The sequence below is a fragment of the Microcebus murinus genome, chromosome 12 (assembly GCF_040939455.1).
Source record: "Microcebus murinus isolate Inina chromosome 12, M.murinus_Inina_mat1.0, whole genome shotgun sequence".
NCBI lineage: Eukaryota > Metazoa > Chordata > Mammalia > Primates > Cheirogaleidae > Microcebus > Microcebus murinus.
The window spans coordinates 61,615,508-61,687,596 of record NC_134115.1 but is presented as its reverse complement, the minus strand read 5'-3'; the positions used below and the strand labels follow the sequence as shown (position 1 = coordinate 61,687,596).

Genomic DNA, 72,089 nt, shown 5'->3' with positions numbered 1-72,089 from the left:
AGAATTACATATGAGCCAGCAATTTCACTCCTAGATATATACCTAAGAAAATGAAAATGGATGAACAAACAAACTTTGTATATTTATAACAACATTAGTCATAATTAGTAATATTTATAGCAACATTAGTCATAATAGCCATAAAGTGGAAAAAACTCAAATGTCCATCAACTGATGAATGAATAAACAAGATGTGGTCCATCCATACAATGGAATATTATTTGGCCATGAAAAGGAATGAAGTACTTATACATGCTACAACATAAATAACTTCTAATAACATTATGAAAACTGAAAGAAACAAGATATGAAGGCCACATACTATATGGTTGTATTTATATGAAATGTCCACATAGGCAAATAGAGACCAAAAGCAGATTTGTGGTTATCAGAGGCTGCTAGGGGGAGTGGGGAGTAACTGCTAATGGATAGAGAGTTTCTTTTGGGGGTGATTAAAACATTCTGAATTTAGATTAAGGTGATGGCTTGGTTGTACAGCTTTGTGAATATACTGATAAACCACTGAATTGTGCACTTTAAAATAAATATATTGCTACCAGCAATTCCACTTATAGGTATACCTGAAAGAATTAAAGACATAAATCTACATGAAAACTTGTACTGGAATGTTCATAGCAGCATTATTCATAGTAGCCCGAAAGTAGAAATAATCCACATCCATCAACAGATGAATGCATAAACAAAATGTGGTATATCCATGTGGTAGGCAGAAGAATGATCCCCCAAGGAGACTTTGCAGATGTGATTAAGGATCTTGAAATGGGAAGATTATCCTGGATTATCCACATAGACCAACGTAATCGCAGGGGTCCTTAAAAGCTGAAGAGGGAGGCAAATGAGGAAGAAAAAGAAAGATTTACCTACAAAAAAGGAGGCCGCAGTGATGTGATGTGAGAAGGACCCAAATTCTGGCTTTAAAGATGGAGGAAGGGGACCATAAGCCGAGGAATATGGACGGCCGCAAGAAACTGGAAAAGGGAAGGAAACAGAATCTCTGTTGGAGCCTCCCAAAAGGAACACAGCTCTGCCAACACCTTGATTTTAGCCCAATGATACCTGTTTCAGATTTCTAGCCACAGAACTGTAAGGTTATAAATTTATGTTGTTTTAAGCTACTAAATTGTGGTAATTTTTTACAGCAGCAAATAGAAAACTAATACATCTATACAATGGAATATTATTTGGCCATAAAAAGAAATGTACTGATATATGCTACAAATAGATGAACTTTAAAAATACAATGCTAAGTGAAAGAAATAAGTCACAAAATACCACATATTATATGATTCCACTTATATAAAATGCCCACAGTAGGCAAATCCATAGACACAGATAGTAGATTAGTGATAAGGGCTGGGAGTAATAGGGACTGACTGCTCATGAGTATAGGGTTTCTTATTGGGGTAATGGAAGTACTATGGAATTTGGTTGTGATGATCATTGTACAGCTCTATGAATATTCTAAAACCCACTCAATTGTATATTTTGGAAGGATGCACTTCATGGTATGTGAATCATATCTCAATAAAACTGTAAAAATCTTTGTCAATTAGGTAGGTAAATTGACAATGATATCCCATTTGATTATTTTAATTTGTAAACTTATATAAGTTTTTATTTATATAACAAATAGGGCTGAATATTTTTTCAGATATTTTTAAGCCATTTGTATTTCTTTGTAAGTTGCCTGCTCATGTATTGTTGGTATTTCAAAATTATTTATTAATAAGTGTTCTTTATATATTAAGAATATTAACCCTTACTTTGACATATATACACATTGAAAGTATTTTGCCCAGTTTGTTGTTTGCTGTTTGAACTTTGTTTATTGGATGGAGATATATCTCCTTGTGTGTGCATATATGTGTATACACACACACAAAAAAAACACATTTGGGGAAGATGCAGAAAAATTTTTAATTTTTATTTAGGGTCAAACCAATCTTTATGCTTATTGCTCTCTTGTCATGCTTAGAAAGGCCTTCGTTACCACAAGATTATATCAGTATTCACCTACATTTTCTTCTGGTACTTCTCATTTCATTTTTATGTCAAACCTTTCATCTAGTTGGACTTAGTATTTTAATGTATAGTTTGAAGTTAGGATCTCATTTTCTTTATTTTTAATGGTTAGCTAGTTGACCCCATACCATTTATTAAATAACCATCTTTCCCCACCGAACATAAAATGTGACCTTTAACACACACTAAACCCTTACATTTTAATGGGTCTATTTCTGAACCTCCTTCTCTGTTTATTTTTCTGTCTATAGCCTTATCAGTACCTCTGAGTGAGTGTAGAAAATGGAAAGCCAGTGGACAAATGGCAGAAGAGTGGAAGTTTACTCTCTGAAGAAATGGGCTCAGAGGGGCTATGAACTCAGGGACACCAGGCCCAGATGAGGGTGGCTTTGGATGAAGAAGTTGAGACCATACCTTTCAGAATGCACAGTGCCACATCTAGTTCTATGCTACTCCCCATAGAAACCCCCAGTCCCATTTCTTATCTCTCCCCCCCCAAACAACATACTATCAGCCTAGATGTAGAATGGTATCAGAAGGATTTCTGCTTAGTCCTGAGAGATTGAACTAATACACTTATCTGCATACCCTTCCAAATCCCTAAAAGGATTTAAAGTTGAGGAAATTTGCCCATGACAGTAGCACAAAAAGATAAAGAAATACGCATATGCTTATGGAGGCCAGGGGTGGTGGCTCATGCCTTATAATCCCTTTGACATTTGGTAGACTGAGGTGGGAAGATCGCTTGACCCCAAAAGTTTGAGCTGCAATGAGCTATGATGATGTCACTGCACTCCAGCCTGGGCAACAGAGTGAGACCCTGTCTCAAAGAAAAAAAAAAAAAATATATATATATATATATATGAAAAATATATATAAAATGAGACGATTATCTAGGAGGTCCAACATCTGACTAATCAGAGTTCAAGAAAGAGAGAAAAGATAAAATGGAGGGAATTAAGTGGAATTAAGGGAATTAAATGGAAATCCGCATCCCAAATGGTGAAATACCGTCCAACTCCCCATTTCCTACCTGGCTCCAGAATGCTAATGGGTAATCTCCAGAGGCAGGAGAGTGGAGGATTCTTTTCTGGGGAAAGTGATTTAGAGAGAATATCTATGATCACCAAATTTGTTTGTGTGTTTTTTTTAACTGAGTGCCACTTTCAGAATCTTTTTTTTTTTAGCCCCACATCTGAGCACAAATTTGTTTTATTTTAGCTTTCATATTTTTAATTTCTATGGGCTCTTTCTGGTTCTTTCTAATGTTCATTTTGCATAACTATATGTCTCTATAAATATATAAATATATTTATATTTCTTTATATTTGCCTGGGCTAGAGTGCAGTGACATCATCATTTATAAACATATGTATTTGTAAATATAAATATATATTTATATTTATATATATAAAAATATAAATATATATTTATATATGGATATATATTTATATTTAATATGTACATATTAAATATATTTGTTTAATTTTTATTCTGATTTCTAAATTTTCTCTGTTTTCTCCAAGTTCCTTGTAGTAACTCAGAGTTCTGACTCTTAGAGTCTTTCCTGAATATATGATCATCCTTGAATATCCATTCATATTTACAAGAGAGGCACTAAAAAGGGCTTCTGTGGGAACTCTGTGTCCACTGGTAGGTCTTGAAGACTGGTGGGCATCGCCCTAGAGTAATTAGGAAACAAGATGGCATTTTCATTGAGGGACCCTCAAATGTCAGTATTTTTACTCCCTATAGCCATAAAGAATGAAATTATCAAGCTAAAATACAACACAATTCATTTGGGATTCCAGATTGAAATGGCCTACCAAGACTATCATAATGAAATTATAGAAAACTAAAGATCCTAAAAGTTTCCTAAAAGGATAAAAAAAATCATAATCAAAGGATCAGAAATCAAAATGGCATCAGCCTTCTCAATAGAACACAGGACTAGCACTCTGGGAGGCCAAGGCAGGGATTGCTTGAGCTCAGGAGTTCAAGACCAGCCTGAGCAACCTGTCTCTGCAAAAAAAAAAAAAAAAAAAGAAAAAGAAAAAAAAGAAAAATATAACTGGGCAACTAAAAATAGAAATAAAAATTAGCCGGGTGTGGGGGCGAGCACCTGTAGTCCTGGCTACTGGGGAGGCTGAGGCAGGAGAATCACTTGAGTACACTCTAGCCGGGGCAACAAAGTAAGACTCTGTCTCAAAAAAAAAAAAAAAAAAAAAAAAAGAACACTGGAAACTAGAAGACAGTGGAGCAATTTGACATCTTCAAAATTCTGAAGAAAGTTATCTTCCTCTTAGAACTTACATAGCCAGACTATCATTGAAGAGTGTGAATATTGACCCTCCTCCCTGCCCTCTTTTTCAGGAAGCCGCTGGCGAACACGCTCCCTCAGTGGTCGCTGTGCAGCAGGCCCTCCCTGGTGGCAATCCTGTGCAGACTAGAACAGGGACCAAGGGCTCCCACGGGGTGTCAGGGAATAACAATCAGGACTGCTGCCTGTGTAACCACACTGAGAAGTGAAAGGAGTTTCACAGCTCTTTTAGGCATAGAAAATTAAGCAAATGAAAAACAAAAAGAGGTAATTCCTAACCCAGGAAAAATTAAAAGTTGTACAAGGAAAGAAATATAAGTATAGTATGTTACATGTAGGTCTTATAATCACCTGTAAGTGTTATATGCAGAGCCACATTAACATGGATGACCAATACTGAAAGGAGGGGAGATAAAAAATGTGCGGGAGTGAGGATGAAAAGAGCAAAATTCTTATTTTTCATAGTAGGAAGTCAACGGTTAATATTAACATTGAAATTTGTTTTGAAAAGGAGTAACACATCACAGTATTTATATAAAAGGAGGCAAACGGCAGAAGCAACCACTGAAAGAACTGAAGGCAGTCTCTGGAGAATGAGCAGGGCTGAGGCAGGGGACTGCTAGTTTTTGCAACAAATTTTGAAATAGTCCTATTTAACATTTAAAACTCTGCCCATGTATTACTCTGAAACCAATGAAATTTAAGTTGAAAACAAGCAAGCTGGCAGAAGAGGGTCCTGACCATGGTTGTGAATGCTGGGAAAATGTGTTCTGCCTGCCTCAGAGATCTGCTCCGAGAGGGCTGATGTCCCAGCGGCAGGGGACAGCTTATGTGGGAGTGGAGTCCCAGGGCATCCTCCCTTTTCTCAGGCAGTCCATTCATGAAATGAGGATGGATATGATGTGAGCTCTAAATTTCCCAATACAGCTGCAACATGCACTGTAATAGAATAGAGATGCTGCCAAGATTCTGGCATTAGATTTCTGTCAGATTTTCTATGGTGTTGGAGATTCTTCATTTTCCCATTTCTTCAGATACTGTTTAGTGAAAGTTTCGAGAAAGCAGGGGTCTACTAGGAAGCCACTGTTTTTCACCAGACATCCAGGTTCTTTCTACAACAACCTGAGCAGGTCTTATAGTATGTTACATGTAGGTCTTATCCAATTTACATTAACAGATGTTTGCTACAGGCTCCTGAGAAAGAGGCTTCTAGAGGTGACTTTTTAATCTCTCTGGATATGGACAAGGACTTATGTAGCTCTGAGAATTGTTGGCAGCCATCTCATGTCAAAGTCAGCTTTGATGACATTGGTGATCTGCTAAATCAAACCAACCCTGAAGCCTGAATTACCCTAGACTTTTACTGTGAGCTTTTATTGTTAGGTCAGTCTTTTTGTGTGTTTGTTACTTACAAATGAGCCTTATTAATAATCTGCCAACGTGGAGCTCCATTCCCTGGCAATAACCTGCTGAGTAGTAGCTGCCTCCCTTTTAGATGGGTCACTTGCTTTCCAATTTACCAGTGTCCACCTAGCTTTTAGGGGTGGTAGGAGAGAGCAAAATTCTAAACATCTAATAGTAGGAAGTCAATAGATAATCTCTAAAATGGAAAAATCAAGAAATAGCAATAGAAACGTGTTTATAAGTATGGAAGCAAACATCAGAAGTAACAGCTAAAAGAGTTGCTGGTAGTTGCCCCTGGAGAGTTCTATCGGGGTGGGTTGGGACAAAGGACTGCAACTGGTTTTTGTTAAACCTTGACGTGCTCTTTGACTTTGAAACTCTGTCTCCCCCGTGGAGGGTATATGCTCTGGGCACCCTGTACTGCTCCGTGACTCCCCCATCTCCTAGTTCCCCTGCCTTCCTGGGCCTTTATTCTGGATAGGGTGTTTCCAAAGTGCTAGCTGAATAATCTTAAACTCCTTCACTCTCTTGGCTTCTTTTCATCCTCCTAATCTCTTCCCACTTAAGCTCCAGATCCCTGTTACTTCTGTGAGATTACCCTAAACTCTCCCGCCCTATCTCTGTCTTGCACCAGGAGACCCCCAAGGTCCCTCCCAGCTCTAACACACTGTGAAGTCTGAAAAATATGGAAACATCTTCCTAAATGTCACTTAACAATGAATCTCTTTCATTTACTTATTATTAGCCATTTTTCTTTTGTCAGAAGAAACAGACATTTATTGAGCACCAACCACATGCCATGCTTGGTACCAGATGCTATCATATGGTTTTGCTATCACATGGTTTTGCTGTTTTAACATCTCTTCATGACCTGAAAGCTTTTGGTTTGCTCAGTTGGATCATCTGTAAAATGTAAATAAGGTTATAAGGATTAAATGAGTTAATATTTCTAAAGCCTCTAAAAAAAGTACTTAACATATCTTTATAAATTAGCACATTATTTGGAGTGTGCATGTGTGCACATGTGAGTGTGTATGTGTGTACACATGCACTCATGCACACTGCACTTTAGGGATAATAAGAAGGCACTCTGGCTTTTAAGAGTCGCCTTTACGGGAGACAGACATTAACAAAAAGTGATGTGTTCTAGCTGTGATACAATGTGACAAGTTCTTATATCAGGAATGAGTTATAAAAAAAGAATAGGACCAAAGTATTCTAGAAACCCAGAGAGGCAGAAGGGACCAATTCCTGGGGTGTGTGGGGAGTGGTGGCCCGGGAACATTTCATGGAGGGAGTGTCATTTCAGATGGGCTTCAAAGGACAAGCAGTAGCTTTCCAGGTTGACAGAAGATATTTCAGGTAAAGGAAAAGTCAGAAGAAATGTTTTATTATTTTAATTTTTTTATTTTATACTTTTCTCATTTATATTATTTCTTTTTTTTTCTTTTCTCATCTGATAATTATGATGCAAGAAGAAATGTTTTCAAGCAGTGGTCCCCAACCTTTTTGACACCAGGGACTGGTTTCATGGAAGACAATTTTTCCACCAACTGGGGTGGGAGGGTGCGGCACTCAGGCAGTGATGTGCGGCCTGGTTCCTAATAGGTCAGGGACCAATACCAGGCCATGGCCCTGAGATTGGCGGTTGCAGTTTTAAAGGACCTAGAATGTCAGAGAAATAAGGAAAATATTTCATTACTTTAAGAATTATGGCTATTGAGAAACCTGCAAAGAACTTCATATGCTCACTTCAAACAACACATACACAAAGAGAAATTCCAGGATCAGAAAACCCTTGAGTAGCTTCTGTTCTAGATGGCATGAATCTCCCATGTGCTACAACACACAAACTTTACTTTTGGTGTGTGTGGTAAAATTCAAATAACAACTGGGCAACATAGTGAGACCCCATCACTACAAAGAAATAAAAATAAAAAGTATTAGCCAGGCATAGTTGCACATGCCTATAGCCCTAGCTACTTAGGACACTGAGGTGGAAGGACTGCTTGAGCCCAGGAGTTCGAGGCTGCAGTGAGCTATGATCAGGCCACTGCACTCCAGCCTGGGCTACAGAGTGAGAACCTATCTCTAAGGAAAAAAAAATTCACATAAGAGTCACCATTTTGAAGTACACAATTCAATGGCATTTAGTACATTCACAATGTTGTACAAATGCCACTGCTACCTAGTTCCAGAACATTTTCATAACTACAAAAGGAAACTCTGTACCCTTTAGGGAGTCACTTCCCTCTGGCCTACCCCAGTCCCTAGCAACTACTTATCTGCTTTTCTTTTCTTTTTTTTTCTTTTAGAGACAGGTGGTGATGTGCCACCAAGCCCACATAATTTTTTAATTTTTATTATTTTTATTAATAGAAACAGTATCTCAATATGTTGCCCAGGTAGGTCTCCAACTCCTGCCCTCAAGCAATCCTCCTGCCTCAGCCTCCCAAAGTGCTGGGATTACAGGTATGAGTCACCATGCTTGGCCTGCTTTTCTTCTCTAGGGATTTGCCTATTCTGGACATTTCATATAAATGTAATTTATGGAATATGTAATCATTCAATAATATTAAAAATTAAAACAACATCATAATATTATGAAAATTAAAAAAAAATGGCCTTGCTAAAAGAGTGTCAGGATCCCTGAGAGGTGTGTAAATCAGACTTGGAGAACTGCTGGTCTACATCATCTAAGACGTGTGGTTCCAGCTCTCCATTATAGCTTCTATTCCAGCACAAGGTGATTATCAAGGCCCTGTGTCCAACATGAGGCATCTCCATCTCAGCCTCTGATCTCTGGTGAAGACTGCCAGCCATTTCTACAAAGCTGAGGTTAGTCCTACAGCATTGGGTCCACATTTCAAAAAACCCAAAGCAACCAAACAACCAAAGGGGGACACATTTTTATTAATAGTAAATCTGAATGTGTTAAAAAAAAAAAAACCTCTACCACAAATTTATTTCCTTTAAAATTCTGATCACTACCTGCCACTATCATTACATTTTTATATCCTAATAATTCTCTTTTTACCTGTGATGAGAGCCGTCATGTATTTTTGAATATCAAGCAGCAGCCCATGCCATAAATTGCTAACCCCTTTTTCCTCTAATGATCACAGCTTATTTTATTCTTCAAGTATTCTTCTCAGAGTAATTAACACGCTTATTATACAGCATATTCAAATGTTAATGTGCACACTGTACTGACGCTATTGTGAGACTCATTTTGCTCAGGAGCTAAAATTATGTTGCCATTCTGCTTGGTGCTAGGGGTTCTGTGCTTGAAACCTGTTTTCCACATGCAAGGAGCCAAGGTTATTTAATTAGAATGCTGAGCTAGAATGAGAAGAGTCTGACACTTAATATAGAACCTGTAAGCTAAATGGAGTCAGCCGGTATAGGGCCTATACACTCTGAGTTAGCCATCCATCACTGTGGGGACAGTCAGTGCTGGAGCAGGCTGGCTTTGGGGAATGTTTGAGATCTTTCCTCCAGAGTCTCCACTAAACTCTGCCTGGGCAGCTCAGACCACCAGAAATCACAGTTCTGAAAACTGGAAACATATTCCTTATACTGAGCTGAAATATGCTCAAGTTTTCACTCATTTATTTTTGCTCTGCCCTCTGGAGCTCCTTCTGACTGCCCTCCAGAGACTAAGGACAATGCCTCTGTCCCCATGGTCTGCTCTTCTAAGGCTCACTTGTCCCAGATCCTTGTATGGCAGGTTACCAGTCCCTTCTCCATTGTGGTCATTCCCCTCAGTTTCAGTTTGTCAGTGCACCTCTTTTTTTTTTTCAAAAAAAGAGAGGCTCTCAGAACCTGTAACAATGATTTAGGTGTGGTCTAATCAGTGGGGAGGGGGCGTGAGCAGGTCTTATTACTCTCTTGTTGGATGCTATTATGCTATTCTATTGGCACATTCCAAGAGTATTTTAATTTTCTTGTTATCCACCACTAATTCACAGTCAGCTAAAACCACCAAGTCTTCTAAATCTGCGGTCCCCAACCCCCCTCCCCCCAGCCATGGCCCGGTACTGGTCCGTGGCCTATTAGGAAACAGGCTGTGCCTCACTGCCTGAGCTCCATGCCATTGTCCCCTGACCCATGACACTCCACTCCGCATATCCCTGGCCTGTGGAAAAATTGTCTTTCATGAAACCAGTCCCTGGTGCCAAAAAGGTTAGGGACCACTGTTCTAAATCACATATTGCTACCAAGGCAGTTAGCCATTTAGACCCAAATACAGGATTGGAACTGTCATCATTACACATAATCATGTTAAATCTGGCCCAGTGCTTTGGCTTGTCAAGAAACTTCTTGTTTCTTGGAACTTAAGCCATCTTTTCCATCCACAAATCTAATTAATCTATCAATTATTGCTGTTTGTATACAAATAAAAATTAAAAATGCCTGATAGAAAAGCCCCCAGAGGATGGAGTCCTTCACCTACTACCAGAAACCTCAAATCAAAGCATTTGTGTGACCAGTTACACACATACACACCCCACCCGAAACCACACACATCTCCATTCCAACTGTTCCATCCTCTGACTCAACTTCTCAGGGAGAGAAAACATCAAAGAATATTCCAGGTTACTAACTGGCTGGCTGAAGTAGCCAGGAAAGAAAGGGAAGGGGTGAATAAGGCCTAGTGGAGGGCCAGAAGCGACAGGAGAGGCTTCTGTGAAGCCACTGTGTCTAGGCCACACTCTAGCACAGCGAGGGAGGTAGAAGGCTGTGTCACACCCCGACACCAGCCTCTGCTGTGGTGACAGGGAGGAAATCGATAACCAGGAAACAGAGCCACTGTTGGAAGCTGGAAGGTAGCCAGTTAGTATGTCAGACTAGAGGGACTACGCCAGGAGAGACAAGACAGGCGAGGGTCGCCAGGGGAGCAAAGCAGGAAGGATCCTGTGAAGCAGGATCTGGAGATGCTCTGTGGACTCTGGGCTGTGCTGTCCAACATGGCACCCACTCGCTACATGTGGCTATTTACCTTTAAAGGAAAGTAAAATAAAATTTAAAAAATTCAGTCCTTCAGTCACATTAGCCATATTTCAAGTGCTTCAATAGCCATATGTGTCTAGTGGCTACTGAATTGGACAATACAGAAGGCCATTTCTATTGTTACAGAAAGTTCTGTTGCACAGTGCTGTTCTAGAGCCTTCTGGGTATACTTCTAGGAAAGGACCAACCAGGTAGGATATCATTTTATGGTGGTTATTTTTCCTTTGCTTTCCTTCAAGACCCAGCTCAAATACCAAGTCTTCCGGGAATCTGTCCTTATGCTTGGTGTGTGGTTGTATCCTATAGGCAGCAGATCATTCTGAGTGATGCAGTCCTTATGGTAACACGTGGATCTAGACAGGACTTAATACAGAGATCCTAGCACAGCTATGTGTCAATCCTTAATCTTCTTCTGCCTCGGGAAGGCTTCTTCCTTGACAAAGCAACTAGTTTTGACCTATCGTCCACAAACATTACACAGGCCATCTTGGCCAGTCAGTCAAGAAGGTAAAGTCAAAGTCTGATTTGCTGGATGCAAGATATCTTGTCATCTTACCTGTGGGCCCTCACTAAATTTTCAGTATGCCTTCTTTCTATTTTAATTTCCTGTTCCAGAAGCTCTTAGAATTTTTAATAAGATCTATCAATTCTACCTTCTACATCTCTCTAGGATCTGTCCCTTCCTTCAATACCCTCAGATCATTTTTCATCTCTCTCCTTTTCCACCCATCCCCCATACTGCCACCCAAGTGCTGTAAGATCCTTATCTGCCCATGACACGCTCCTCCCTAAAACCCTTCAGTGGTCTCTATGACATCATACAGGCCAGGCTCCTTGGACCCCACTACCTCTCCTGTTTCAGGTCTTTTCACTTCCTGATGTGTAACATACACTCCAGGCTCAATGACTACTGTGCCCAGAACAAGATGCCTTTCACATCTCTGTGCCATTGTCCTTGCAGCTCCTTCAATCTGCAGTGCGTCCCCTCCCTTTATTGCCTGGTGAATTTCTACATCCCTTAAGATCCAGTTTAGACCTTATCTCTTTTGAGAAGCGTCCCCTGAGCCTGATCCCTCAGAGAGATTTAAGTGATCCGTCAGCTGTGCCCAGACACTGCAGGCTTTGGTCATATCCTATCCTGAGTATGACACTCATGAGTCTGTTTCTCCCACTAAACTGTGAGGTCTCAAGGGCAGGCAGCACATCTGACTCATCTCTGACCCCCCAGTGGCTGGCACAGGACCTGACTCATAATAAACACTTACTAAATGCCCAGTAGAATGCACAACAATCTGTGCCATTATGAGGTTCTACTGTGACTTAGAACGAAGAGTCTGAGAATCCTCTGTGCGGCTCATTGTTGCCGTGCTCCGTGGGGTTCACCGACACTGATAGAGGCCTAGGGACAAGTGGCCTGGTGGTCGAGAATGTGGGGAAAAGTGAGAGGCCTGCAGCTGTTCCCATTGAAAGCCTCACTGTCTGCTGGCTGTTACCCTGGCAGACGGTGTGGCTGCACAAGCCCATTCCTTGTTTTTCATGAAAACACACAGGACCCCTTGAAGAATGCTCTTACAGGGACCCATCTGTGGCCAACTCTATGGGGGAGAATTATGGGCAAGGGGAGAAACCTGGTAGTAGAATGGAGAGGATGAAACTACTACTCTTACATAGCAAGTGGTATGTCCCTGGCTATGGAATGCAAGAGCTAATAACAGTACCTGTATATAGTATTTTATTTTTATTTATTTTTATTTATTTATTTTTTTATTTTGGGACCCATCTGCAGGATATGTATAGTATTTTAAACTGTGCACCATACCTTAGTGGTTAGCAAGACATTTCTACTAATAGCATCTTCTTCAGCCCATTATCTACCCCGAGAGGCAGGCAAGGCAGGGCTGAGGTTGTTTGTAGATAAGGAAACTAATATCCAGAGAGGTAAAGTGACTTGCCCAAGGTCACACACATTGTAAGCAAAGGCCCATAAAAGCAAAGTCACTTTCCCAGCATCATGAAGTAACAATCAGAAATATAACAAATGGGGGTTATTTTTAAAATCTTTGCTGGGGTTTCTTGTTAATAAAACACTTACAATCAGGAACAATTTCCAGTAACTTGAGTCTGTAGAGGATTTTTAGGCATCTCTTGGTAAATTCAACTAGATGACATTAAATATTTCTTCCAGCTATGAAATTCTATGAAATTTAGTGTTCACTGTTTCCCAGGTTCATGTAACTCCAGAAATTATCAGCTTTCAAGTAATTTCCAAAACAAATATCTCTCCAGTCCAGCCCAGCATCCCTGTCTGGCTTACTAAAGAGTCTCAAGCCTGTTATTTATTCACTCTATCATCTACTCATACATCTATTCTTTCTATTCATTCTATCCTCTAGAACATGGCAGTCCTATTACTTGACCAATCATTCATTTCCTCTATCAGAGATAACCAGGATTTAAAGCTAGAGGAGTAATTACTATATAAGACTAGAAAGCAGAACTGTCATCAGGCATTATTGAGACCATAATTTAATTCCCATTAAAGGGGAATTATATTGACTGGATTCATGAAGGTTCACTCTATTCCTTTCTTCTCAGAGACATAAGTAAATGCATTTGATTGTCATATTTGGTAGTGGGATATGAAGGGAGTTTTTGATAGGTCGGTGTAGGTGCATGATTTTCTAGAAAGCACAGTTTGCCTTGTTTGGATGGACAAGATCTATCAGACAGGATTGTCCTCAGCATCCCTGCATGAGAACAAAGTACTGTACATCCATGTGAACTGGGTACAAACAGAAGTTAATAGCCGCTCAGTGGAAACAGATACCCCACTATCTCCTGACCAGACTCTGTCCACTACACCACACACTTTTTGGGGCAATAATTGCTCCTATTAGTTAGTGTTCCCTGAGAAGTTAAAAAGTAGGATATCATTAAAATGATTTCATTTTCATTAAGAAGTCCAAGGCCCTTCAGATAGAATAATTATGGGTAATTCTCGGTGTTGCTAGCAGCCTTTGAGGATGACTATTCTGTCTGGGTTTGTTTTCATTTCTCTCTTGATTACCAAGAACATTGTGACATTTAAACAAGAATAAGATGTGCTTCTTGCTGATGGAGGGACCCTCATTACAAAGTTCTGGGCCATGCCTGCCACCTTCTCTCCTTCCAGCAGAGCAGCAGACCTTGCTGTGTGACTCCCACACAGGTGGCCACCAAGGCTGAGCTGAGTGATGCTGGCTGCTTTAGAATGAGATGAGTGCACCATCCATAAAGGGTGACGATATAGAACATAAAGAAGCACAGAGGAGGTCTTCATCCTCACATTGAATTTGCTCAGGATATATGCTGATAAAATCAGATCAGATCAGATCCTCAACTCTGTCAGAGAAACTCACAGATGCTTAGGAGAATGCCAGGCAAGAAAGACCTGGCAATACATTTCCTGCCTGCTAAAGTAACTCCTTCTTTTCTCTCCTCAACCTGGCTAAAAATATAACCAAAGTGTCACTAAATAATAACAAAATACAAAAAAGCCTAACATTTGTTGAGCAGCTTGTGACAGAATATCAATTAGCTAAGTGTTTGGTATGCAAACATCCCCAGAGCTAGCTCACCCAGAGGAGGACTTGGCGGGAGGGGCAACAGATGGTGTAGGGAATGAGGGAGCAAGGCTGGCCGCCTCCAGGGGGAAGCGCTGGAGCCAGCGCTCGTGACCTAATTGATAGGTCAGAATGGTGCAATTGCCATTTATGTCCATCAGATGGCAGTAGTTCTAGCCAGAGGCACCTGTACTGCAATTGGTTGAGGCAACAACTATTGGCTGAATGTATACCACGTACCAAGTCCTCTGGCAGACACCAGGAGCTGAACCATTTGGAAGGCCGCAATGCCAGCAGTGGTCCCTTTTGGGCAGGGACTGATCTACACTCTAAACTCCAAGTCAGGGAATAGAATCTACTGGAAACAGGGTGTTGAAGTTTCCAAACAAATGAGGCTACATCTAGTACTGCCAGGAAAGCTACAACTCCAAGAGGTGAAGAATTAGCTAAAATAGGAGAGGCTAGTATTCAACTACAGACCTTGTGGTAAGTAGCTGATATGAATAACAGTAGGTCAGTGACCGGCCAGGGAGTAAGTTGGGTCTTATGCTCTGTCCCTTCTGAATATAAACCAGCCACTGCAAAGGGCAGTTGGGTTTTAGTATACATTTGGACATGATCTAGAAGTTCTGTGAAAGGAAAGGAATTACATAGGCCAGCATTTCCTAAGATGTGGTATGCATACCATTTGGGACAGTGCTGATAATTTTAGATAAACATTATTTATTTTAATGTGTCTAATAAGAAATATAACTTATTATACCATAAACCTGTGATATTGTTATCACATAAACAGGTGATATTGTTGGTTTTCCATTTATAATGGTGATATAAATTTTTCATTTTAACTACTTTAGTACAAATGAGTTTATTTGAAGAAAAATATTAAGTAAATAATAGCACAGGAGAATGTTAATATAAGAACATGACAAAAATCACAAAGATGGAGCAAAAATCACAAAGATGAAGTGTAAACAATTGGAAAGTTTGGGAACTACTTCATTAACCCAGGAGATGAGGTGGACCGACTTAAAGACAAATGAGTTTGGAATGCCACACAGGGAAGGGAAAACAGTAGAACTGCCAGAGAATCTGGATTCCAGTTCCAACTGTCACCAAGCCTGTGTGACACTGGCTTCTCTCTGAGTCTCCATTTCCTTATCTGTAAAATAACTCTGATGCCTGCTTAGCTTTATTATTTGGTGGTTCTGTTTTGCTTTCGACTATTGAGATTATGAGCAATCATGGTAACAGCCAGCGCATTAAGGTCCGCTTTGTGGCAGGCACTGTGATGGATGCTCTCCGTAAGTCATCATTCTTAATTCTCACAACAGCCTTAAAGGGTAGGTATTATAATGCCCATTCTATGTATGATAGAGTTGGGGCTGGAAGATGTTAGGAAACTTACCCAAGGTCAAACAGGGCTTGATATGAGTTAACTTAGATCTGACCCCAGAGCCCTGTGTTTTTTCCCCTGAGCTTTGCCGTGTCCTAGTAGTTAATTCCTATTCACCCTTCAAAACTAAGCTCAAGAACATCTCTTTCAGGAAGGCATCTTTGACTGCATCCCTCCATCTTGCTCAGATGTCTCTCCTCTGTGTTCCCATACTTTTCTACATATGTCTTGAGTTGCCTTTGTATCCCCCGCATAGTTCTGGGCACAGAGTAGGTAGTCAACAGACGACGGCAGAACAAGGGAGAGCACGAAGGAAAGGGAGAAAGGGAAGAAAGGAGAGGGAAGGAATTACAAAAGAAAATGTATTGCTACCTTATTTTCCTAAATACTAAAGAAGTAGAGTTGAGAGGAAGGTGGTTAAGCACATGGCTGCTAGATCCAAACCACCCAGCCTTGCTACTTACTAGGGGGTGTGACTTAGGGCACAGGTTCGATGCCTGTGCTTCAGTTGCTTCCTCTATAAAATAGGGATGGCAGTGATAATTACCTTAAAGGATGTTGTAAAGACTCAATGAATTATTGTATGTAAAGTGCTTAGAACAGCACCTGGGATATGGTAAACAAGTAAATAATAAGTATTGGCTATTATTATTATTTCTGTGAAATAAAAGTGAAAAAACACTATTATAAAGTGAAAAAAGTATGTAAAACTATTATATACCTGTGGAACTTCTTCATTTTCCCAACTCTACTTATTGACTGATGCCAGGGTCATTCTGAGGCAGTTATGAATAAAGAGAATTATAGCCATAGGATGAACAATGCAATATCCTCATCTTTCCAATCCCATGGTAGCAGCATTAAACATTCCATCTCTACTCTCAGAACATTTAGAAATATTCATGGTAACATTATCATACTGTATTATATTCTAAGTGCAGATTTAGCTGTTGTCTGTCACCCTCAATTAGACTGTGAATTCCTTGAAGGAAAGGAGTCCTGTTTGGTTACTCTGTCTCCAATTCTTAGCAAAGGGTTTGGCATGAAATAAATGCCCCATAAATGTTTGTGGAATAAATACGACAGAAAAGATGTGTATACATGAACAATAAAATAAAAAATATTATGTGATATTTACCATAAAATAGGCTCAAATCAAGTGTGAGTATAGCTCAGAAAGGAGATACCACATCTAGGTAGGAAAAAGCAGTAGAACAGAATGGTTAAATCTTTGAACTTTAGAGTCAGACTTGGTTTTAAGCCCCAACTCTGCCACTTTTGAGCTTATGTGACCTAGGGATATAACCTAACCACTTTAAACAACAGTTTCCTTATCAGTAAAGTGGGAATAATATTAATCAGAATAATTAAATGAGATAATGCTTATAAAGTGTCAGCTACCCATTATGAGTTTGCAGAGTGGTTAATGTCTCATCATGTTGCTATGATCATCATCATCATCAAAGGCTTTGTGATGCTGGCACCCAATATCTGGATGAGCAAACACAGAGCAGAGCACTCAACAACCAGATGTTATGAAGAAAGGTACTGTGAGTGTTAAAAAGATTCAAGGTAACACAAAGAGGGCACGTGGCACTATTTAATTGGAACATTGGATAGTTTCAGCAAAGTAATGGGAGAGAACATTGCGAAATTGGCCTTAAAGCCAGACTGTGAAATTTAGTCTTTATTCTGCATATAATACTGAGACTTTACAGGATCCTAAATAGGGTAGTGACTAGTTCAGAGCCAGATGTACGGGAATGTTCTGGTCATTTGTGCAGGATGGACTAGGGAGCCTGAGGGGTAATGGAAGCAGATTGGTCACTTAGGAAGCTTTTCCAATGCTTCCAATGAGAAGCTGAGGCCCCCTCTGGGATGGGTGTGTGGAAAAGGAAAAAAGGGGATGGGATCAACATGTGGGAAACACTGGGAAGAATGAACTGGCAAAGCTGCATCCAGCTGGGTGCAAGAGACAAAGTGAAGAGGCAGAGTGAAAGATAATTCTGAAGGTTTAGAACTACTTGGCTAGGAGCATGGTACTACTGTCCTAACAGAAATAAAGCACCGGGGAGCCTATTTTTAGGGGAAGATAAATTTGCTTTTAGTTATGCTAAGCTTGAGGTGCAGTGGGATATCCAGGTAATGAATGATAACCCAGAAACACATGAAAATGTGATCTTAGAACTTGGACGTATGTATTTAGAAGATATCTGCATAGAGGTAGTAGCTAAAATATACACTTGGAGCAGCTGTCTTAGGGTTAGAGTATAAAGTCAAAAGGATCAGGGACTCTTGGAAAGTATTTTCCAGATCTAGGAGAGAGAAAGAGAAGCCTGAGAACAAGGATGAGGAGGTGGGAGAAAAGGGGGAAGAACACACCATCACAGAAGCCAAGAGCAAAGCGAGTTTCAAGGATAGAAGTGTCCTGAACTGCAGAGAGGTCACAAAGAAATAACTGAGAAGGGACCACTGGGTTTGGTCATTAGGAACCATTGATGACTTATGAGAGAATAATATGTGAAAGAAAAAACTAGACTGCAGATGCAAAGGAAGGAGTAGTGTGTGTGTGGGGGGAAAGGAGGTATTGAGAATACATTATTGGTTCAAGAAGTTTGGGAGTGAAAGGACAGAGATATGCAGTGGTGCAAGGTGGGAGTGGAATTGTTCTTCCCCAGATAAATGACCACTCACCAATGTCTATGCAGAGATACTTATTGATCTATATTTTAAGAGAAGGCACCATTGGTTAGAGGAGGCTAGAGGAGAGCCTTCAGAACAAACTAGATTGAAAGTCAGGCTACAGCCCTCCTAAAGTTATAGGACATATTATCTGTCTGTGTACAGTGGCATCTGTTTGGGCAGACAGAACTCATTTATCATGCATCAGCAGGCTGAGAGAGGCAAACAAGAAACTTTCCTTCCTCACTTAGGAAAATAAAATATGATCCATTCTTTGAAAAGTATCCAAAAGCTTTGAAAAAAAGTCTTTTAGCAAGGAAGGAATGCTAAGACAAGTAAGCATACAATGTCTTCCCTTCCTTGACTTTTCCACTAAAATATATTTTAGCAAAGTGTCCAGGTGCATCATTAGAATACTCTGATAACACCGTTAATACTGCCCAAGTGAATGGGACTTACATCTGCTCAGTGTTTTTCATTTTATAAAAAGCTCTCATGATCTCTTTTATGCTCATAGAACTCCCATGAGGTATTTCTTTTCTCTATTTTACAAGGGAAGAAACTGAGGATCAGAAAGAATTAAGTGATTTACCCCGGATTATCCAGCCAGCAAATGGCAGAGCCCTATACCCCTTGCTTTTCCAGTACGTGCTTTCAAATACCATTCACGTGGTCTTTACAGCACACTCTCGCTGTGGTACGACAAACCAAAGTGGAGCAGGACTCTCATTTCCCTGGTTTGGGAGGCTCTATAATTCTATCAAGATAGCCTAAAATGATGTTAGCTTTGGGGGACTTTGGGGCATGGCCTGAGCTGTCTTTCCTGTGCTCCCTTTTCACCCCCATCATAAAGGGCCTGAGTGCAGAAGTTCTTTAGCAGTGTGTTTCCTTCCCTCCTACGTTTGCCTGCTTCAATCAGGCCTCTGAAAGGCATGGACAAGGCCTAATCCAGTTGGCCAGGAGGCAGGAAAGCACTCTCTCCTTTGATACCTAGTTTGTTGTAGTAGTAGGAAGAGGGTCTTGGAAGCTGAGGGCCCAGGTTCTAGGCTCAAACCACCAGTGTAGCTCTGTGGCCTTAGTTATATCATTCAATACATTGCGCACCACTTTCTTGATCTGGAAAATGAGTATAATAAATGGATAAAATGAGGATCCTGCTGCAAGGATCCAGTGAAGCACTTGTGAAAGTAGGGCCCTGTGCTGAGTTTAATTTTCTACTGTAGTTGTCCTGAAATTCTTAATAATTCTTAATGATTTTTTCATTTTACAGTAGACCCCAGAAAATTGTATATCTGATTTTACCTGTATTCCCTTGGCCAAATCACTTAACCTCTCTGGGCTCCAGGGTTTATAATTAATTGATTTGAATTGTTAGGAAATCAATTATCTTTTTTTTTCTCCCCACGTGACCCCCTCAGGACAATTCTCAATCTTTCCTCTACTTTGCTTTTAGCAAAATTTGACACAGTTGTTCAGTCCCTCCTTGAAACATTTTTTTTCCTCCTGGATTCCAGGACACTGTACTTCTCTGGTTTTCCTCTGCCTCCCAGGCTGCTCCTTTGCTGTTTTCTCCCTAGTCTGCTAGCACATCCAGAACTAAACCCCCGATTGTCTCCTCCAAGCCTGCTCTTCCCGGTCCTCCTCATCTGTTAATGCCAACTCCATCCATCCAGTTGCTCACACCAAACCTTTATCTTTGCTATATCTTGCACCCCATACACAACTTATAAATTGGTCTAGAATCTGACCACCACTTCACCACCTCCATCATCCAATCCTTGATTGTTTCTCATGTGGATCATTACAATATCCTTCTGATTATTCTCCTTGCTTCCAACTCCTCCGCTGTCCCATATAGTAGCCAGAATAACTCCCCCCTCCTTTTTTTTTTGAGACAGAGTCTTGCTCTGTTGCCTAGAGTGCAGCGGCATCATCATAGCTCACTGCAGCCTCCAACTCCTGGGCTCAAGGGATCCTTCTGCATCAGTCTCGCAAGTAGCTAGGACTACAGGCATGCGCCACCATGCCCAGCTAATTTTTGTATTTTTTGTAGAGACAGGGTCTTGCTATGTTGCCCAGGCTGGTCTTGAACTCCTGGGCTCAAGCGATCCTCCCACCTCAGCCTCCCAAAGTGCTAGGATTATAGGAGTGATCCACCTCACCTGGTCCTTAAACACATAAGTCAGATTGCATCATTCCTTTGTTCAAAACGATGCCACGACTATCCATCTCACCCAGAGCAGAAATCCTGCAAGGGGCAATGGGCTTCCTCTCTGAACCCACCTCCCTGTCACACCCCCTCTTCACGCCATTTGCTGGTGCCCCGCTGCCTGGAATGACCTTCCACATGTCAGCATGGGACATCTAGCCCCTCACCTCCTTTGGTTCTGCCCACCTGTCATCCTATCAGACGAGCCTTCCCTGACCACACTTTTTATAACAGCAGCCAGCATCAATCTCACCCTGACTCCCCATCCTATTATTTCTGGCTCAGTTTTCTCTAAAGCAGTTATCACCATCTGACATATTATTTTATTGCTTATTGTTTATCTCTCCCCATTAAATGCAGGCTTCATAAAGGCAGGGACTTTGGCCTTTAACTACTATATGTCCAGCACATAGGACAGGGCTGGGCACAGAATGAATGACAGCGGAAAGAGCTCTGGACAGATGAAGGTATTACTAAGTCGCAGCAGCATCAACCCTTCCCAGGCTGCATGGCCACGCATCTGGGCTTGCATGCAGGGAGCGAGGGCTGTTATGGGGGCTCCTGCGGGCCAGGCCTCCCAGTATATCATACTGTGGGGACAGAAAGGTGAATCAGGAGCCATAACTGCCTGCCCTTTAAGAGTTTGTGGCCCAGAAGGAGGTTTTGGGTATATATGAAAATAACTCTAGAACAAGGCAGCATTTGTTAAAAAATATCTGGCCTTAATGCCTAAAGTCTCACATTCTGGTAACTAGAGTTTTCTAGAGAAAAGAGAAAAGCCATGAAATATGGCCTGTAAACTTACTGTATGGCTATTTCTGTCTAAAATTCCCGCTCTGGCCTGTTTATCACGCCAGAGACACCTTGCCTGACTTCCAATCTAGTTTGCTCCAAAGTGTCTCTGCTGGCCCCCTCCACCCAGTATTGCCCTCAATATACTGTTATCTTGAGATCCCGTCCTCTTAAAGTCCCTCCACACTCTGCTTCTAGATACAGAGAACATGGGGCAAGGCGGAATCAACTTAGGAAGGTTGTCACAGGATATAAAAAAATCTAAATATTATTTCCTTACAGTAAAGGTATATACCCTCTCACCTCGTGAGCCTACAGGACACAGACCTCAGGGACTACACTGTCCATCTCTGTAGCCTGACAGCCTTGCTCACTACGTGGCACAGAGTGTGCATTCAGTAACATGTGCTGAATTGGTGAACTGAAGTTGTAAGCTCTGAGTAGGGATAACTCTATTGAAGAAGTACCTCTGCATCCTCTGAAGGTGTTATTAATTATTAATAATAATTAATATTAATTACAATAATATTATTGTAATATATTAACAACAATATTATTAATAATAATTAATATAACACCTCCTCTGAAGGTGTTATTAATTAATTATTAATAAAAGCAGCTAATATTTACTAAGCAAGTTCAATATGCTAGGCACATATAAAAGGCCTTAAATGGCCAGAATGATTCTATAGGGTTATTTTATTAAACTATCATAATATAAGAAATGACCTAACTAGTATGAATCAAAACATATCAAATAAAGGGACCAATATTTAAAATGCCAGTTTAAATTATAAAACATTATTTTATCATTTTTAAAGTTACCCCAATTTGAGTTCTTTAAACCTCATATCTGAAAATATAAAATTTTCAAGAGATAAACTATAAAGAATGCCTGCCATTCCATGCAGGATTCCTTTGACAATCCTGAGGTTATCTGAATTTTTAGATATAGAGATTTACTTAAGAGAAAGACTGGGGAACTGAGAAAGGTAAAGCTAAGCTTTAAGAACTGGTAATTAAAAACCAAGTTCAATTTTAGTGGCAGGTGCTTGGGTGTTTTATCAGTCTCAATACTTTTCAGTGTGTTTGAAAACCGTTTATCTCATACATTCACACCACACGTACATTTTCATACCTAGGCAAATCAAGCATAAAAAAAAGACCCATCTCATAATCCGCAAAAGGTGCTTTTGGCAATAAGAAAGGAAATATTGAGCAGTTAAATCCTTCCCCTCCTCGGTTCTCAGTTTCTGCGTATATAAAATAGGGGGAGGAACTAATGGTTTTGGGCTCTTCCAGTTCTAATGCCTTAAGACTCTATGGAAGTAGGGAACTCCTATTCACGTTTTATCAGTCTTTATAAAAGATTCCCTTAAGATTTTGTTTCTTTAGTGCATTTAAACTATGATTTGGTTTACCAAAATCTGGTTACTACACTTTAATTATTAATAAAAGCAGCTAATATTTACTAAGCAAGTTCAATATGCTAGGCACATATAAAAGGCCTTAAATGGATTATCTGACTTAATCATCCCAGTAGCCTTATGAAGTAGATACCAGTATTGTCCCCATGATATAGATAGGTAAACTGGCTCCAAAGCCATCTAACTTGCCTAAGGTCACTGACTTAGGGAATGGTCACACTGCACTATTACCTAACAACATAAACACCAAGACTTTACATTATGTTGCAACAGATTAAGGTGAAAAATAAGCCACATACAGGAAAACAATGTAAGATTAATTTCACATATGTATAGCACACTTCCTAATTTCCACATCCATTATTTTCACTTTCACAAGAACTGTATGAAGGAGGCAAAACAGGAATTATTTACCCATTTTGCAAATGAGGAAACAGAGTCACAGAAAAAGAAGGTGACTTGCCCTGGGCCACTGAGCTGGCTGGAGCTTAGACACAGTGTTCTTTCTACACAAGGTCATCTCCATCTGAAAAAAGAAACATTGGATCCACATATTTCCTGGCATATAGACCCAATGACTGCTGAACCGGAGGCTGTGCCCTCCCAGTCTGTGGCCCGGGGGGGCTCCCCGTATAAACCAATATGCTAGAGGTTGCTAGCACCAGCCATTTCCCCTACTCACACCTGTGCAGTGTGATAAAGAAAATAGAATTAGCCTGCGGTTGTGGTCCAACCAGATAAAATTTTTAGGCGGGAAGTCAAGTGACAGGCAAACTTGCGTGTGTGGTTTTTTTTTTTTTTTTTTTTTTAAGTGTTAGTTGTTTTTGATATTTTAAAAAAGCGTTTAGGCTGCTTGTGGAAGTCAGACCAAATAGCAGGAAGGCATTGCAGCAAGATGGATTTGGGAAAGGACAAATCTCATGTGAAGTACCGTCAGACATCTGATCCTCATCAAGAAGAGAACCATACTCCAGGTAATGAAAGAGACCTTAGGAGGTGGTGGCTGTTGGGAAGAGTTGGGGGGCTATGATTATTTTCCTCTTCTTTATCAATCTGGCCCCAAAATAAAACAGTATAGTTGAGTAAATTCATATAACCTTAGGTGGGAAGAAGGGCTGTATAACTTCCTAAGGTGCCTTTTAGTGCTAAGATTCTAATAAGCCAGAGAAACAAAGGTAATAATGAATAAATTGTTAATAAGAAATAAACTTAAATGAAAGATAGTAAAAATACCCAATACTGGATAGTTGTGGTAAAACAAGTATACCCATACACATCTATAGTAGTGTAAATTTGGTATAACTTTTGAAAAAAGGTCTGGCCATATGTAGCAAGAACTATAATAATACTTATTCTTTGACTCACTAATCTCAGTCCTTGGATGTGGCTAAAGCAGCATTTCTCAAAGTATTTGCAGAATCCTGAGCCTTGAGTTACACTAAGACAGTGTCTTAAAATTTTCTTGTTCCATGGATCTCATTGGCATTCTGATGAACCCCTTCTTTGAATAAAGAATTTTAAATATGTAAAATTAAATACATAGGACTACAAAGTAAACAGATACAATTATCAACCTTAAAAATAGTGCTATAGTAACATATGTGCTTATTTGTAGATGTATTAAATAACAAGACCCAGTGGTGGGTCTAATGATCATTGTATCAAATCAAATAAATCATATCCAATAAATGACACTTTAAGGTATCTGCAATGACTGTAATGGATGTGACAAAGTCACACACTGCTTAAATTACTATGCTTTGATACCTACATTCATAATTGAAGGAAATGGTAATTTTAATTACAGATTGGTAAAAATAAAGCTATAATTTTTTTCCCCATCAAGAACCCGTGTCATAAGAACAAAAGGTATAACGGTCCACGGGGAATGCTCTCTCTTTGGAGGTCCCAGTGCAGATCTGCATCCCACCACAGGCTCTAAGAGGTTCTACACCAAACACCCATTAACTTTTCTCAAATTCAAATGGCAGTAGAACCTTTTTTGATAATACCCTTAATTTTCCAAAGAACAAAGAAATACGATCCTAAGGGAAAAAAATCCAAAAGAAAAAATATAAAGCTGTATGCAATGAATATGTTTATTATAAATTGATGTACAAAAATAACTGGCAACAACCTAAATGCTCAACACAGGTACAGTGACTGGGTAAATGAGAATACATCAACTAGATTAAGTATCATATCATCATTAAAATTATAATTATGAAAACTATCTCATGGAAAATAGTTCTGATATAATGTTAGGTTAAAAAAAGATAAAATTGTGATACCCTATATTACAACTTTGTATAACATAGGGACTCCATGGAAATGAGGAATAAAATCAAAACAAGTTAACATGTTAAAGATTATAGAACATGGCTGAGTTTTTCCATTATCTGTACAACATATAAAAAATATTTTAAAGGAATTAGTAGGTTGGTAGCACACTTACGTGCAAATAAATATTATGGACCTTCTCATTCAAAAATGTTTACTGAATGTCTGCTCCCAGGCTTTCTCTAGGGATACAAGGGTTATAAGAATAAACGAGATATAGTCCTTGTCCTCAAAAAGCTGGGAGAAAAATCTAGCACAGGGATTCTGCCACTTGGCTGTAGGATCCTTTTACTGATAAATGGCATAGTTCATCAATTTCTCTAATAACTTTCATTTTGTTTTTATTTTTTTTATTTTTTTTTTTTATAACTTTCATTTTGATCCTACAGAAGTCACTGGACGTTGGAGGTTGCGAAACAGAGAACAACTCAGAAAAAGAACAGCTGAATCACAAGGAAATCAGACTTCACAATGGCACTTTGGGTATGGTATCATCACAAGGGAAAAGGAACTAATATTTATTGTGCATATGTTATATGTCAAGTAGTGCTGGCACTTTACACACTGGATTTTATCTTTCCAACAATTCTGTAAATTGGGCATCATTATCCCTATTCTACCAAAAAAGGAAACAAAATCTCCAATGGGTTAAATCTATTGCTTAAAGTCACATAGCTATTATTAAGTGGTGGGAACAGAATTTTATCCCTAATCTCTTTTAATTCAAGCAGCTGGCAACTGAATTATATTGTAGAGAAGCCTGGCATTGAGCTACTGTGGTAATATAAACATACAAGCATTTTGTTGTTGGGAGTGGGAAACATCACTGAGAGCTTCCAAGATTGTTCTTGGAGCTTCCTGTTAGTAAAATCCTTACTGAATGGGTGTGATTAACTCTCCATGAAGTATACCAAAATGTCTTTAAATGAGTAACAGAGTTTGGGAATTTCTAAATCTCCAAAGTCACCTGCATGTAAACTCAGGCAGGGAGTATGAACATGATTATATGTTAGGCAGCATCTAATTACATCCATTTAGAATATGACTGTGACAAGTGGAGACTTGCTTGTTTGGAAAAGGGAGCCCAAAGAGCCAAAAGCACGGCATCCACCTAAGCCCACATTTCTCAGTCCACTGTTGACACTGGCAGGATAATTCTTTGTTGTGGGAGGCTGTCCTGTGCATTGTTGTTGCTTTGTAGCATTTTCTGGCCTCTAGCTGCTAATGGCACCTCCTTCCCCAGTTGTGACAACCAAAACGTCTTCAGACATTGTCGAATGTCTTCTGGGATAGGGTTGGGGAGAGGTAGGCCAAATCACCCCCACTGATTTATGCAAAGCGCTCTTCCTAAGAAAGGGCATTTCCCAGTCCTCCACCTCCCACTACGGACTGAGTACTGTCTGTTCTGCTACAACAGATGTTTCTAGAACACCAATTAGCTCACATATGATTGGTAAATAGGAGAATGATGTGGGTATAATGTGGGAGTTGGGTGGTTCATGATTTTTCCTAGTTAAAAAAAGGCCAGGATAGTGGCAATGGAATTTAAACCTATAAAGAAAAAAAGCCTCAGCGTGGCTGCTGTAGAGACAGGATCCTTTCCAGCCCGCATCCAGGGTTCCCTCCCCAGAGAGGCACACCACCAGCCTGGCAGAGCTCTCCACCATGTGGCAGCTGCAGCACTGCCTCCTGTGCTCAACTTCATGGCAGCCCTGCTGGCTCAGAGCTCAGGTCTCAGGGTTTCACCTGAGAACCTGAAGTGACACTGTTGCTTTTTTGTATTTTTACTATTCCCTGAGGCAGCCTCTAGCCACTGCAAGCTGCCTGTCTGTACCATCTCCCCTGGTATCAATTATTGTTTTTGCTAGTGTTAAAAGGTTGCATAGGTTTTGAATTGTTTCTCCCAAGCCTATTCTCTCCCCTCCCCTTCCCGCCTGTAACCACAGTTACTATTTCATGCATGATTTTGCAGAAAGTGAGTTTTTTTCAGGAATACATATATCATTTTATAGCAGAAACTTTGTATTTGGGTCCTGTGGCAGGTGACTGTTGAAGATTATCCAGTTAGTTCCCTGAATTCCATACCCACTAAGCAACCTTTGATGATTACTTGGCTTCCCAAGTACTTACCTACAGAGAGAGTGTGTTTGTTTGCCAGCCCAGGTATTCTCTGCTGTGAGACTTGTATTTCTCACTGTTAATTTAAAAACTGGTCTTAAGGTTTATACATCAGTCTCTTTAAGCCTGGTTGAGGAGCTGATAAATGGAGCTAGTCTCAGTGTGCTGAGCAGAACTGGCTTTCCAGCTTGCTGGGCTCAGGGGACAAGGCTGAGAATTCACTGAAGTAATCGACACCTCACTAAGCCTCTTGGCAGCTGGCTGGACTTGCTCTGGTGACATAGCTCTATACGTCTGAGGGCCATGTCCTCTTTTCTCACTGAAACATGCTGTACACGGTGAAACCTTAGTAGTTTCAGAGTGAAGCAGCAGAATGTATGGTGATCAGTCCAGCCATTAATGCCAGAATGACTAAATTGGAAGCCTGTCTGTTCTACTTCCTAGGTATTGACCTTGGGCAAGTTACTCAACTTCTCTGTGCCTCAGTTTTGTCATCTGCAAAATGGAGATAAGAGTATCTATCTCCTAGGTTTATGTAAAGATTATATGAGATAACAGAATAAATAAATTACTTACAACAATGCCTGACATTTAGGAAGCACTATAGGTGTTTACTATATTAATACTAGAGTACTAATTTGTATTTGAATAATTCATTCATGTAAGTTATTATATGTAATTCTTATAACCACCACATGAAGTTGGGCACATATTATCTACCCCATTTTACCAATAAGGAAACCAAGGTACAGAGCATTTAAATGACTTTCCCACAATCATAATAGAGTATAGACTAAAGTTTAGGCCACATAGATGTTTTTCTATCTTTTGAAAAACTACCAGGGAAGATATGAACCACTATTATTACTCAGATCTCCTCATATAGAGATCTAAATCACAAATTATTTAAGTTTTAATATCTTGTAAAAAATAATTATTTACTAAAGAATTAAGATATACCATCTTTTTTTTAATCGGACAACTTTATAATTATCTTGTCCTTGGTTATGTGGAATAAGAGTTAAAAATGCTGAGGTGCCATAATCATCATCTGTAGATTCCCTTTTTTAAAATATGATTTTTAATATTCATTTTTGACTGTCCTATGACATATATAGCTTTTCAATATTGACTTCACTGTGTTTGATGAGGTAATCTTTTAAAAACTGTTTTATTATGGAAATTTTCAAACACATATAAAGTAGAATGGGGTTTACATTTTTAAATGTGCAAGGAACCGTGAGCACTATAAAGATAGAAAAAACACTGGTTTTATCTTGAAAGAATGTCTATTTTACTAAAAGAAATATGGTTTCTTCAGAAATAACTACAGTATGAGGCAACCTGTGTTTCACCTTTTGCGTGATACTCACGGAGCGCTAAGCAGGGGGAGTATTTCAGGCCTGTGGTCTGTTAGAGAAGGCTCCATGCAATGGGTAGCATGAAACAGAATTTCAGTAGGTTTAGAAAAATGATGAAATGCTTATTTATAGTACTTCCCTCTACCCCTCCAGCCCATCTGTATTAGCCATCTGTATTTGGTTATATTTGCAGTGCTTAACAATTTGTCATTGGCTGTAATTTCCATGCATATCCTTTCATCTTTAATCTATTTATGAGAAGTAGGTATAATATGGCCACTCATGCCTTTCCACCAGGCTTCTTAACTTCCAGAAATGTTTTTGCAGATTTTGACCCAGCTTACAGTATACTTCATTTGATGTGTACTGTAGTAACTTAGCATTCTTTCCACAAAACATCGTATTTGATAAGCATCATCCACCTGCAGCCTGCACAGATGAGGAGCCGTGCCTGGATTGCAGATCTAGAAATGCAACTGTTCAGTTTACCTGGGGCTAGCGAGGCTAACTCACACAGACTAAACTTAGACTAGTATATAAATAAGAATGCCAATCTATTAATTTATAATAGGAAATATTAATTTTCTATAACCAAACTTTAAGTATATGCTATCAAATACACACACATTACATTCACCAAGAAGACTCCCAGTGAGCAAGACATCAAAGACAAAACATACTGGGGAGACATTCCCTCTCCTAAGAATTCAGAATATCTAGCACTGCTCCTTAATTTTACAAACAAGGAGACTGAGGATCAGAAAGATTAAGTGACTTGTTCAAGGTTGTGCAATAAGGCAGTTGTGGACCTGGAACTGTTATTACAAGCATTTATATGAATTCTGTAGCACCATTGCTGACACTAATTTTCTGTTCTCTCAGCAGAGAACAGAAAAAACGCAAGTTGCAGAGAACAGGAAAAGGAAATCAAAGAGGCAGAAAGAGACAACAAAATACAGAACTGAAGGTGGAACCTCAGTCACAAATAGAAAAGGAAGTTATGGAACAAGCACTGGCACCTACAGAGAAAGAAACCGAGCTACCTGGGAGTGTGAGTGAAGCTCTTCCTTCAGTAGCCTCCCCGCAAAAAGTTGTGCCCAAGCAACATTTTTCTGAAACACATCAAGAAAGCATTATAAATCAGGAAAATTCTTCTGAGTACCAAGAAGTAGTAGTACAAAACCATTCTTCTGAAACATGCGAGCAAATGGCTGAACCTGAAAACCACACTCCTAAAATGTGTCAAGAAATAGCTATACATGAAGACCATACTCTCAAAATGTGCCAGGATACAGCTAAACCTGAAGGCCTCACTCCTAAAATGAGTCAAGAAATAACTGTACTTCAAGACCATTCTCTCGAAATGGGCCAGGATGCAGCTAAACCTGAAGACCACACTCCTAAAATGAGTCAAGAAATAACTGTGCTTCAAGACCATTCTCTCAAAATGTGCCAGGATACAGCTATACCTGAAGACTACACTCCTAAAATGTGCCAAGAAACAGCTGTACCCAAAGCTCTTCCTTGTACAACCTCTGATGCCATATCTGACCTGGAGGGATGCTCTCCTGAAGCATACCCCAAAGCAGATGTGCCTACAACTCCTGACATGTACCAAAACCCAGGTGAACTGGAGCAATACAATGCTGAATCAGTTCAAGAAACAGCTGAGAATGAAGATTTCTTTCCCAAAACACAAGAAATAGCTGTGCCCAAAGACCTTTCTACAAAAACATACCCAGAAACAGTTGAATCTGAATACTCTTCTCATGAAACATATAAAGAAATTACTGTGCCTGCAGCCCCCTCTCATAAAACAATCCAAGAAACACCTCAGCCTGAAGAATATTCACCTGAAACATATCAAGAAACCCCTGGACCTGGAAAATATTCACCTAAAATATACCAAGAAACATCTGGGCTCCAAGTATGTTCACCTGAAATAAACCAAGAAACACTGGGGCCTGAAAACCTCTCTACTAAGATGTATGAAAATAAGGTCGTGCCTAAAGAATGCTTTCCAGAACCATACCAAGAAATCAGTGGGCCCCAAGGCCAGGATCCTAAAGTACACCAGAAAGATGCTAACGACGTCTATTCTTTTCCTCAAGGTAAGGACTATGGATAGCACCAAGGTAGGTATATCTGAGTCGTGATTTACAACCTTCTTTGAAAATCATAGGTTATCTCAACAAGTACTATGAATACCATCGGCTAGTTTCAAGTAATAAATATTTTTCATACAACCAACATCTGTCTTGGCATATTTCCAAATAATTTAAGAAAATAATTGAAATGCAAGAATATACAGTAGGTACTTGTACATACTCTCCATTTTGAGAAGCTATAGTCAGTGAAATGAATTATGTGCAAAATAATTTAAAGGAAATAAGTCTAGATTAACAAGAAGGCTCGATGGATGAAGTTTTTCTCATACATTTAATTTTCCTGATAAACTAAAGGCAAGTAAATTTATAGTACAAGGTACTGATGGAGTTATGAAGGTGTAAAATTTGATTCTCTTACTAGGGAACTCATTCTTGTAGGATTTATCAGGTTTACCAAAAAAATTTCTATTTCTGTATTTGTTCCTAAAAGCATTTTGTTAAGCATAGCATTTTTTCATATCTGTCTGAAAGAAGTGGATGACCTTTCTTTAATTTGACTCACCTTCAGAAACATACCTGAGAACCTCAATTCTTTGTACAATAGACAGTATAAGAAATGGGCTGAGTCTATCAGACCATCGTTATCCCCAGGAAACTGTTTTCTAAAGAAATCCCTTTGGTAGTTTCTTTGCTTCTTCTCCTAAAAGATACGTGCATCAAAACATGGTGTTAGTTAGCTTCCAAGTAATATATATTTTGAGGAACTACTTTAAAGAAATGAATTACTATATAAAGCAGACATATGAAGCACTGCTTGCCCTGACCAAGTACTCTGCTGGAAAAGTAGCTCTAATCAACACAGCATCTGGATTCCTAACAGTTTTATTCTACACCCAGAAAAGGAGATATGGGCAATTAATTTATGCTCATTTTATTTTTGATTTTGTCTTACCAAACAAATGGGAATGTCTGTATTTTGCTGATTATAAAAGTAATAAATGTTCATAATAATAAATTAAAGCAATATGTAAGTGGATGTAGAGTAAAAATCCCCTATAATATTATCTCCTATCTCCAATCTCTGATGTTAAGGTTGTTTTAACAAATGCGATAACACTATACATCCTATTATGTAACTTTTTCCCACATATATAAAATAGCCACCTTATATCTTTTGTAAAAACTGTATAGCATTGTGCTATATGTATGTACGACAATTTATTCAACCAATCCCTATAACGATGAACACTTATGTTATTGTCAAGTTTTATGACAATGTTCAATGTACATCATTGGGGGTAACATTTATGTAGCTGATATTTATTTGTCACTTTTCTATGTGCCAGATACTGCATTAAATCTTTTATGTGAATTATTTTATTCAATGTTAAAAAACCTACTGGAAAAATAATATCCCCACTTTATGTATAAGGAAACTAGTCACTGGAAGCTTAAATTTGCCTGATTATTTCCTTTGGCTTGATCCCTAGAAGTCAAATTGATGGGTCAAAGGTACCCCCATTTAAAGTTTGGATACATTCAGTCAGACCAACCCCCAGAAATGTAGCAATTCACCCAAGACAAGTGCCTTTTCCCCACACCCTTGCTAGCACTGTACACGATAACATTTTAAAAACCTTTGCCTATCTGCTAGTTTAAAAAATAAAAACCTACCTAATTGTCTTAGTTACCCTTTTTAAATGAATACTACTGGACATCTTTTCCTGATTACTAAGAATGTGAATTTTTTTGACAATTGCCTGTTTGAATCCTTGTCCCATTTTAAATTTGTGATAGCTATCTTTTTTGATTGATTAAAAATCTCTTTAATAGTTATTAAATATTCATTTACATATATGTTATAAATATTCTTTCCAGTTTTTTATAGTTTAATTTTATATATAGTGGTTTTTGCTATATAGGATTTTAATTTTTAAGTATTCATACCTGTCAACCTTTTCCTTTATGATTTCTGATCTCTGTGTCCTGCTTAGAATCCTAAGATTATAAAAACACTATTATTTCTATAACTTTATGGTATTTTAATATTTAAATCTTTAATCCATATGAAATTTGTTGTTGTGCATGGTGTAAGGTAGAGTTTTTTTCTTCAGATGGGTAGTCAATTTTCCCAATACTACTTGTTGAATCTATTTTTGTATTTTATTTGATTTTACAGATATGAAAGAAAAACCCAAAGCAGAAGAACCAGCAACTCTGAACATTCCTCAAGAGATTTCTCCAGAAAATGATGTCTACAGTTATGTTTTGTTTTAACATTGCTCAACCATAAAGTTGTAGTCCAATGGAATATACATCATAATATTTTGTGTGATTTTTCTCAAAATATTGTAGAAATTTCTACAGTGTTCATTAATATTTTAACTTACTCTTTTCTTCCATTTATAGATGATATCTGAAAAGAGAACTAACATTTTTTTAGGCCCTATCATATAAACAATATCCTGCCTCTGTTTGTGTGTGTGTTTGTGGTGGGGAGAATAGTGGAGGGAGGAAACAAACAAGGGGGAGGACCAAATAACTGAATTTTCTCCCCGAAGAACAAACACTTATTTGGTTAATTCTTAAAAAAACAGGTAAGTGATTAAGTCTGAACACTTAACATTTTGGGGCATATATAGTTTTCTTGTAAATGTTATTCAATTATTCATGTAACAATAGCATCAACATTTTATTCAGACTTAGTTGGTTCTTTTAGTTAATTTTAGCAATTCTTATTCTGGGACTCCTTAAAGATATTTTGGAGTAATGAATGTAGTTTACTTTTGTATTTGAATTTTGGTTTATCTATTTTTACTTTTTAAATATTGTATTTGTGCAAACTGTACATTAAATCATTATTACACTCTTAACTGTGTGGATGGCATCATGTAAACACTACTAAGGTTAGATGACCTATCTAACACATAGTTCTTGCCCACCAGGAGTTTAATTTAGTCTCAGGGGGAATAAAACAGAAAACAGTGCAAAAGAAAACTAAATGCTAGTACTGTTTGAATAGTAGATACAATAGCGAGAATGCTCACTTTTTGCTAGAGTAACCTGAAAAAACTACACGAGTGGAGCCCTGAAAGATGGAGATTTGTATAGATTTATAGGATTTGTATAGATGAAGACAGCAGCAATATTGTGTATGACACAGAGAAGGGTAAGTTCAAGACATGTTCAAGAGAATTGCATGCAAACTGTAATAAATGTGGCGTGCATATGGAACAGAAGGTTTGCATGCTGAAGAGCTTGTATTATTAGAGTGTAGAGAATTCTGCATACCTAAGAAGTACATCACTTGTTAGGTGATAGGAACTAAGTAAGATTTTTGAACAATGGAGTAGCAGTTTTAGTTTCAGTGCCTTTCGCTATGATGTTCCATCTTTAGAACGTTGTTTCTATCTCAATTTCACCCACCAGAGTGGGTCAAGATTAGAGAAAGAGTAAACTGAAGTCTCAAGTTCTAATAGTGTTTCATTAAGATGAACCTTAAGAGATGTAAAGGGTCACAAAGGTGAAAGAGAGAAGTAGATGGAAAGAGGAATACAGTAAGTTAGAGGAAGCAGAAACTTGAGGTTCCCTCTTTACCTGATAGGACCCCTTCTTCCTGCCCTCTTACACCACTCCTTATATACATATGCAACCTCTGCTATCTCACCATTCTTGTTGAAACACCAGTGTGCATCTAGAATTTTTCCGGTTTTCTTCTTGGCTTTGACCCTTGAGATCATAGTTAGAATTAATTTTGGAAGAATCCATCTAGCTCTACTCTGTGCTGCCCTCCTTTTATGGTAGGTACAGTGGTTGTACTAGAAACTAGAAATAATCAGTATAACATTTCTAGTTTATAATCAGCATAATAATATAACTCTAAACAGGATGATAAAAACTTGAAATCATATTATATAATAAAAGTGCTGCAGTTCCTGTTTTCTGTAAAGAGAAATTTTACCATTAAAAGAGGTAGCAATATACTTCACTAGTGTCTTCAAGTCATCTTTGCATTTCAGTACTTGTCACACTTGGTAATTATATATTTTTTGTGTGATTGTTTGATCAAACATCTATCAGCCCCCTACCTCTTAAAACACCAGTTTTTCTGCAAATTAAAGCAAGGCCATCAATTTCAGCAATATCACCATCTAGTGGCAAGTGCAATTATTTCGGCCCAGTTTTACAATATACTATATATATATATATAATATAAAATGTATACACACACACATATATATACACACATATACACACACATATATATGTATATAGTTCAATGGCTCTCAGACTCGCTTTCCAGCTGGACATAACTGTTCCTCCTAAAACCAGAATAATGCCATACTTTTAAAAATTGTTATGTAGAAAAGACCTGCCAGAAGACACTGTGAATTTGATCAATTTTTAAAATTTGTTTAAAACCAATCTTCTTTTTAAAGCTTTGGCTCTTGCTGCTGGTTATCTTCTGCTACCAATCGGTGGCAAATGACAGAAACAGCTTTTCATGGTTGTTAGGCTTCTTAATCTGTAGACTTGTATGCTTTTAATATTTTATATTGCAGGCAATAAAATTTTTTTCTGAACTAACGGAATAAAAAGCGCAGAAACAGAATTATGTGTACAAAGCTGATATAGGTGAGAGATCTCACTACAAGGGGTTAAAGGATAGTGCGGGGACAACTGGTCCTTGCATGGGATGAAAATAATTCCTGTTGGGCACTGAACTTTTCAGAGCCGCCCATAAATGACAATAATCCCCTCAACGTACTTGGCATATTAACGCTCAAAACTTCATTCACTTTAGTGTCAGTGAAGTATTGAACACAAGAAATAGTCATTACTTAAGCCTAGCACAGTGTGGCCTGCCTTATAACATCCATCACATTTGAAATAAGGTTTACTTGGAGTTCCAACAAAACATTATTATGGAAAAATCGCAGCATACAGAGTATAATCACCTCTGCATTCCCACCACCCAAGAATTTTTTTTTCTTTTCTTTTTTTTTTTTTGAGATAGGGTCTTGCTCACTTGCGGGAGGCTAGAGTGCAGTAGCATCACAGCTCACTGCAATCTCAAACTCCTAGGCTCAAGCGATCCTCCTCCCAAAGCCTAGGATTACAGGCGTGAGCCCCTGCGTCCTGCCAAAAGAGAATTCTTAACGTTTCTTAACGTCAGATCCTTCCGCTCTGTGGGAATTACATATACACGTCTTTTTTCTTTAAAAATTAGGGTCATTTGCTAGACATGTATGTTGCTTATTATTAATGTTTCAAGAGGGACATCTTTGCACGTAATTATTCATTGACAGATGGCCCCTCGGAAAGCGCGGGTATTCATTCGGAGCCGCAGGCTTCCCTGAGAAGGCGGGCCACCGCCGGGGCTCAGCCCGAGACAACTACCATCTGGATCCCGGACACGAATGGGGACTAGACAGGGGTTCGACAGCCCACATAAGACCTCCCGGCTGTCGCCGTACCCCGCCAGTGCGGCTACTGCGCAGGCGCCAGGCATAGACAGCGGAAGCGGAAGTCTTGACGGGTCGGGTAGATCTCTCAGCGACCAGGAGCCATGCGTGGCTTGGAGGAGCCAGGGTCTCAGCCCATAGCGACCCCGTGCGGCTGCGTGAAGCCGGCTCTGGAAACAGGTAACTTCTAAGAGACTGGCGGTGCCGCACTCAGGAGAGGCCTAAGCCCAGGCAGCCGACTTCATTGCCGAGATTGGGGTGAAATGCGATATTTTGAACTGACGTGCGTCATCTTCTTACCTACGGCGAAGGCACGGGTCACGTGCTCTGGTGGCCATGTGATGTGTGTGAGTCGCGTGGGATGACGTCATCTCGCATGCTCTGTTCTTGGTACAGGGCAGGTACTGTCTGCCTAGTCTTGGCACAGTAGCTAGGACAGCCACGTGCTGCGAAGGAGGTTTTCCCAGCTATGGAGGACATGGGATGTGTACAACTATTGTTATACCGTTTAAGAATTAATAAATGGCACTAGAGAGAGGTGTCTTGCGCTGTAGGAAATGAAAAGGGAGAAGGAGGAAAGTTTAGAGGAGGAAATAGTTTTAAACTGGGTATGGAATAGACATGAGTTTGTTTCTATTTATTTATACCTCTTTATGGAGAGCGGAATATATTAGTTTTAAAACTAGAAGGATCAAATTAAAATAGCCTGCCATCACCTAGAGAAAACCACTGTCAATATCTTGTTGTCTACCTTCCATATTTGTTTCATTTCATGCACACTAGGAAAATGAGGTCCTATGCAACCCCATTGTCTTATAATTTTTTTAAAAATTTAAATTTTATGAAAGTCTTTCCATGGCAATTTCATTTTAATTTTAAGAGGTTGCATGCTATTTTGTTTTGAAGATGTGCTCTAATTTATTTAGACTTACAGCTCCCGATTGTTAAGCATTTATTTAGGTTATTGCCAGTTTTCATTGTTTTAAATAAAAGTTCTTGAAACTGAAATCCTTGTGTACTGTTCTAAATGTTCAACTTTGTTAAATTTCCTAGAAGTGCTAATACCTGGTCAAAGACTGTGCTCATGTAAAAAATTTGTTGTACACTGCCAGCTTACAGGTCTGATATTTTGACAGGGAGGGAAGAGCAGAAACCAGGGTTCAGAGGTCTACAAAGCATGGAGTTGGTGAGCTGTAAGTCTGAAGTGTTGGATGGAACAGGAAGATGGGAATCTTTGATCGGATTCAGATTGTGGAGAATCTTGAACACCAGACAAAGAAATAGTCTGTTAACAGTGGGGAACATGAAACGTTTAAAGGTAGAGAGTGACATAATACAAGAAACTCTAGGAGTGTAGAGGTTTGGTCTACTGTGTTTTGACAAGGGAAGGACTTGCATTGGAGAGAGGAAGTATAACAAGGGTAATTTAATAGTCCAGGCAGAGATGAAAAAGACCTGAACTTTGTTTCACAGCAAGACCTGTACATAAGCATTGTACAGAAAAACTGTGCATTAATAACTTACTGTTTTTTTTTTACTTATTACAGTTAATACAGTTGTGATGTTAAAATGAGGAAAAAGCTTGAACAAGGGCTTTTAAAAACCACTCCTTGCTGGTCATCTCTTATTGTGTTCTACTTGTTCCTGTCAATCTAGGAGGATTATTTTGTTGAAACTTATTTTATTCTTTAGTATTTTAAATACATTCATTTTAAAAACAAAATAAAAATATAAAAGATGAGTAAAAATCTTTTAATAAAAATAGAAGTTCTATAAAATTTGGATTCAGTCAAAAGGCTGCTCTTAATGATTTAGAAGGCTACAGGTTCCCCACCCCTGTTCCAATGTATGTAAAGGTATATTACTATGTGTATATAATGATGGGAAATTTATATGTATTCATGAATACTATAAAAAATCTTGCCTGTGGTCCTAGCTCTTCAGGAGGCTGAGGCAGAAGGATTGCTTGAGCCAGGAAGTTTGAGGTTGCTGTGAGTTAGACTGATGTCATGGCACTCTAACCTGGGCAAGAAAGTGAGACTCTGTCTCAAAAAATATATATATTTTTTGTTTTGTTTTTTAAAGACAGGGTCTTGCTCTATTGCCCAGGCTGCAGTGCAGTGGCCCAGTCATAGCTCACTGTAACCCCAAATTCCTGGGCTCAAGTGATCCTTCTGCCTCAGCCTCCTAAGAAGCTGGGACTACAGGCGCACACTACCATGCCTGGCTAAAAAATCATTTTTTATAGTTGCATAACACATAGCAGATTTTAAAACCATGGAAATCAGTACATTAGAGAAAACATGTTTTCTTAGAACGTGGTTTGACCTTTGGACTAACGATTTCTTACCTAATTTTCTTCTGCAGGGAATCTTTTAACTGAGCCAATAGGCTTCTTGGAATCTTGTTTCTCAGCCAAGAATGGTACTCCAAGGCAGCCATCCATTTGTAGCCATTCCCGGGCTTGTTTGAGGATTAGAAAAAGCATCTTTAATAATCCTGAACATTCCTTGATGGGCCTAGAACAGTTCTCACATGTTTGGTAAGTTGTTTTATAGTTAGAAGTAATACTTTGGGCCAGAACTTGCCCTTAAGTAAAGTACTTCAGGTGAAGGCAACTGTACAGTCTGCCATCCAGACCACCCTCATCTGTTGCACAGAATTCCTGTACTGCATTCAGGCACATGGTGCCTACATGTGTGCCTACGTCATTTAGACATCTTCAGGGAAGCTTGGGATCCACTGAGGGGGCATGTTCCATTTGCGGTTGGTTCTCTTTGTGAGGATGCCTTCTGTTGAGCTGAAATTATGGACGTTTTTTTGAGACAGAGTCTTGCTCTGTTGCCCAGGCTAGAATGCCATGTCATCAGCCTAGCTCACAGCAACCTCAAACTCCCAGAATCAAGTGATCTTCCTGCCTCAGCCTCCCGAGTAGCTGGTAGTACAGGCGTGCGCCACCACACTAGGCTGATTTTTTCTATTTTTGGTAGAGATGGGGTCTCACTCTTGCTCAGGCTGGTCTTGAGCTCCTGACCTCAAGCGATCCTCCCACCTCAACTTCCCAGAGTGCTAGGATTACAGGTGTGAGCCACTGTGCCTGGCCTATAGACTGTTAATTCTGCCCCTGCATCATTATTCTGTCCTGTAGAACAGGGCTTAGTAAACTACAGCCCATGATCAAATATGGTCCACTGCCTGTTTTTGTAAATTAATTTTATGGGAACACAGTCATGCCCATTTGTTATATATTGCCTGTGGCTGCTTTTGTGCTACAGTGACAGAGTTGAATAGTTATAATAGTGACTGGTTGGTTGGCCTTTAAATCCTAAAATATTTACCATCTGATCCTTTACAGAAAAAGATTGCAGAACTAAGACCTATGTAGAATTAAGTCAACTCCTCCTAAAAGACAAAAGACCTTAGAAATCTAGATACTTTAAATATAAAGTATTACCTATATTGGGGCTCATGTTATACTGCTGTTACTTGCTGTCATTTGGAATTCTGTCTCTGTTCATTCTTCCTCACTCAACATCAGCAGTCTGAATTGGTCTAATTTTACTGATGGAGACCTCGAATTAAGTGTTTATTCTGAAATAGTTTATTTTTCATGTTAATTTGGGGCTTTGGGTAGATTAGAAAGAACATGGGTGTTCTGGCCTTGTTTGTATGATCTTGGTTAGAGATCTAGAGTTATTTAAGTTAAAACATTGTTGATATAGAAATAGAGTCAGCCTTTTGGTCAAAACTACCAACTTCCAGTAATTTGCCAAAATGACAAACACAAAGGGAAAGAGGAGAGACACCAACATATGTTCTCTAGGCCTTTTAGAAAACATGACATTGTTCCTTTACCACATACGTGCAAATCTATAAGAAAGGTGATATTGTAGGCATCAAGGGAATGGATACTGTTCTAAAAGGCATGCCCCACAGATGATACCATGAGGCAAATTGGAAGAGTCTACAGTGTTACCCAGAATGCTATTGGCATTGTTGTAAACAAACGAGATAAGGGCATGATTCTTTCCAAGAGGATTAATGTGCGTATTGAGCATATTAACCCTTTGCACTCGCTTGCTTTTTTCTTGATTCCTTTATTCTACTCGGGATTTAATTTTTTAAATATCTCAGATTTTACAAAGCGTGACAGTAGAATAAAAAACTGGAGTTTCTTTTCATACAAACTTATTTGGATTTTTTTATATTTCAAATTATTGATACATTCAAAGAGTAATTTTAATCTCTATAATTTTTCATGGTGTGATAGTTTTTGAAACATTCACCCACATGAAGACCTTGTTTACATTCACGTGTTTTGCAAATATAAATCGTCTCTCTTCTTCCTCCTTTGATTTTTCTGTTAGAACAAACAACACAATCTTTGTGTTTTTTGTTAGGGTGAGGTGTGATTATATGGAGCTTTCCATTTAAACGTTGCTCTAAGTTAGTGGATAATAATCTACCCCTGGAAGTTAGTGTACCATCTCTGCATTTACATTTTACTTGTCCTTTCATGCTAATGAAAACAAGAAAAGATACTGGAAAAATAGACAAAAATCCCCCTTCCTCCACGGTGACACTACGTGTTGAGTGTGGCTTGACATACGAGTTGCTACCGATGCTACTGTGTCGATTCACACTCGTATAGATTGCTTTAATAACTGTGTGTATTCACAAAATATAGATGTACCATACACAAATTGAGCTATTTTGTTATTATAGTAAAACTGTGACAAACTCTCTTAGACACATATTCTTGGCCACTTGTGTATTTTTGTGGATAGGATATCAGAAGTGGATGCATTGGGCCAGAGGGTATATATATTTATAATTTTGGGGAGCTATTGCCAAATGACCCTCTGAAAGTAGCCAACTTAAAATTCAGTCGTGTGTGCAAATGATCTTTTTCCTATACCCTCTCCAACACAATATGGTGTCAATTTTTTACACTTTTGTTTGATGGAGAAAAAGTAGTTTTTGAGTTTAATTTCTTAATTATTATTGAGGCTCTGCATCTTTTCATATGGTTGTTAGCTATTTGTAATTTTTTGGTGAATCACCTGTTCATGTTCTTTGCTTAGTGTCCTTTATTGTGTTGTCCTTTACTTAGTGATTTGTAGGAGCAATTTATATACCAGATATTAACCATTGTCAATATATGTAGTAAACATTTTATCTTAGGCTGACATTTTATAGTATTAAATACATACAGCTTATGATTTAATGAATTCAAATCTGTTCGTTGTTTTCTTCATGGCTTCTTGCTTTTATATCATTTTTAGGAAAGCCTGTTGAAGTTGTTTAATATTTCTGAGCTTCAGTTTCTTAATCCCTAAAATGGGGAGTAAATTATACTTCTTAGGATTGTTAAGAAGATTACTTGTAATGAGTGTAAAAGTGTCTAGCATACAGCCCAGTGAACAGCAAACACTTTGTAAATATTGTCTGTTCTTGCATTTGACAAACATCTATTAAGTTCCTCCTATGTGCCAGTCATTGTGTTAGGTGCAGAGGATATAGATATGAGACTATCTTCCTTCAAAGAAGGGGAATGGTATTTTTTTCTCCCCAACTAATTACAGTTTAATACTGTTAGAGGCCAGGCATAGTGACTCACACCTGTAATCCTGGCACTTTGGGAGACTGAGGCAGGAGGATTGCTTGAGGTCAGGAGTTTGAGAACAGTCTGGGCAATGTAGTGAGACCCCATCTCTACAAAAAAGTAAAAAATTAGCCGGATATGGTGACTTGTGCCTGTAGTCCCAGCTACTTGGGAGGCCAAGGTGGGAGACTCTCTTGAGCCCAGGACTTTGGTTGCAGTGGGCTGTGATTATGCCACTATACTCCAGCCTAGGCGACAGAGTAAGACCTTGTCTCTGAAAAATGAACAAACAAAAAACCCTTAAAAGCATTTTTTTTTTTTTTGAGACAGAGTCTCACTTTTGTTGCCCAGGCTAGAGTGAGTGCCGTGGCGTCAGTCTAGCTCACAGCAACCTCAAACTCCTGGGTTCAAGCGATCCTCCTGCCTCAGCCTCCTGAGTAGCTGGGACTACAGGCATGCACCACCATGCCCGGCTAATTTTTTTTTTTTTTTGTATATATACTTTTAGTTAGTCAATTAATTTCTTTCTATTTTTAGTAGAGACGGGGTCTCGCTCAGGCTGGTTTCGAACTCCCGACCTTGAGCAATCCGCCCGCCTCGGCCTCCCAGAGTGCTAGGATTACAGGCGTGAGCCACTGTGCCCAGCCAAAAGCATTTATTTTGTTACTCTTTTTTAGAGATTACATTTTTTTCCCCCTCAAATCATTAGATAAAATAACTTGTGCTCTTTTCTTACTCAGTGGTTTGGTTTGTTTTCAATAGGATTTTGTTTGTTTTTCACAAAAATGGTCATTTGAGCTGTAAGGCAAAAGTGCAGCCTCCTAGGCTGAATGGTGCAAAGACTGGAGTGTTTTCTACAAGGAGCCCTCATCGTCCCAATGCAATAGGACTGACCCTGGCCAAGCTGGAAAAGGTAGAAGGTAACCCATTTCATTTCTACTTTTATCTTTTTTTACTTACCCTAAAAAATCTTATAAAATAAACATAGCATTCACCACTGGCTGCTATTCACATGGGTACCAATAGTGTTAACTCCTGAGAACCACTAGACATTGAAGAAAACACAGTGATTAAAAGACAGTTAGCACTGAAAACCCTTTTAAGTAAGCTCTCAGGATTCTCAGAGTTTGTTGTATCATTGCATATATCAAAACATATTATTGTTTTAAAATAACTCATAGATTTTCTAATCATTAAATTAGTAACCAAATTTTCTCTAACTTGGAATGCAATAAATACGAAATGATTAAAAATAATTGGATACTTTCAAATTTAACACACAGTGACTAGTTGTACGTGCACATGTGGTAGGCACGAAGGGTGGTGGAATAACATTCCTTCCTTGCAGGCTTGAGGAAATGGACATACGCCATGGCTGCAGCGTAGCTGTCAGATGTGCTGTGCGGCAGGAGTCAGGGACGAATCACACTACAGGATCGAACACTGGTCAGATTGTAGAAGTGTCTGTATAGAATACCAGATTAGTTTTAACTATGTGTTCATCTGTAACCTACTTAGGTAGTTTTGGAAAGCATTCCATTTTGGAATCACTCTGACCCAATAAGTACGCTTGTTAGAAAGGCAAAAGGTGAAATGGCAGGTAGTCTGGGAGTTGAAGGCCATTCCAAGTTTTGGCTTACTGTTTGTAAAGTGGACCAAGAAGAAGGACCTGCCCAATCTGTGATTCCACAGGATATTTTTTTGAGGATCTCATGAAATAAAAGTTCTAGGAGTACTTTTCAGGCCATTGGGCACTAAAGAGATGAGAGCGGTTATTTTGCTTGTTCTTTCTCAGAACTTGAACTCCCCCGTTGGATTATACTGAACTAGGCCTTAGGTCATTTTCTCAGAAAAACTCAGTAGCTGATGCACCTTGAGTTTTATCAGTTTGTAATGGCTAAACAACTTGAGTAACTGTACTGGAACATTTTATGATCATTCACGCAACCCACACAAATTTTCTAGCACTGAATGTGTGCCAGGCATTGTTCTAGGCTTTGGAGATAGTAAACAAATCAGATAAAAATCTCTGACCTAAAGAACTTAATGTTCCGGTGGGGAGGTAAAATAAAAAAGTTCAAAAGACAGACACAGTGGTATTGTAGATATTACTGCATAAGCTTTATGGCAATTACTAGTGTTCGTGTGGTGTTTTACAGTTAGTAAAGAGTATTCATGTACATTATCTCACGATGGCTCTGTGGGTTTGATAGGGTGGCAGTTCCTATTTCATGGATGAAGAAACTGAGACTCTTTAATGTTAGATAAATTTCCTTTGTTTTTTTTTTTTTTTTTTTTTTTTTGAGACAGAGTCTCACTTTGTTGCCCTGGCTAGAGTGCCATGGCATCAGCCTAGCTCACAGCAACCTCAAACTCCTGGGCTCAAGCAGTCCTTCTGCCTCAGCCTCCCGAGTAGCTGGGACTACAGTTATACACCACCCATGCCCATCTAATTTTTTCTATTTTTGGTAGAGACGAGGTCTCACTCTTGCTCAGGCTGGTCTCGAACTCCTGAGCTCAAATGATCCGCCCGCCTTGGCCTCCCAGAGTACTAGGATTACAGGCATGATAGATAAATTTTCTAATAGCATCCAGCCAGGTGGTTGTCTGACTCTGAATCCCATGAACTCTTACCTGTGCTGCAGTGTCTTCCTGTCTCCTGCAGACATTGTGAGGCATACTTATTTAAAAAGTCTCTAGAATCATCTTTCCAAAGTTCTAGGCTCCTTCACGGTAAGTGTGTTTTAGAAATCAGGATCCTATGTTAATCATGTGTTTCTTAAATGGAAACAGAATCAAATGTGACCACATGCAGTTTTCTGGTTCTTGTTTGGCCAGTTTCCCAAGGATCTGTTTAGTAGACACTGTACCAGAAGCAGGAACTGGACAGCAGCTATCTAAGTGGGACAACAGGAGACCTGTCCTTGGTATTTGGTAATGGTGCCTTATGTGCTGCTTAATTGTTTGAGTCTTGATGGATGTATTAGTTTTGTATTGCTATGTAACAGATTACCACAAACTCATCAATTTAAACAACACACATTTATTTTGTGTTTGAAATATTATGTTTCTGTTGCCCAGGAGGATGGGCACAGCCTCGTTGGGTCCTCTGTTTAGGGTCTCACTATACTGCAGTTGTCAGCTGGAATGAGTTCTTATCTGGAGGCTTGACTAGGGAAAAATCTGCTTCCAAACTCACTCAGGTTGTTGGCCAAATTCACTTCCATGTTGTTGGAGGACTGAGGGCCCTAGCTTCTCGCTGGTTGTTGGTTGGAGGCTGCCCTCCGCTCCTAAAGGCAGCTTGCAGTTCCTTGCCATGTGGGCTTTCCCTGCATGCCTGCCTACTGCATCTAGCCTGAAGGAGAGCCTCTTGAGGAAGTCCACCAGCAAGCAGGAGTCATATAAAAACAACCACTGGAGGGATATCACACCTCTTTTGCTATATCTGTTGGTTGGAAGCAAGCATGCTCAAAAGGAGGGATTATGCAAAGGCATGAACACCAGGAGGTGGGGGTTCTGGGGACCACCTTAGAGTCTATTTGCCACAGCAGAAGCCCTCATTGCTCCCATAGGGAGATACTGAGGATTGTTATGTGTGTGGAACAGAGGTAGAAGCACCAGTGAAGCAAAGATGATTCAGCCCCACCCCGTGTTCAGGGGACCTGCCCACCGTCTAGGGATAGGGGCTCCGAGCAGATTCCTGCCCTACCATGGGGAAAGGGCTGTAGCAAAGGTGTGTACATAGGCTCCTCTGTGGGGACCGTAGAAAAGAATGCTCATGTTTGGAAGAGCCAAAAAGGCTTTATAGAAGACTCATTCTGTGAGGGTCTCAAAGATCAAGTAGGAGTTTGACAAGTAAAGAAGAGGGTGGGTTTCCAGGTAGAAAGAAAAGCATATGTTGGCACCAAGTATGTGTGAGAAAATTGTAAGCTCAGTGAGGCATAAGCAGATGGTGTTGGAGAGAGGGTTTCGAGCTATAATTGTATTCTATTATTTGCACTATTCTTCATTGTTCATATTTTTAAGAAGGTCTTTTTTTTACATGATAGGTGGAGCTATATACCTTTCTGGAATTGACATGATACATGGCACACCTGTACTAGACATAAAGCCCTACATAGCTGATTATGACTCGCCACAGAATTTGATGGAGCCTTTAGAGGATATTAATTTGCAGAGTAACCAACATAAACCAAAAACTGTGTCCTGGTCTGATGGCAAAACTGATGGTTGTGATCAGCGACAGCTCTCAGGACTCAAGGAGCCACAACCCCACCATAGCGCTAAGGAGAAACCTAAACGTCCTGAAGATAGGACTTCACAAGACAGCTATGTGAAACACAGCGACACAGCAAAAATCCAGCAGCCCTCGCCCAAGCACAGGGAGGTAGCAGTGGATTCTGGTTTGGAATCAAGAAGTGATCAAAGTCTAAGTGTGGCAGAAGAGCAGACTAACCCAGATTGCCTGGAGAAGAGCTCTTCAGAGGAAGGCATTGATGAGAGGCTAAGGGGAGCCATGGTCCTGCAAAGAGGCAGTACAGAGACCCAGCTCATGCCTCACCATCCTGCCAGGACAGCTGATGGAGCCCCCTGCAGTATGGTTCCTGCCTGGGTGAGAAAGGCCCCTGTGGCTACATTAGAAGTGCGGTTTACTCCTCACGCTGAGATGGACCTTGGACAGCTCAGCTCAGGAGGTGAAACAGGTACCTTTGGTTTCTTAGCGATGAACTTTTACTTATGAGATTTAGCCAAGCTTGGTATTTCTGAGGGCAGTTATTAATATAGGGAGTATTTGTCGATATGACTGTTTTTAAGAAGCATAGGAATACAGATTAATATTTGGGCATCACCATCATATGACAGCTTTGATTTGACAGCTACAGGCGCTCAGTGAAGCGTTTGCAGAGAATGGTGCTGCCTCGTGAGGCGGCCCATGATTTACAGCCCCTTGCCTGCCCGTTACAGGAGTTCCTGGAGTTTCCAGACATCATTCAGAAGCAAAATTTTGCTTGTTCTATGCTTTGGTACATTAAGTCTTCTCATCTGCTTTACTATCTGACTAGAGAAATGTTGCATTTTATTCTGACAGTCACATAGCTGATAGCTCAGTTTCTGGCACAGGGCACTCGAGGGCCCCAGAGTAAGAGAGAAATTACTTCTGAGCTCAGAACTGTCCCCACAAAGTCCAGCACTAGAGACACGCACGTGACTGCAGAAGAGAGGCCACAGGGCTCTTACTAGGAGCCTGTTTACTTTGACACGTGGTTCTTAACAAATGCTATCTGGTTTCCCCAGCCTAAAACACATATCAAGCTATAGGATTGAATCTAGGATGAAGGAAGGAGCTGTTAAGAGGTGGATATATTGATGCCAGGAAGAAGTTGCCAGTTATCAAGGAGATGTCAGATTTCAAAAAGGTAGAAAGCTGTCCTTTGTGTTACAACTCAGTAAAGAGCCAACATAGCCATATAAAGAGGGAGATTCATTCATTCGTTCTACAGTTGTCCACTGAGCAGCTGCTGGGTGCCAGAACTGGTCTAGGCCGTTGGCATACATCAGCGAACAAAACAGATTAAACAAATCCCTGCCCTCATGGAGCTTGCATTCTAATGGGGAGGAGAGAGACAAACTAAAAGCAAAAAATTAGAAAGTGATAAGGGTTATGGAGGAATTTAAAAGAGCATAGAGCAGGAACTGGATGTTAACAGTTTTAAATGGGTGGCCAGAGTAGGCCGCACTGAGAAGACACACGCAAGCAAAGGCCAAAGAGGTAAAGGAGTGAGCCAGTCTGTCCAGGGGAAGGACATGCCAGCCTGAGGGACAGCCATTGCACAGCCCCAAGGCAGAGGGTGCCTGGCATGTTTGAGGTCACATGGCCAGGGCGGACTGAGGAAGGGCAGAGTGGAAGGAGCTGAGGTCAGAGGCTACAGGGAGGGGGTGAAGTTGCACAGGGTTTTATAGACCACTGTAGGGACTTGAGTTTTGATCTTGGGAGCAGTGGAAGGCAGAGGAATTTGACATCGATATCCCCAGAGAACAGGGAGCCCTCTCTGCAGTCAGATCACTGCCTGGAGTGGGCTCTGGGTGATTGCCGGGATGTCACACCTCAGTGGCATGCAAAGGCAGGCTGGAATTCCTTATTCAGACAATGAAGCTTTCCATTTTATATACAGAAAATAGAGTTTTAAACAACTATAGACATTAGATTTTCATCTGCTTTAAAAGAAGGGAGAGACTGAAGAGGATAGGAGGGTGTTTGGCTTTTCAGTGGAACCTGAAGGAAGTCCTCCTGGTGGGGAAAAGAGATCTCAAAGTTGGAGCTGGTGGCAAATGCCACACTTCACTCTGGAGAGTTCCTCATTTCTTCCCGTCAGGGCCATAGCCAAACCCACACTGTTGCCTTTTGCAAGTAAAGCAAAGGCACACCTTCTGCATGGAGGCAGCCACCTGCCAGGGCTCAGGCTCTGGTTTTAACCATGACATGCCAACCTTGGTAACCTTCCCCTCTGGATGTGACAGCCCTGTGGATGTGAGCAGCACTGCCACTCGAGGCTTGTGCTGCTTGTTTTTTCCCAAAGCTTTATTTTTAAGTAGAGCTTTTGTTTTAAAATTGATCTCTTTATTTAAAATTTTTTGTTTATGCAGATCATTTAATCACTGTATACCGTTAATGGGAGGAGGAAGGTCAGTCATAGAAGGATTTGTGGTGGAACAAAGCAGTGCTGCCTAATAGATACTTTATGTTTACCCCCTGTCTTGTGGTTACTGTTGAATGCTACCTACTGTGGAAAGTTTTGGTTTTCAAACTACAGTGCAGTGTGTCTGTGGTGTTTCAAATATGTCTTATTGATTTTTAAAAAAATGTTAAAAGGAGAAATTATGCAATATAACTATAACAGGAGCTGATGGATAACAAATGGCAGAATTCAGAGCCAGTACAGAAATGAGAAATCACTTCGGGAAGTTCTGAGTCTATAAAAGGTGAAAGGCCTTGAAATGCAAGGAAGTCTGTGCTGAAACAGAGGTCTGAGCAGAGTGCGTGGGCTACACCGGGAAGAGAAGAATTCAGACTGAGTGTGGGTGGGGAACAGTGGGGAGGCTTCCAGAGGAAATAGCCTTTGAGCTAAGGGTGGGGGCATGAGTAGGCAGGGAGTCGAGGGGCCTGGAAGCCTCTACCAGAAACGCTGTCACCAAGGATTGTGATGAACTCCTCTTTTTTCTGAGCCTTGCAATAAAGGAATCTTATCAGCATAGCAATTATTTTTTACCAAAAGTTATGCTTCATGGCCCTGTTTACCAACTGCCTTGTTGGATATAGCCCAGAGTGATTCTTGACTGTTTATAAAAATCAAATCCACTTTAAGAAAGGTAAAGATCCACTCACTCCAGAGATATTTTGAGCAGGGATGACTTTTTAAAAACATACCTTCCTAGAAGGGGCTGGTCTTCATTTGGATGTATAAATATTACGGTGTAGTTACTAAAAACTAGATCACACTTACTTTTTAAAATTGTTGTACACACTTTGTTTTTAAAAATTAAAATACCTTAGAAAGGATACAAACGTAAGTAGTTTTGCCACTTGACAGGGTAAGCATCTGTTTACCTGAAATATGCACTTCAGTGGAACAGAGTGGCTGGGTCCCTCCTGATGACATTGAACTTTCTCAGTATATCTATTTCACTTTTGTCCTGGCACTCTTTCCTGTCCTTGTTGCTTAGGGATGTGGTGTTACTTGTAACTGGGGCTGTGACGCCAGCCGTCTGTTGCAGTCTCCCTTGCCTATATAGTTAGCATTCTCGGTATGTGTGGGTTCAGTTCTCTTTCTTGTGGCTTTCTGAGAATACTGGGACTGTCATGCATTTCCTTGTCTGTGTTCTGAGAAGAAAATGACAAGGAATTAAAGTCTACATTGAGTATAGAAAAGTAACATTTTGGTTAACAGAAAATGAAAGCTTACCTCACCTAGTTAGGAAACTAAGGAAAAATGCCATGATTTTTTTGTTCAGTAAAATAAAAATTTGAGGGTATGGAAGTTAAATCTAATGACAGTAAATACCATTTGAAGGCAACATTCTCTGTAAGGACTAAATAGATTTCCAAACCCTGTTCATTTCAAGTGATGTTTAAGAAACCAACCAAATTCCATATTGGAGTTTTTTTATAATGAAATTTAACCTGCATTAAGTTGTCTTCTTTTCATTGCAGATGTTGGCCAGGCATCATTTAAATATTTTCAATCAGCAGAGGAGGCAAAGCGTGCCATTGAGGCCGTGCTGTCAGCCGATCCTCGGTCTGTGTACCGCCGGAAGCTCTGCCAGGACCGCCTTTTCTACTTTACTGTGGACATAGCGCATGTCACTTGCTGGTTTGGTGATGGCTTTGCGGAGGTTCTAAGGGTCAAGCCGGCTTCTGAGGCTGTTCAGATGACTGAGCCTGTGGAGTCCTTGGAGCCTCCATCGTGTCTTTAGACATCCTTGTTGACCTTTGGCGGCTTCTGGATGTTCTGTACAAGCTAATGCTGTGCAGATAAGCAGCACTTTGTCATCTCACTGCTTTGATTGATTTGGGCTGTTCAAAATATTTATTTGAAAAACATGTGTTTCAATAAACTTAACTGAGAGATATATACAGATTGCTGTATGCTTTTTGATCTGTCGATATTAAAAAATCCATAGGCGATACTGTCTTTGATTTCTGAAAGAAGCTGATTGTTCTTGGCACACTTGATAAAATTAGGCAGAGATCATTCTAACAGAGACTTTCAAGTTGAGGGGATCTGTGATCTGTTCAACAATTCACATTGGTTTTCTATCTGGAAAAGCCTGCCTCTCTTATATTCTAAATCAAACTGAGTTACTATATCTTGGGAAACTAATAAATCAAAAACAAGTGGCTATAGGTATCTTTAGAGATTAAACCCTATGTTTCAAAGATTTTGTGACACATACATATGTATATATAGTTAATCTGATTCTAATAGAGACTCTCTGAGATTTCTTTGTATTAGAAAAGAAAATCACTCCCTCAAAATTCAAGAAAATAACTTTATTACTGTTTTTTTAAATTTTATTTAGTCTGTGACTATTGAGAACCTCTTGTGGGTTAGGTTTTGATGCTAGAATGAGAAGAACAAGATGTAGTTCTGGTTGCAAGTCATGGGTAGTGGAAGAAGTAAGATATAAGCAAATTACTGTATTACAGTTTGATTGATACAGTAATTAAGTCTGTACGCAGTTCCTGTGGAGTACTACACAAACAGTTGTAAGAATGTATTACCTATAGGTGATTTTAATGACATAATCTCAGGTAACTGAGGATTTATGATCATTGTAACCAAAATAGGCTACTGTCAACATGACTGGCTTTCCTACTCACAATTGCAAATATTAATAACTGATTGATCATGGTGTTGAAATGAGCCTTACTGCCTGTGGATACGTGTGCAGAGTCATTTGTGGCTGGTGATACTGTACTGAACCAAACTGGTTTGTAGCTGTTGTCTTTGATATTACTCAGAACTTTTGGGAAAGCATCTTTAATTTAATTTTTTGAGCTTTTTATTTTAAAATAATTATAGATTCATAGGAAATTGCAGAAATAGTACAGAGGTCCAATGTACCCTTCACCCAACTTCTTCCAGTGGTTACATCTTACATAACTATAATGTTAAAGGTAGAAAGTTGACATTGGTGCAATCTATCCTATAGTTTGATTTTAATTTCTTTTCTCTTAAAAGTTATTTTGAAGCTGAATCAGGGCTTGAAGCACAAAATGTCAGTATTTAATATGTAACAGTGACTCTGGGAGATGATAACAAACCAGCCTTTAACAAGAGGACTGTGAAGTTGTTGGGGGATTTATTATATATTATCAGGATTTTAGACCTAAAAAGGATCTTAAATATAATCCAGCTGGGTTCATGAATCTCCAGTTCATGAATCTCCTCAATATTCCCAGTGTTTGGCCGTCCAGGCCCTGCCAAAACACCCTTAGAGATTAGGTCTTCACACTGAGCTGTGCAAGTCATTCTGTATGGGTAGTGCTCATTATTAAACTGTTCTTCCTGCACATGAGATCAACTCTGTTCTCCAATAACTACACCCACTAGTGGGGCCACTCAGAGTGAGGCTGGCCACCCTCCCAAGTTAGCCTGTTGGACCACCCCACCCCTTGGTCTTCTCTGGCCTGAGCACCCCCATTTTCTTCAGCTGTTTCTCATACAGTGTGATCTCAAGCCTCTGCCCACCCCAGTCTTTCTTGGTTCCCCATGTGAGTGTTTTGTCTCTGTGGGTGTGTACATCAAGTGTCCTCTGTTAGGAAATTTGCATCTCTAGTTCATGAACCTCCACCTTTCAGAGAGAAATAGTTTGAAGCACAAATTTGAAACAAGCTGTCTATTCCTTTTCATCTTGGAAATTTTTTTTTATTAAGAGGACTTATTCTCATCCTTTACTGTTTGCATTCTTCCATCTAAGCTTATTCCACGAACACAGAGAATGAAATATACTTGATTTGTAGAACAAAAGAAATCAAAGATAAAAGTTCTCTCAAACCTTCCATCAAGTAGTTTAAAAATTGTTATTGATTTTAAGTCCTGAATCAGGGTTCTCTTGGTATACCTCTGTGGTTATGTGTGTATTACACACACACATGCATACACATATATGCAAATACACACTAATCCTGAAAATGAGATGGAAGTAAACTACCATAAAATAACCCCAAAATGCTATAATTATGACTATCAAAAATAGTGTTGCAGCTGGGAAGTAGTTTTGTGTTCCATTTACATCAGGATCACATTGGGAGGTCCTTTTTACTTGGTGGCGCGGGGAGTACATCAAAAGAAAGGTTGATTGATTCTTGGTTCCTTAAATAGACTCTTTGGCCAGATTTTTTGGAAAAGGGATTACATCACAAACTAAAATTGTGGTTTCAGGACTGCTTTAGAAACTTTTCCAAAAGAAGAAGGAAGGGAAATAATTCTCTACTAGGCGTAAATGATACCCAGTTTAATTTTTAGCCTTTGCTTTTTGGTGCCTATAGGGGGAGCCCATAGGCACCATCCCCATCCCTATCTCCATCCCCCTTCCCCATCGCCACCCACCAACTTCCCCTACTTGTTTGGAGAAACACTCCAGGAGTTCAAGCTGTTTGGGTAATTTTGGCTTTTAGTCCACCTGCCCCAGCTTTGAAAAACAGTAACTTCTACAAGAAAATGCTGATGCTTGGCAAGAGATTAGAAGGATGAGTAGCATTTATTAAATTTTTCTTAAGTATAAGCTTGGCTTATGGGATGGAATCAATTATTCCAGCATGTGGAGTTCTGCATAACCAGGTAGACTCATTAGCTACATCCTTGGGCGTGGATGGACAAGGCATTCCTTGTGTTTATGTGTTTGTGACTTTTATTCTTGGAGAGTGGAAAATGAAGTTGACATGATTCAACCTCTTATTGGTAGTTTTCTTTTTATGATACAGTCTTAAAGAAGGCAGAGGAGAACTCAATAATACAGAAAGTCTGCCTCAATTACCGAACTTTTATCACGTCCTTGGCACTGGGCTATGTGCTTTTTGTACGTTGGTCAGAGGTTAAGTAACGTGCTCAACCTCACACAGCTCGTGAGTCCCGCATCTAGGATTTCAGCCCACCAGCCTGGCCTAAGTCTGCTCCCTTCTCAGCCTGGATCCACTGCCTTCTTCTACAGATGCAGTTGTTTAGCCAATCACACTGGTTTATTTGAGGGTCAGCGGTTCCATATACTAAAAAACAGGACACATTAGCAGAGTGAAGTTCGTGGAACTCCAACCACTAAATGAGGCACGTGGGGAGGAATAAGGGCAGAAATGCCCATTCCCACCAGATCTACATGCAGCCCCCTGGGAAGCAGGATGGGAAATGTGAAGAGCCCTGTTTTCTGCCCTGCCCTGTGCTAGCTGCGTTACCTTGGGCAGGTTGCTGCACCCGATCTCCAACTCTGTGACCATACCAAGTTGTTAACAAGGATAATGCTTGAGAAAGTATTTTATAAACTCTTTAATGGTCTATAAACTTAGGTAATGTTTTTTATTGTGCCTGTCTTCATCAATACCCTTTCTCTACCACTCTGTTCTGCCTTACCTGGCTGGATGAGCAAACTTCAGGGGATCTAGGGGTCCCTCAATTCCCATGTATGGATGACTTCTTTTTTAATTATAGAAATATATATATTTTTAAAGGATTCTTTTCACCAGGTTATATGATGTCTTGCTAAGGGAACTATCACAAAGTGCTCCCAACTAAAGTATTCAACTGACATGCCACATGCCAAGGCAACTTTTGTTTCTGGGGTTCCTCACGTACAGCGCCATGAACTGCCTTCACTGCCCATGTGCGCAGCCACCGGCTCAGTGCCTTCCTCACACAGGATATACTATTTAGCACCCTTTCTCTTCCACCTTTTCTCCTGATTCTAGCCCAGGGATTCTATAATAGGGAAATCTGCCCTTCTGTTATAACAGAATAAAATTCTAATCATGATGTGAGGTTATTAAAGCAGGCTCTATTTCCATGACAGAAGAGACCAGTCATAAGTTTTAAAGCCAAATTAAATATAATGAGGACGTTTTTGTTGTTAAAAATAAATTTCCTGATCTAGGTAAGTCATAGAATGACTCTCCATCATCTTTCTTTTTTTAGGGGGTGGGGGTGGACAGGGTCTCGCTCTATTGCTCAGGCTAGACTGCAGTGGTGTCATCGTCATAACAGCTCACTGCAGCTCAAGTGACCCTCTGGCCTCGGCCTCTCAAAGTGCTGGGATTATAGGCCTGAGCCACTGTACCTGGCTCACCTTATTCTTATATTCTTTGCCCTTTCTGTGCCTTTGTAGGTTCCACCAAACATGATTCACAAAACACTCAAGGCCAGAGCACAAGGCTGTGAACAGCAGACAGGAGAAAAGCCTTCTCAATGCCCACGGTGCAAAAACTCAGTGATACACTCTCTACTTTTTGATGGAGGGGGCCACTTGGCATATGAACTCATGCCACGGGAACCAATCACATTTGAGTTGATGTGTGAATGCTGTGCCTACAGAAAGGGTAGGGTTGAATGTCCTATAACATTATCAACCTCTGCTACCTTGTAGGTTACTTGAGAATTCTACTCATGTTCCTTCACTAATATATCTATTTCTTCATCCAATTCCAGATACATAAAACACTTTTTAAATTCCATGTTAATTTTTATTTTTTAAAATACCCACATGCTTAACACTGAAAAACTATATAATACTTTACATTACCATAGACGTTACAGTTTACAAAGAAATTTAAATATATATATATTATCTCATTTGGTATCTCAGCAACTTATGGATTAGTGGGAGCTAAGCTGGGGCCTAACCACCGTTTAGAAGAGAGGTCAGTAAACTATAGTCCAAAGGCCAAATATGGCTCATCGCCTGCTTTTGTACTGCCTGAGAACTAAGATTGGTCTTTATATTTTTAAAGGATTATGAGCAAGAGAAACAAACAAATCCAGAGAAAAACACGTGGCAGAGCCTGGCCTGCAGAGCTAGATGTATTTACTATCTGGCCTTTTGCAGAAACACCCCTAACCCTGATCCATGACTTAGAACATTAGGAATGTTCTAGAAACTTAGAACATCTGAAATGATGTTTTGAGTTCCAGAAAGGTTATTTAAAAATTAAGTTTTGGGGATTTCATATGCTTCTAAGTCTGGGACTATTTGTATTTTGAAAGGATTTATTTATGTAGTCATGTGAGAAGACTTATAAACAGGATATGAACCGCAAGAATGTATTATAATATCCCATTCATAAGTGGAGGTTATACAAATCCATGTTTATACACATGTAGAAAATTTCTAGAAGAATAAACAAAAACGCTAAGAGTTGTTACCTCTGCGAGGGTTCTCTGAGGATTCACTGGGGAGGGGACGTTTTGTTTTATTCTCTCCAGAACATTGTTAATTTTTAAAAATCACAAGCATACGTTATTTTTATATGTGGAACATAAGGACAGTAAAGTGTCCAGTACTCAAACTGGAATGGAGCTGCTCTGTTAACATAACAAATAAGTTCGATTTATGTATTTAAATATATAACTATATGGCATCCCTCCACCTCACCCCTCAAAAAAGATTTGGTAAATACGGTTGGAGACATTTTTGCTGTGTTTCTGGAGCATCTCGTGTGGACCACAACCCCCAAAACCACCCAGGTCACACGCTGGCCATGGAGCTGAGCCAGTTTGGAGCAGGTAAACTGGCTGCGCCTCGGCGCCTTTGTCCCCCAGGCTGCACTGACGTTTTCTGTTCTTCCAGAAACAGGGCTTTGGATAAGGGGTTGTGCCTCCCGGCAGAAGACGTCCGCGCGGATGGTGTTGCAGGCAGGGAGGGCTGAGCCGCCGGAGCGCTCCTTAGCCCAGCACTGGCCGGGCCGCGCGGTTCGAATTCATCCCGCCTGGGCTAAGGGGCGGGTCTCTGCTTGCAGGATCCGCTTGCTCGTCAGCGCCACCCTCCGGCCCGCTGTCTACTTGCACGCTGGGAGCCCACAGGCGATGTGACGGGTGGGAATTGCTCCTCCCTGTCCCTCGGTGGACCTTGCCCCTCTCTGACCTTAGTCGTTTGAGTCAGCAGGAAAGGAGAGGCTTGGAGCTCAAGATTGGCTGTGCCCGCTGGGTAGAGGGCTGTGCTGAGGTGCGGCAGACTGGGAGGAAGGCCAGGCTGGCATGTTGGCAGGTGGCAGAGCCTGTGTGTGGGGTGGAGCAAGGCTGTCACATGCAGGGGAGCTCAGGGTTGGGGGAGGAGTTGAGATTTCAAGGGACTGGCAGAGCCACTGCAGGACCTGACGGGGGTTTGGTGGTTGTCCAGGGGACCTCAGGTACCTCCTCATCATATTGGAGCTGGAAGTTTTATTTCAGAGTTCTTGGCCTAACATCCTGTCTCTGTCAAGATACAAGGACACATATAAAGACACCTGTAATATAGTAGGAGGACACGAATAAGGAGAGCTTGCAAACAATGAGGCAAGGGGAAACAAGTGGCCTTAAATGCACTGAGTAGTGAAGCCATGCACCAAATGTCCCCTGGGACACAAGGTGGGAGAAGCTCGGTCATCAGGACTTGCCCTCTCTTCCTGCTGGGATCCTTCCACCACCTCGTGAATGAGCCTGGGTCAGCCTGCTCAGTGATAGGAGACACATGGCTCAGTCTGGGCTGATGTGGAGCCAGTCACTCTACACGTAAGTGACGTCATGCTAGATCATCCAGCCTGAGTTGTTCTAGGGCAGGAAAACTGCCCAGCCAATACACAAGATTGTGATGGGAGAAAGTTCATTATTTTAAGCCACTACATTTTGGGGGGCTTGTCACACATAAAAAGCGATCAATAGCTTATACATTTGGTTATCATACTCATGAGAGGGAAGTGGAAAGCTGCAGTTTATTTAACAGGAGGGGTTAACATGACAAAATCATTAAATGATGAAGGAGCCTTTAGAGCAGGATGGATTTTTGTGATGAAAGTCGTGAAATAATAATAATAGCTAACATTTATCAAGCACTGTGGGTTAGGTATGGAGCTGAGAGTTTTACATGGATGATCTCATTTAATCCTTACAGTAAACCTATGAGGAAAGAAAGATACTATTATTATTCACATTGTACAGATGAGCAAACTGAGGCTCAGGGATAGTAAGTTACTTTACATAGCTAGGAAGGGGAAAGACTTAACATATAAATCCCAAGTTTATCAAACTGCAAAACCAATACTCTCTCTCTCTCTCTTTTTTTTTTTTTTTTTTTTTGAGACTGTCACCCAAGTTGGAGTGCAGTGGCATCATCATAGCTCCCTGCCACCTCAAATTCCTGGGCTCAAGGGACCCTCCTATGTCAGCCTTCTTAGTAGCTGGGACTACAGGTGTGCCACTGTGCCTGGCCAATTTTTTAAGTTTTTTGTAGAGATGAGGTCTTGCTATGTTTCTCAGTCTTGTTTCAAACTCCTGGCTTCAAGTAATCCTCCTGCCTTGGCCTCCCCAAATGTTAGGATTACAGGCATTAACCACCACACCTGCTCCAGAACCAATATTCTTAAACACTAACTTCAAAGTTTCTAGCCTAATTTACAAATGGTGGTTTCATTATTACAAATGAAAGGGCAAGAAAGGAGAACTAAAACTGAGTTCACCACCTCTTTCCTTCAAATCCCATCTCTGACATCTGGATAAACATAGAGTGACCCATGCATTTGATTCTACTGCCTGATAAAACCCCAATAAATGTCAGCACAATAGAGCAAATTAAATCCAAAGTACGCAGAATAAAGGAAATAATAAAGATCAAAGCAAAAACCTATGAAATAGAAAATAAAAATAGAGGAAATCAATAAAACCAAAAGCTTATTATCTCAGATTAATAAAATCAATAAACTTCTGGACAGAACCTGTACTACAGATTTTTTTTTTTTTTTTTTTTTTTAGTGGCAAGGTCTGTCTCCATCACCCAGGCTGGAGTACAGTTGCACTATCGTTTCTCACTGCAGCCTTGAACTACTGAGCTCATGGGATCTTCCTGCCTCAGCCTCCTGAATAGCTGGAATTACAGGCCCGTGCTACCATGCCTGGCTAATTTTTTTCTTATTTTTTGTAGAGATGAGGTCTCACTCTCTTGCTCAGGCTGTTCTTGAACTCCTGGCCTCAAGCAATCCTCCTGCCTTGGCCTTCCATAGTGAGGATTACAGGTGTGAGCCACTGCATCTGGCCCTGATTCTACAGATTTTTTAAAAAGGAATATTATGAACAACTTTATTACTGATAAATTTAAAAACTTAGATGAAATGAATAAATTATAGAAAAGATAGAAATTATCCAAGTCCACTCAAAAAGGAATAAATAACCTGAGTAGCCCTATGTATCTATTAAAGAAATTGAAATTTAAAGCATACTCATATACAAATCTTCAGATGCAGATGGCTTCACTGGTGAATTCTATCAAATATTTAAGAAAGAAAAAAATATGAATTCTAAGTGAATTCTCCCAAAATATTGAAAAGGAGGGAATTCTTCCCAACTCATTCTATGAGCTCAATATTATCCTGGTACCAAAACTAGGCTATTGCCTAAGAAAACTATAGACCAATATTTCTCATGAACATAGATGCAAAAATCTTAAACAAGTTTTTAGGAAATTTAATTCAATAATATATTAGGAGATAATACATCATGACAAGTAGAATTTATCCCAGAAACTCAGGGTTGGTTTAACATTTAAAAATCAATCAGTGTAATTCACTGTATTTACAAACTAAAAAAGAAAGTCATATAATCATTTCAATAGATGCATTAAATGCATTTGACAAAATCCAATATCCATTCCTGGTAAAGACTCTTAGAAAACTAGAAATAGAAGGTGCATCTTGGTCGGGCGCTGTGGCTCACGCCTGTAATCCTAGCTCTTGGGAGGCCGAGGCGGGCGGATTGCTCAAGGTCAGGAGTTCAAAACCAGCCTGAGCAAGAGCGAGACCCCGTCTCTACTATAAATAGAAAGAAATTAATTGGCCAACTGATATATATATAAAAAAAAAAAAATTAGCCGGGCATGGTGGCACATGCCTGTAGTCCCGGCTACCCGGGAGGCTGAGGCAGAAGGATCACTCGAGCCCAGGAGTTTGAGGTTGCTGTGAGCTAGGTTGACGCCACGGCACTCACTCTAGCCTGGGCAACAAAGCGAGACTCTGTCTCAAAAAAAAAAAAAAAAAAAAAAAAGAAGGTGCATCTTGACAAAGTACATCTACAAAAAACCTACAGCCAACATCTACTTAATAGGGAAAGATAAAATGTTTTCTACCCTGAGATTAAGAATAATACAAGAATGTCCACACACAACACTTCTATTCACTATTGTACTAGAGGTGCTAGCTAATGCAATAAGGCATGAAAAATAATAACAGGCATACAGATTATAACGGGAAAAATATAATTTTCTTTATTCACAGATGACATGATTGTCTATGTAGAAAATCCTAAAGAATCAACCAAAAAAGCTTCTTGAACTAATAAATGAATTTAACAAAGTCATGGACTATAAGGTCAAAAAACAAAAATAAATTTTATTTCTGTGTTTTAGAAATTTAAATAAAAATGCCATTTACATAAAAATAAATACTTAAGGATAAGTTTGCCAAAATATATATTCCCTGTCATACACACACGTGTACACACACACACACACACACACACACACACACATCCTACTTGTTCTCTCTCTCTGGAGAACCCTAATATTAATACAACACCCTTTATTTTTTCTACTCAGTTTGTCTCCTGGCTCTGCCCTGAGTCCAGTCCCAGTTGCAGAATTGCACTTCTGTAATGGTACTGGCAGTGCTGGTACCTCAGACCCAGAGAGAAAACCTCTCTAGATGGAGGAACCAGGAAAGGGCATTCCTGTTGTAGGAAGAATGTGGGAAGAATTCCCATTTTTTTCTCTCTTTTCTTTCTCCACTTTGCTCTGAGGCAAGTTTGGTTGCACAGAACTGTGCAATAGTTGAGGAAACTGAATTCTGAGAGAATCTCATCTTTCTGGCCAGAGGAACTGGGAAAAGGGATCCCTGGGAATGCAAGAATATGAGGGAAATTTCAGTAAGGAGAAAGCTTTGGAGAAATGAATCCTCTAATTCTTTTTGTGAACTCATTCCTAAGCTTCCATGTACAAAAGAGACATAAAAAAAAAAAACTATGGCAAGAGTTTGAAAACTGAAGTACAATATAAACCATCACTCGTGCTCTAGCCCAAGCCTTGAGGGTGCATGCACGGAGAAGCACGCATGGCAATGGCTTTAAAAACTGAACTGACTATGGAACCACCACCTACAGAAGGTAGGACATGATTTGTGGTCTAAATCTAACTGGACAGATTGTCAGATTAAAAAAAATTCTCTAGAAGATTTTAATAGGACTCAGAGTCTCATTATATAATACAGTGAGTGCCACATAACGATGTTTTAGTCAATGATATATGCATATATGATGGTGATCTCATAAAATTATAATATCATGTTTTTACCATATTTTTTCTGTGTTTAGGTACATAAATGCTTACCATTATGTTACAATTGCCTACAGTATTCAGTACAGTAACATGCTGTACAGGTTTATAGCCCATGAGCAATGGCTATATCATATAGCGAGGTGTGTAGTAGGCTGCACCATCTTGGTTTGTGTAAGTACATTCTATGATGTTTGCACAATGACGAAATTGTCTAATGATGAATTTCTCAGAATGTTTATCTGTCCTTAAGTGACACATGCCTGTATTCAGAATGTCTAAGATATAATTCAAAATCACTCAACAAAATACTAGGGAATTCTGAATGGAACAGACAACCAATCCTGACACAAGCTAGGTGTTGGAATTATCAAAGACTTTAAAGCAGTTATGATAGCCATCCTACAAAAAGTAAAGGTGAACACTCTTGAAGTGAATGGAAAGATAGTTCTAAGAAGAGAAATAGAAACTACTAAAAAGACCCCAGTGGAAATTTTAGAACTAAATACTACAATATCTAAAATAGAAAATTCACTGTAATGGGCTCAATATCAAAATGGGAGTGACAGAGAAAAGAGTCAATGAACGTGCTGATAGCTAAATTGAAATTATCCAATCTGAAGAACATAGAGAATAAACATTTTAAAAAATGAGCAGAGCATAAAGGATTTGTGGGACAATATTAAAAGGCTAACATGCATGCATGTCATTGTACCCCTGAGGGAGAGGAGAAAGACACTGATGCAAAAATAAGAAATAATGACCAAACACTCCCCAAGTTTGGTGAAAGATATAAATATACAAATTCAAGAAACTCAGCAAAACCCAAAAAGGATAAAGTCAAAGAAAACCACGTCTGTACACATCATAATTAATCTACTGAAAATGAGAGGGAATGAGAACTATCTCGAAAGCAGCCAAAGAAAAACAACAGTACGGAAATTAATCAAATGATTTGTTATAGCAGAATTCAATGAAGTTGAAACCAAACTACAGAGAAAACTCAGTGAAACAAAAATTGAATATTTAAAAGAATAAAATTGATAAATTTCTAGTCAGATTTACCAAGAACAAAAGAGAATACAAATTACCAACATCAGGATGAAAGAGGCAGTATCACTATTGACCTTGGAGACGTTAGAAAGATAAGGGAATACTCCCAACAACTCTGTGCCATAAATTTGACATCTCAGATGAAATGGACAAATTCCTTGAGAGACACAAACTATCAAAACCCACTCCCTAAGGGAATGGAATAGCCAGGCTAGGGGAGGCAAGGCACTTCAATGGGAAAATGAGGCTGGCTCTATAGATTCACCTCCAATTTGAGCCTTAACCCATCAGCATGCTGCTCTTTAATGCTTGGCCAACCTGGATCTTGGGCAACCGGCACTTGGTGGTAGGGAGTATTCCTTGGTCCCTGGAGCCCCGTGACCACTCAGACAGCCATTTAGCTTCTGGACATCTCCTGCTCACTGGCTCTCAGGGCATCTTACGGTTGTGGCTTAGGAACTGGAGTCTTCTTGGACTTCACTATCTCTCTTGCCTCTTTAGCTCTTGAAGGAATCCCTAAATGTCCAACATCCTTTCCCTAAAGTAGAAACAAACTCCCAGAAGATGCTCCCCTCTGTGTTGAGCCCCTCCAGCCCCTCTCTTCTCCGTCCTCTGCCTCTGGTCTCTGCTCCTCCATGGCTGGAGTTTGTTGGGACACAACTCCACTCTCATCCCTTGGGGCACGTCCTGCCCTGGTCTGACTTGCAGTGACTCTGGACTGCCTCTCTTGTCCCCCATACAGTCCCACTCTGATGCAATTTGTCCATGATGATGTTGTGAGGAGCTAAAAGGTCTGTCTGCTCTTCTCCTTAGACTGCGGGCCTGCTGTGAGCCTGTGACCCATATCTCCGAGGCCTCTGGACTTCCTTGCTCACACCTGAGGGGGCAGGGAAAGGACTATCCAGAGTGGGCACTGATATTTTTGTGAGCAGCTTGTCTGAGACCTGCCCAAGGGCTTCTTTCAAGGAGCTAAGCAACCTCAGATTAGCCATCCCCGAAACATGGGTGGCTGAGAGAGAAAGGTGGACTGAGAAAGACCATGACTTGATCACCTTAAGTTTTATGCATTCAAAGACCTTGAGGGGTAAGCTCTTCCTGTGCCACACTCGAAACCACACCATCCGGCTTCTAGTGCCTGTGTAGTGCCTGGATCAAGAAGGAAAACTTCCCACAGCTATTCAGTGTTCTGATTCATTCAGGGTGCCGAATTCCCAGTTCCCGAGAGGCTACAGGACTTCCCAGGAGGGGGGCGATATATGGTTGGCAACAAGTTATGAACCACGCACGCCTACAGGGTTCTGCCCTGAGACATCTGCCCAACTTCTGGTCCAAGTAGATGTTTAGGCATTCTTGGAGAGAAGAGATCAAGGTTAACCCTTGAGTGTTCTGGGCTGAATAAGCAGAACCTTACTGAATAGACTTGATGTTTGTGCCTCGCCCCAAATTCATATGTTGAAATCCTAATCCCTCATGTGATGGTATTAGGAAGTGGGGCCTTTGGGAAGATATCAGATCACGAAGGTAGAGTGCTCAGGAATGGCATTCATGCCTTTACAAAAGAGACCCCCGAGAGCTCCTTTGCCCCTTCCGCCATATGAGGACATGGGGCCTCACCAGACACTGAGTCTGCTAGTGCCTCCATCTTGGCCTTGCCAGCTCTCAGAACTGTGAGAAATAAATGTCTGTTGTTTATAAGCCACCCAGTCTGTGGTATTCTGTTACAGCAGCCCAAATGACTAAGACACTTCCCTGCAAATATTCCCTGTTTCCTCCTCCTCCTCCCTCTGCACTGATGCTGAAAGACAAGAAAGGAAGGAGGGCTGAGATCTAACCCTCTCTGCTCTCTAGGCAGATCATTATTTGTGGAGAGTCTTTAGTTCCCTATTAATGGGGTTCTATGTTACTTTCCTTTCATTCATTTGTAAAGTGGGTAAAAATGCTTTCTATTTTCTTCTTTTGAAACCATCAAAGAAGGGTTTTTTTTGTGTGGGATTCTCCATCAATTTTCTCCGGTGAGCAGACCTCTCCTGAGAGGGCACATCCCAGGCAAGGTTTGCTCTGGGACACAGCGTCTGGCTCCACCAGGCAGCATGGGGCTCTCAGAGGCTCAGCATTGCTATTTAGATCGCCCCAACATGCAGGGGAGGCTTGGCGAACACATGCAAATGGAAGGACAAATTGACAGGGCATGGACTCTGCTCCCCTTCAGTTATCCCAAATTCTCCTAATAATCCAGTCCTCGGCCCCTCCATCAGTCACACGGTTGGGACCTTTCCCTGAAGCCCTCTATCAGGGCCAGACTGATGGCCTGTGAGAGTAGACAGAAGTCTAGAACCTTTCCCCTCTCCGTCCACAATGCAATTGTCTCTCCTTTCCTGAGAGTTCCAATCTCAGTTGTCTCTGGACTAACATAACTGGTTTAGAAAAGTGGCAAGAGGGACAAGAAAAATAAAAGACTCCATCTCTGCTGGGGGCTGGTCCTCAGTTTCTCTAGGGTGAGATGAGGAGGGGGAAAAAGAGTGCAAGGTGAACTCATAGCCTTCCCCCACCATTTCCTATAGGAGATCCCACCCCCCTCCTACTTCTTCTAAATCTGTCCCCTCTGCTCTGGGGCTTCCTATTCTCTGACTCTATCTCTCCACCATGTCAGATACCTCCCTTACGCTATCTCCTATTTCTACCACCCAGAACCTAGATACTAACTGGGTCTTTTGCCCCTTGAGATCACAGCTTGAGCCTCACCAATTCCACAGCCTTTGAGAGTCTTGCTCTTTCCCAGGGATTTACACTGCAGTACTTAACTCCAGCTTCCCCGCATAATCCGTTTTTGCTTTGCATCAACACAGACATACAGCTCAGCCCTGCACCCATCACTATTCCCAGAAGAATCCACTTTCACCAAAAAAATAAAAATAAAAAAAAATTAGTGATCAATGCAGCCTTCTCTAAAGACAGTGCAAGAGTGAGCAGAGGGAGGGAGGCCTGGGGCATGCGCCATGGCAAACAACTTACAAAACCTTCTCATTAACTCCTTTTCTCCCGGAGTCCCTGTTGTGCTGCTGGGTCCTATGGGCTCTCAGCCTCTCTCCTTCGCCCATGCAGTGCCACCCTGCCGGTGGCTCCCTCCTCTCTCCAGGTCCCCCGCTTTCCCTCAGCATCATGACTCTTCTCCCTTATTGTACAGAACAATTCACCTCTCCCAAAGTCCTACCCTAACCTGCACGTCCATCCTTATTTGGGGAGTAGGAGAGGCCTTCTCCTTAAGATAGTCCAACCTCTTAAGAGAGCAGTTGGAGTTACATATGAAAATATATTTTGTGAGTTTTGAATCATGCCTTTAGTTATTTCTTCTATGAACAGTTTCTTGATTTTTCTCATCAACTGTCTAGATTTTTACCAAGATCCGTATTGATCACTCAATTTCTTTTCTTTTAAGATCATATATTTCAACTATGCAGATTTTTTAATAAAAAAATCAATTCCAGCCAAGAAGTCTGGCTGATTAAGTACAACATATATTCTCATGAAGGTAGAGTCATATGGGATTGAGAAAATGTGACCCTGCAGAGCCCAGAGATGTGGGGACGAGAAGCGCAAAGTCTTACAGCAGGTCATTGAGGTGATGGTTAGTGGGGCTGCTTCTGCTTCCACCCCGTGTTCCCAGACCATCTGTCCTTCCAACTGGGACACTGCATCACACAGAGACCTCTGACAATCAATACAGTGCATCCGGAAGGATGGTGTTCCAACCTTTCAGGGTGTTGCTGCAGAGACGGTGCGTCAGCTGTGCTTTAAAAGGGCATTTCTGCACTTGACGAGGCTGGCTGCCTCCGGTGCAATATGGGATGTCAGGTTGTGCATCCCACAGTCATGGGCTCATTCCTGCAGCTCGTTAACTGTGAAGCGAGTCCCCTGGTCCAATGCTATGCCCAGTGGGAGTCAGGCCTGTAGATCAGGCAATCCTTAACATTACAGGACATTAAAAGTAACAAGATGAAGGTACTAGAAATCATAGTGAGAAAATAGCAGGTGTCCATGCACGATAATAGGCAGGATGAGTCGCAAAGAATAGTTCATGGAAAGCATGCGGTAGGATCAGAAAGTTAATCTTGTTCTGTCATCTTGGGTGGAAGCTGTCTATTTCTGAGGTCAGCAGCTTACTCCATTATCTTGATTGAAGCTATCCACTTCCAAAGTTCACAGATTGTGGAGAATTCCTAAGAATCCTCAGTCTGAAGTCTTCCAATGGAATAGATGTCTTGTAGTTGGATGTCTCGTAGTAAGTGATGTATGTCTTTTCAGTCGGCAGCACTGATCAATACTTTGGAATTTTACTGCTATGTCAGTTGTTAGCCTGGCTAATAAGGTCCTTTCCATTGAGGCTATAGGGCAGTTTTCCTCTGATGTCTTTTCTAGAAATCAAATCTCCATATTTCAGATCATGCAAAATCTGTTTAGGGGAGTGTTTTGGAAATGCAGCTTCCTGTTGGAGGTGCTGTATGAGTCCTCTGTGGTAAATAGTCATATCCAATTGTAATCTGGTAGAATATAGGATTGGAAGCTATTACCAAATGCATAGCGTTGTTATTAATTCAGAATGAGACAACTTGTGAGTCCTAGAGGAAATTGGTCTTGTTGCCATCAAGGGTTGGAAGTATTAAAGGGACTTTGAGGCTTTGGTTCCTGCCCAGGTTCTATCTGTTCAGTGCTGCCAGGACTGTTTCATTGGCAGGTGGGTCAGGTATCATCAGCAATACCCTTAAAATGACCCCCCCCCTGAGTTGCCTCAACGTCATTGCCAATTTATCTCCACTATCATGGGTTATATCAGGAGCATTTTTGCTAGTCTCTACTTTTATTATAGTTATCCTAGTGGCTAGTGTTGAAAACCCAAATATTGTTTTGATATAAAAACATCTTAATGATTTTATTATTTTCAATTGGGGAAAGGCAAAACCAAGAAAAGATTGTTAGAGGAGAAAAGAAATGGCATACCTTGGAGATATTGTGGGTTTGATTCCAGACCACTGCAATAAAGCAAATGTTGCAATAAACAGAATCACACAAATTTTTTGGTGTCTCGGTATATATATAAAAGTTATGTTTATACTATAATGTAGTCCATTAAGTGTGCAATAGCATTATGTCTAAAAATACATTATACATACCTTAATTAAAAAATACTTTATTGCTAAAAAGTGCTAACACAGAGACATAAAGTGAGCACACACTGTTGGAAAAATGGCTGATAGATTTGCTCAATGCAGGATTGCTGCAAACCTTCAATTTGCAAAAAAACGCAATATCTGCAAAGTGCAATAAATCTAAGTGCAATAAAACAAGGTATGCCTATATAAGTCATAAGTACCTAAAGACAAGGCAGAAAACATTGTAACAACAGAGCAATAAGGAACAATGATTATTAGAAACTGAACTAAGTATGTTAAAAAGCACCAAGAGTTGAATATTTTGATAGCAAATAAAGAACATTTACTAATATGGGCATACATATTTTATTAATTTCACATAAAAATTACATAATGATATATAATAAAGAATTTATTAATATCCTTTATATGCATGCATCTAAAATATGTTGTTATATAAATATACAAATGATGAATAAATCTAAAGTTTATGTCTTTAGTTTTATTTAAAAATTTTTTTCAAAGATTCAAACAAAGCTAATTATGTCTATAATTGTGTCTTTAAAACACAATTAAGGTATCAGTATACTAAATGAAACAAGATGCATATTATGTTAAGTTTACTAGCTGAATAAGCTGAAATAGCTTTTTAAAATAAACAATTATATTGCATTTTATTGCAAACATGTTTGTATTTATCTATAATTACTTTCCTTAGAATAGTCAACCATTTATAGTAATTACCATCTTTAACCGAGGTATAGTTATGTGCCGTATAATGACATTTCAGTCAACGATGGACTGCATGTACGATGATGGTGGTCCCATAAAATTATACTGGAGTTGAAAAATTCCTATCGCGTAGTGACTAGTGACGTCTAGATGTTGTAACACCGTAGTGAAATGCATTACTCACTTGTTTGTGGTGATGCTGGTGTAATCAGGCCTACCGTGCCGCCAGTAGTATAAGGGCATAGCATAGACGATTATGTACAGTACCTAACACTTGATAATAAACGACTATGTTACTGGTTTATGTGTTTACTGTACTATAATTTTTTATCATTATTTTAGAGAATACTCTTTCCACTTATAAAAAAAAAGTTAACTGTAAAACAGCCTCAGGCAAGTCCTTCAGGGGACATTCCAGAAGGAGGCGTTGTTCTCATAGAGATGACGGCTCCATGTGTGTTACTGCCCAGAAGACCTTCCAGTGGGACAAGATGTGGAGGTGGAAGAGGGTGATATTGATGACCCTGTGTAGGCCTAGGCTAATGTGTGTGTTTGTGTCTTAGCTTTTAACAAATACATTTAAAAAGTAAAAAAATAAAAAGCAAAAAAGTAAAAAATAAAAATAAAAAATTGTAAGAATAGAAAAAAAACATATAGAATAAGGATATAAAGAAAGAAAATATTTTTGTACAGCTGTACCTTGTGTTTGTGTTTTAAGCTAAGTATTATTACAAGAGTCAAAAAGTTTTAAAAAATTTGAAAGTTTATAAAGTAAAAAGTTACAGTAAGGTAAAGTTAATTTATTATTGAAGAAAGAAAAAGATTTTTTAAATAAATGCAGTGTAGCCTAAGTGTATAATGTTTATAAAGGCTACAGTAGTGTACAGTCATGTCCTAGGCCTTCACATTCACTCACCACTTACTGACTCAGCCAGAGTAATTTCCAGTCCTGCAAGTTCCATTCATGGTAAGTACCCTATACAAATGTACCATTTTTTATCTTTTAACTGTCACTTGGACTCCTGGGCTCAAGCAATCCTCCTGCCTCAGCCTCCCAAGTAACTGGGGCTATAGGCATGTGCCACCACACCCAGCCCAATTAATCTTGAAAATGCCATAAGAAAGGGAAAAACAAAGAGAGTGGTACAGGGGGGAAAAGGGGAGAGGGAGCCAGCTTCAGACTATTAGACAAAAAATTTATCACAGTAAAGGCTAATTATATTCCCTTTTCAAGGAGAGGGAAGAAAGCATAGCTGTAGAAAACCCCTTTTGACACACACATAAGAGGATTGCACCTGGTTTAGACAATACTCAAGTCCTTGAAATATTAGCAAGCACTACAGGTAAAAAGCTAACACTTACTAATCCCTGAAGTATAAAAAGCAGAAAGGTACTTCCTACATTAAACAAAATGATCTTTTAAATAGGTAAACAAAAGTTTCTCTTTTTCTTTTAGTGTACCTCTCAAATGAACAATCTTGTTCATATCAAAAGTACTCCAACAGTGGTGCACACCTGTAGTCCCAGCTACTCTGGAGCCTAGGGTGGGAGGATTGCTTGAGGTCAGGAGTGGGAGGCTGCAGTGTGCTATGAGCATGCCTGTGCATAGCCACTGCACACCAGCCTGGGCAACATAGCAGGACCCCGTGTCTAAAGGGAAAAAAAAAAGAAAAAGAAAAAAGTTCCCCAAAGTGTCTGTTGCATTTGCAAATTGTCCCTCAGTATGGTTAGAGCTACAAACCGTGCTCATTAGAGAGAGAAGCATACAAACTAACGTGTCAGTGAGATACTACACAGGAAGCAGGTGTTTGGCCTGGAGGAGGTGCAGTTTTGGATTAAGAAGACCCCATGAGAATGCCAATGGTCCCTAAGTATGGTGCTTACGCAAATTTGTGTCCTAAGGTCAACTGTTACTGAGTAGGAGCTGGGAAGACCTCTTGGTTCTAGACAGACAAAAAGAAACCAACTAGTGCCGAAGGACATAAAAATAAAATTGAGGAAGAAGTCCTTGTATGTTGTTTTTTTTTTTTTTTATTCACCATTTACTGATTGTGTGTGTGTACGTGTGCAGTAGGCACTAAGGAAACTCTTATAAGGTTTTAAAATGGTAACCCAAGGCAAAGTTTAGCCAAAGGAGGCCGGCTGAAGAGACCTTCTAAATTCCTCAGCCCCTAGGTCTAGCTTGAGGAAGAACATGCTGGATCTTTGCTTGTCCTCTTCCTACAGAGCTTTCTTCTCATAGACACTCAAGGTCTTAGAAAGCAGACAGCCATAGAGGCAGTCTGGTCTCTATCAGAGACCACATAGCAAGTTCACCAAGAAATAATGTAAAACTGTTCCCAGAGGACTATGTAAATAGAGCTCACCGTCGTCACAAGAGCATTCTCTCCTCTCTTGTGCGACTTTGTGTTCCCCTGCAGTCGATGGTTTTCTAATTTTAAATTTACTTGTTTTTTCTATAAACCTATAGTCTCTCAAGCCTACTTACTACATAGTGAAAACCACCAAATAACAATCCACATTCTGTCCCCAGAAATCTATGCCCAAAACAAACACACAAAAACAACAAAACAAGCAAACAACCATGCATGCTGTTTAAAACTTGAGATCTGAATGTAAGTGCTTTCAAACGTTGAGGAGAAAGCAGATCTTGTTTTGTCACCCATTTAAAATAAGTGTTTGAGATTCTGGTTAAACATGATGGATCGAACACACTTGTTTCTCTCCTCTCCCTCCCAACTTTCCACTAAAAGTAAAAAGAAAGGAAGAAAGAAAGAGAGAGAAAAAGAGAGGGAGAGAGAGAGAAGAAAGAAAGAAAGAAAGAAAGAAAAAGAGAGAGAGAGAGAGAGAGAAAGAAAGAAAGAGAGAGAGAGAGAGAGAAAGAGAGGGAGAGAAAAAGAGAAAGAGAAATGGAGAGAGAGAGGGAGAAAGAAAGAGAAAAGAAAGAAAGAAAGAAAAAAGAAAGAAAGAGAGAGAGAAAGGAAGGAAGGAAGGAGGAAGGAAGGAAGGAAAGAAGGAAAGAAAAAAGCAGATTAGAAGGGCAGAGAGTACAAGATGCTAACAAGCTTTTGAAAGGTGGGAATGAGCTAATGGAGAGGCAACTGCCTTAGCAGAGCTCTGAACGTCACCAAGCTCAGTGTCTACAGAGGGGGCTAGCAGAGGTGAGCCGGTGTACCCCACAAACCCCAGAATACTCAGGACTTGGACACACCAAATTAGAGAAGAAAGTGGAGATGAGTCATGTAGCTAAAAACTGGGGGATTGGTTAGAAGTCTGGGTTGTTCCCACACACATTAAATTACTTTCCTCCTCTAAACCTCTTCTATCCTTGCCTGAAGAAGTCGAACTCAAGAGCCTTTGAGCTTAGGGATCCAAGCACAGCAGAGTGGGGTGAAATGCAGGAATGAACTAGAAGTCTGCTCACAGAGCAGTAGAACTTCCTCTCAAGGCCCCCAACTCCGGCAACCACTGTTGCCACCTCTTGTGCCAGGAATGACATCAGCTAGACCTGTAACTCCCGGCAGGGCGTTGCAGCATCCAGCTCGAGGAGGAGGGAAGGGTTCTAGTGTGATGAACTCCAGAAACTAACGTGTGAGAGTCTCCCCACAAAAGTCGGCTCACTCTGCAGCGAAATGCCCCCCACACAGACAGCCTCCCATCTGAGACCTTATTCTTAAATATAACCAGAAAGCCAAAGATTACCGGGCATTTAAGAAAAGTGTTACATAGTCATGTTAGTGTGGACACTGAACACTGATTTAACCCCAAATTATGACATAGCTCTATTATTAATAAGAGGGTGGGGGTACCTGGGAAAGCCAAATTCTCCTTGTCCAGATTAAGGGGTCAGTATACAATGTCTAAACTAGAGAATCAAAAAATGTTAAAGAAAGCATTTGCTTAAAAATACAGAGAAATACAAGAAATAGCTAAAAGGGTTTGGAGTGATAGTCTCTGGGAAGGAGACTTACGGCAGAAGAAGGTGGGGGACAAGAGACTGCTGTTTTTTGTTAAAAGATTTATGGTACTAGCTAATTTTTACAAATTGATATATAATTCACATACCATAAAATTCACCATTTTAAAGTGTATAATTCAGTGGTTTTTAGTATAATTACAGAATTGTACAACCATCACCACTGTCTAATTCTAGAACATTTTCATCATCCTGTAAGGAAATCCCGTACCCATTAGCAGTCACTCCTTATTTCACCCTCCC

The 72,089-nt window shown here is 40.0% G+C and overlaps 2 protein-coding genes across 8 annotated transcripts; both read left to right on the top strand.

The window, feature by feature from the left end:
- The first annotated feature begins 14,531 nt into the window (after positions 1–14,531).
- On the top strand, positions 14,532–33,688 carry HEMGN (hemogen). 6 transcript variants are annotated; one of them, XM_076008861.1, is made up of 6 exons: positions 14,532–14,868; positions 17,245–17,350; positions 23,730–23,862; positions 25,618–25,711; positions 29,590–30,818; positions 32,995–33,688. In XM_076008861.1, exons 3-6 carry the CDS (start codon positions 23,784–23,786, stop codon positions 33,090–33,092), a joined length of 1,500 nt encoding a protein of 499 aa, XP_075864976.1. In that variant the 5' UTR covers positions 14,532–14,868; positions 17,245–17,350; positions 23,730–23,783; the 3' UTR covers positions 33,093–33,688. The 6 variants fall into 6 exon arrangements, with proteins under 6 accessions (XP_075864976.1, XP_012624495.2, XP_012624496.2 ...); XM_012769041.3 differs by lacking the exon at positions 17,245–17,350; XM_012769042.2 differs by lacking the exon at positions 14,532–14,868 and having other exon boundaries at positions 17,245–17,323.
- A 2,467-nt stretch (positions 33,689–36,155) lies between these two features.
- On the top strand, positions 36,156–50,513 carry TRMO (tRNA methyltransferase O). 2 transcript variants are annotated; one of them, XM_076008860.1, is made up of 5 exons: positions 36,156–36,460; positions 38,648–38,822; positions 42,648–42,805; positions 45,935–46,579; positions 50,095–50,513. In XM_076008860.1, the coding sequence occupies exons 1-5, from the start codon at positions 36,385–36,387 to the stop codon at positions 50,355–50,357; spliced, it is 1,317 nt and encodes a 438-aa protein (XP_075864975.1). In that variant the 5' UTR covers positions 36,156–36,384; the 3' UTR covers positions 50,358–50,513. The 2 variants fall into 2 exon arrangements, with proteins under 2 accessions (XP_075864975.1, XP_012624497.2); XM_012769043.3 differs by having other exon boundaries at positions 36,157–36,460; positions 45,935–46,588.
- The last annotated feature ends 21,576 nt before the right edge of the window (positions 50,514–72,089 follow it).

Excerpts from the sequence above, each read along its gene's own strand:
- HEMGN (XM_012769038.2), top strand. The coding sequence starts at position 21,101 with ATGAATGACAGCGGAAAGAGCTCTGGACAGATGAAG. Across the intron at positions 21,137-23,729 it reads AGAGCTCTGGACAGATGAAG|CGTTTAGGCTGCTTGTGGAA; the intron begins GTATTACTAAGT and ends ATTTTAAAAAAG. Across the intron at positions 30,819-32,994 it reads CGTCTATTCTTTTCCTCAAG|ATATGAAAGAAAAACCCAAA; the intron begins GTAAGGACTATG and ends TTGATTTTACAG.
- TRMO (XM_012769043.3), top strand. The coding sequence starts at position 36,385 with ATGCGTGGCTTGGAGGAGCCAGGGTCTCAGCCCATAGCGACCCCGTGC. Across the intron at positions 36,461-38,647 it reads GAAGCCGGCTCTGGAAACAG|GGAATCTTTTAACTGAGCCA; the intron begins GTAACTTCTAAG and ends TTTCTTCTGCAG. Across the intron at positions 42,806-45,934 it reads CAAGCTGGAAAAGGTAGAAG|GTGGAGCTATATACCTTTCT; the intron begins GTAACCCATTTC and ends TTTACATGATAG.